Source organism: Apodemus sylvaticus, chromosome 17 (genome assembly GCF_947179515.1).
Source record: "Apodemus sylvaticus chromosome 17, mApoSyl1.1, whole genome shotgun sequence".
Taxonomy (NCBI): Eukaryota; Metazoa; Chordata; class Mammalia; order Rodentia; family Muridae; genus Apodemus; species Apodemus sylvaticus.
Window position 1 is genome coordinate 11134400 of NC_067488.1, and position 72089 is coordinate 11206488.

Genomic DNA, 72089 nt, shown 5'->3' on the forward strand with positions numbered 1-72089 from the left:
TGTTTTGTTCAGTTTCAGTGTGGTAGTTTTTGTATTATCTTATTTTCTTTTATTATTTTGATGTGGGAGCCTGTTTGTCTTCTACATGTAAGAGAGAAAGTGGATTCAGATGGGGGAGAGATAGGGAGGTCCTGGGAAAGGGAGGCTGTATCAGGTTCTTTTCCTTTTTTAAAAAATGTGTGAGTGTGGAAAACTGTCTTTTTTTGTATTTAATATTTTAATTAAATATTATATTTTTCATAACATTTTATCATTTTACATTTCTAGTAATAAGATTTAAGTTCCCAATGAATTTTTCTTTTTTTTTCACATTAGCCTCTAAAATTTAATTCTCTTTTTAAATTTTATTTATTTATTTATTTATTTATTTATTTATTTATTTAACACTCCAGATTTTATTCCCCTCCCTGGTCCACCTTCCCTCTGTTATACATCCCATACCTCCTCCCCAGCCCCATTAGGATGTCCCTTCACCTCCACCTCAGCAGACCTCTAAATTCCTTGGCTCCATTCTCTTGAGGCTTAGGTGCATCTTCTCTGACTGAACACAGAGCCAGCAGTCCTCTGCTGTATATGTGTGGGGGCCTCATATCTGCTGGTATATGCTGCCTGGTTGGTGGTCCAGTGTCTATAAGATCTCAGGATCCAGGTTGAGACTGCTGGTCCTCCTACAGGCTCGCCCTCTTCCTCAGCTTCTTCTAGCTTTTCCCTAATTCAACCATTGGGGTCAGCAGCTTCTATCCATTGGACGCATCTGACTCTTTCAACTGCACAGTTGGATCTTTCAGAGCACAGTCATGCTAGGTCCCTTTGTGAGCACTCCATAGCCTCAGTAATACTGTCAGGTGTTGGGGTCATCCCTTGACTGGATCCCACTTTGAGCATGCTGCTGGACTTTCTTTTCCTCAGGCTCCTCTCCATTCCACCCTTGCAGTTCTTTCAGACAGGAACACTTCTGGGTCAGAGTTTTGACTGTGAGATAGCAACCCCATCCCTCACTCAATGCCCTGTCTTCCTGCTGGAGGTGGGGTCTAAAAGTTTCCTCTTGCCATGTAGGACATTTCATCTAGGGTCCCTGCCTTTCAGTCCTGAGAGTCTCTCACCTCCCAGGTCTCTGGTACATCCTTCCTACCTCATGAGGTTGCCTGTTTGCGTTCTTTCGGCTAGCCTTCAGGGCTTCAGTCCTTTTTCCCCACCAGATCATGTTCCCCTCTCCCACCCCATCCCCTTTCTATCCCAGGCACCTCTCTCCCTCCCTGCTTCTGGTTGCTTTCTTCCCCCTCTCAAGTGGGACTGAGGTGCCCTCACTTGGGTCTTCAGCTTGTTGACCTTTTTGAGTTCTGTGGACTGGATCTTGGATATTCTATACGTTTTTTGTTTGTTTGTTTGTTTGTTTGTTTTGGCTAATGTCCACATATTAGTGAGCACATACCATGCATATCCTTTTGGGTCTGACTTACCTCACGCAGGATGATATTTTCTAGTTCCATCCATTTGACTGCATAACTCAGGATGTCCTCATTCTTAATAGCTGAGTAGTATTCCACTAAATGAACCACATTTTCTGTATACATTCATGTGTTGTGGGACATCTTGGTTGTTTCCAGCTTCTGTCTATCACAAGTAAGGCTGCTATAAACGTAGTGGAACATAGGAAACGAGCCCCTGTGGAAGGCTGGGGCATCTTTTGGGTATATTCCCCAAGATTGTTAATGCTGGGTCTTCAGGTGAACTATTTCCAATTTTTTGATGAACCTGCAGAACGATTTCCAGAGTGGTTGAACCAGTTTGCAATCCCACCAGCAATGGAGAAGTGTTCCTCTTTCTCCACATTCTCACCAGCATGTGTTGTCATCTGAGGTTTTGATCTTAGCTATTTTGATTGGTGTAAGGTGGAATCTCGGGGTCGTTTTGATTTGCATTTCTCTGATTACTAAGGACTTTGAACTTTTTTTTTGGAATGTTCAGCCAATTGAGATTCCTATGCTGTGATTTCTCAGCTTAGTTCTATACTCCATTTTTTGATTTTTTTTCCTGGTTAGCTTCTTGAGTTCTTTATAGACTTTGGATATTAGTTCTCTTTAGGACATGGGGATAGTGAAGATTTTTCCCCCCAATCTGTAGAATCACATGATCATCATCTTAGATGCATAAAAGGCATTTGACAAAATACAACAATGCTTTATGTTAAAAGTATTGAAGAAATCAGGAATTCAAGGTCCATATATAAACATAATAAAAAAGTTATTGCAAACCAATAGTCAATATCAAATTAAATGGAGAGATATTGGAGCAATCCCAGTAAAATCAGGGACAAGGATGCTTACTCTCCCCATATCTATTCAATATAGTATTCAATAGAACAATAAAAGAACAAAAGAGATCAAGGGGATGCAAATTGGCAAAAAAGAAATTAAGGTATCACTTTTGCAGATGATCTGATAGTGAACATAAGTGACCCTGAAAATTCTATCAGAAAACTTCTCCAGCTGATAAACAATTTCAGCAACACAGCCAGAAATAAAATAAACTAAAAAAAAAAAAAAAAAAAAAAAAAACAGTAGGTTTCCTTTATACAAATGATAAACAGGCTGAGAAAGAAATTAAAAAAACAATTCCCTTCACAATAGCCACAAATAATATAAAACATCTTGGAGTTACTCTAGCCAAACAATTAAAAGTCCTGTATGACAATAACTTCAAGTCTCTCAAGAAAGACATCAAAGATCTCAGAAAATGGAGAGATCTTCTATGTTCATTGATTGGCAGAATTAACATAGTAAAAATGGCAGTCCTACCAAAAGCAATCTATAGATTCAATGTAATCCCCATCAAAATCCCAACACAATTCTTCAAAGACAGGAAAGACTAATTCTCAAATTCAACTAGATTGGCGAAAAACACAGAATAGCTAAAACAATTCTTAACAATAAAAGAACAGCTGGGGGAATCACCATCCCTGACTTAAAGCTCTATGACAGAGCAATAGTGATAAAAACTGCATGATTGGTACAGAGATAGACAGGCTGATCAATGGAATAGAATTGAAGACCAGAAATCAAACCACACACTTATATACACTTGATCTTTGACAAAGAAACCAAAAATATACAATGGAAAAAAGAAAGCATCTTCAATAAATGGTGCTGGTCTAACTAGCTCTCTGTATGTAGAAAAATGAAAATAGACCCATATTTGTCACCTTGCAGAAAGCTCAAGTCCAAGTGGATCAAGGACCTCAACATAAAACCAGATACACTGAATCTAATGGAAGAGAAAGTGGGAAAAAGCCTTGAACTCATTGGCACAGAGGTAAATTTCCTAAACAGAACTCCAATGGCTTACCCTCTAAGCTCAAGAATTGATAAATAGGACCTGATGAAACTGGAAAACTTTTTTTTGCCTCTGGAAGGCAAAGGACATAGTCAAAATAAGATAAATCAGCAACCTACAGATTGGGGCAACTATTTTCAATAAGAGGAAATAAAAAGGTTATTCATCTGAATTCCAAATCTCTATTATTCACTACTAATGTAACAATTACTAACAATCAATATCAGTCCTCAAACAAAAGCAACCAATAAACAACAAATGCTTCTTAGGTGATAATCAGAATCTAGTACAGACAAAAAACTTCTGGGTGAAATCCTTGTGTGGTATCATCAGTGTCTCTGAAAGATCTGGAAGAACATATGCCAAAACACACAGCCTATGTTTTCTGTATATTCTTGAGTAAAAGCTCAGAATAATTATTATAATAATTATAATTAAATTCAAAAGACAATATTCCTGCTCTTGTTGACCTGTCACCTATTCAGTTGTTTTGTATTTTGCTTAAAATTTTTCTTATACAAGTTAAAGGTTAAAGACTAAAAGCCCTACCAGTTTAAATATATAATGCAGAGAAAACATTACATACTGTTTTATACCTTTATGCCTTTGCCAATTTTACTTTGAAGAAATGCCATAAATAACTATGAATAATTTTAACAAGTATCTTACATTGTTTTATAAATGTTTAAGATTAAATGCTTCAGACCAAACAAAAGGGATTTTCTCACTCCTAAAACACAGAACCAAACAATTATTAAAATAAAACACACATTAGTTTTACTTTTCTACAATTGAGTCATTTTTCAGAGAGTGTGTTTCAAATACCACCACCCTCAGTCTCCCAGTCCATCTTGCATTACCATCATGTGTTCTATTGGCATTCCTATATTGGTGTACTGTCCTTAGGATAATTTAGCTGAAAACAAAAACACTGTTCTTAAAGTTTGTTCAAATATTCATTAATGGAAGAGTGTTTGTGTCAGTTATTGATTTAACATCTTCCCTGAACTGCTCTAGACAGGGACAATCTATTTACTTTTTGGCTTTTATCTTGAGAAATCACACTGAATCTAAAATTTCATTGCTTTCTCTCATCAGTGAAAAAAGTAATAGAGACTTTAATTCTCCCACTCAGAGTTAACTGTTTTCTCCAGAGTTCCTTAACTCATTAGTGGCCTGATAAAGAGCCAATGAACAGAACGTAAATCCAAAGGAAATAGCCAATAAGTATCACAAGGTTATTTAAAGTTGATCTTAAGTAATATTAATGATTACAGGTAAATGTTAAATAAGTGAAAATAAACATTGAACATTATTGATATGTATTAGTGAAATCTGTGAGACCTACAAATTACTAATGAATCAGTACAAACCCCAGAGTAAGGAAGTTGTTATCGGACATGAACACTTTCTGATAATGCCACCCCCCAAAGCAGCAGGCATTTGGTTACACCAAACTCCAGAGTGATTTCTTACTCAACAAAACTATTCACCCCGTCTACGGTTTATCTCTATAGGATTTGTGAACTGACTCACTAGCAGAATGAACTTGCAGAATGGACTTGTTTTCCTTATGCACAAATGGTACTGATACTGAGGCTGCTGGGATGGCTCAGTGGGTCAAAGGCACTTAACTACCAAGTATGATAACTGAGTTTGATCCCTGGGACTGTATTCAGTAAGGAAGGAATCCACTCCTGTAAGTTGTCCTATAACTACACTCTTGTACACCTACACACATGTGTATACACACACACACACACACACAGTTAATAATTCCAATACTACCATGCATGGTTATTCATCTGTGATCCAGCGCTGTGGTGGTTGAGACAAAATGATGACCAAGAGTTTAAGGTTAGCCTACACAGTTCAAGGTCTTGCTACACAAAGTTCCAGGGTAGCATGTGTTTTAAAGGAAAAAGAAAAGTCCCAATTTTGACATCAGTAAGAGAATATATTGCTTTAACTAGCAGTGCATGAATGTATTTAACATCCCAGTTACTAGTGAGGCTGTGGCCAGAAGACTAAATGTTAATGACTAACCTGAGGCACATTGGCAACCTAGCATGATGCATCAGGCCCTGGCTTCAATCCAGAGCATAACACCTCCCCTACCCTCCCCCACCCTGTCTATCCATGCATGCATCCATCCATGCATGCATCCATCCATGCATGCATCCATCCATGCATGCATCCATCCATGCATGCATCCATCCATGCATGCATCCATCCATGCATGCATCCATCCATGCATGCATCCATCCATGCATGCATCCATCCATGCATGCATCCATCCACCCATCCACTCATCACTCATCCAACCATCCATCTATCCAACCATCCATCTGGACAGCTGCACAAGTGATACAAATGTGTTAACCTCTGAATACACAGAAAATGACTGGCTATGGTTTGTCCTTTATGCTTTCTGGTTTCTAAAAAGTAGTGATTTAAACCTAATCTATTTGGAATCTTTTCAGTTCTCCTTGGCCTCCCACAATAAGCACTCATGAAGAGTTGGTCAAGATTCAAAGTGCAAGCCTGTGGTGGGAGAGGAAAAAAAATCACAGAATGGCTTATGCAGAGAGAGCTGAGCTGACTGGGCAACCAAAGAAAGACACAGCTAAGGAGGGGCCTTTCTGTGGATCACTTGCCTTTAAAGAAAAACGAGAAACTCAATGTTTTAGTAGACAAAACCAGAGAATGACATTTTTTATATCAGACTGTTTAAATGTTCTCAATAATACCTGTTTATGGTAAACAAATAAGCACCCACCAAGAATTATAGTTCATTTACCAAAAGGGCAATGTAATACTTAAGAATGTCATTAAAATAATGCACCTCCTGCACAATATTTCACTCCTGCACAACTTCCACATTGTAAATCCTGATTAAATAAAGTGTGTGTGTGTGTGTGATCCTTACATTTTGCCCATTTGCCATACCTCTGGCCTTGATTCTAAGACTAATTTACATTATCTTAGACACACACACACACACACACACACACACACACACCCAAACCCCACCCCTGCACTCTCCCAACTGCAGCAGATAAAGTGGCAGGCAGTACAAGAGTCAGTTTTAGAACCAAAATAGGAGATGCATTAATATTCTTTTGTGCAGATTCTAAGTTAAACAGTTTATTACAGAAAATGAAAAATGGGCAGAACTGAACAGTGTTTGTGCTCCTTCTCCAGTAAGTTAAGACTTTTTTGCAGAGGTTCCTTGATCTCAGAATTTAAAATGCATCAGAGTTTATGCATGGAAAACACAAAAACAGTTTAACAGCAGTCAGCTGTTTTTAAGAAGCTGATTGAAGACTCACGGGAGGCTTCGAGCATCTCACTCTGGGAGTCTGGCCCTGACCCTGGCTAGTTTTATTATTTCTCTTGTTTACAGTTCAGTTTTACTATTGGCCTTTCCTGCTGCCTTGATGTAGCTTTGCATGAATGGCTCTTGTGCTGGGGCACAGGAGTATGCCGGTATACTTCCCAGTGGACAACCTCTTCAAAGCAAATGTGCCCTTTCCCTCTGTTTCCACATCTACCAGGTGGGGAGCACAACAGTGACCATGCCTGCAGATCAGTAGGAGGCTAAGAAATACCAGATACTTCACATACCATCAATTTGGAAGCTAAAAGGTTGTGTACGCTGTCCAGCTATTCCACTGATACTGGGAAGGTAAAAGGAAAGAGAACATTGAAGACCTTTTCACTCCTATTTACTATTACACCAAGAGAAAAGATCAAAATAAAGATTTGTTTTAAAACACTGCATGACGGGTGGTGGTGACACACGCCTTTGATCCCAGCACTTGGGAGGCAGAGGCCAGAGGTTCTCTGAGTTCGAGGCCAGCCTGGTCTACAGAGTGAGTTCCAAGATAGCCAGGGCTATACAGAGAAACCCTGTCTCGAAAAAAATAAAACAAAAAACAAAACAAAAAAAAGTTTATACCACCTAACAGCAATACTTCATAAGTCTAAATGATGCTTTGTTTGTTTACGGTGTAGAACGCAGGCTCTAATTATATATTATATCTATATCTATAAACAGATATATAGCTTGCAGTGCTGGGGTCTGAGTTTGGGACCTTGCACATGCTCAGTTAGGACTTTACCAGTTGTCTATTTTCCTATCCCTTTGGATTATTGAGGCTCAACCATTACTCATGTTGGTGCTTATTTCAGGCAAACAGAGTAATAGCCATTATCACAAGATTATAAAAAAAGACTTTTTTTTTTTTTTTTTTTTTTGGTAAGTAGACAGTTTTCAGCTTGAGACCTTCTAATAAACATTTTTAATTCCACAATTTACTAAAGCCTAATATAGACTTAGTATTATTCTGGGACAAACAAGTAGTAACAATAGTAGTGTAATTGCAAGTACTGATAACACAAGGCAGCCTTTACCAGTTTTATCAGGACATTTTTCTTTGATATCTATGTTCCAGAGAAAAGGTAAAAATGTAAATTAGAAGTGTGTGTATGGTTACTGAGGCTCGAGAGGGACAAAACTGATTCCCAGAGGAGTGGCACCTACCTTGGAAACAGAGAATGCTTCTGGCTTCTGTAGATAGTACCAAACAGCAGGTTATAAAAATCGTTAGGGGCACAATTACCAGTATGTACATAGAACACCTACACACACAGAATAGGATGATTTGAAAAGCTTTCTTAAACTACATCCATCAATGGTTAGAAAACAGCAGGCTTATGGCTGGCATAAAACCATGTTTTTATGAACCAAGATTTTAATCTAGAAAAATAAAATGGGGCGTAGTCAACTTATAATATTCATGGAAGTAACTGGTGACAGCTTGAGCTAGAAAGGCAGTATACTTAGCACAAAAAACTTAAGGTTTAAACAAGAGTGTGCACTCTTACTTTTCTGTAGTTTTAATTACTTTTTGCACATGTGCATATGTCTCTAGTGGGTAAATGCATACAAATGTAATTGAGAGTGAAAGTATAAACCCCAGGTAGACGAGGGAGCTTGAGAATGGTCACTCTAATTGCACAGAAGGTCATGAAAATATACAGTTTGAGACTGGACCAGCATTTCAATGACTATCTTTATCTAGCTGTATAAAATGAGACTTTAAAAACTCTAAGACCATGGGGTAGGAGTCACCAAAGTGAGAAATTCAATGGATATTTACCAGCAAATGAGATGAAAGATCTATAGAGGACCAGAAGGCACATTTTAAAAAGTAACCAAAATATGTGACCCTCCCCCAACCTCACCAGATAATTTGAGGAAACAAATCTGAAAAGTTTGGGAACTGAATATCCAAAAACCATCTATCCATCGAGCGATCAGTACAAAAGTTATCTTCCAACTGGTAATCACAGCTAATCCCAATCACTTTAACTAAAAATTTTCATATTCAGACATTACAGTGAACTCAAAAAATGTCAATTAAAGAAGCCCTAAAGGGTGTCAAAACAATGTAATTTGGGTGTTGTGTGTCAAAGATGGGAGGTCCATTCAACAAAACATTCCATGTATTTGGATACTGCAGAGAATTTTGAGTTACAAGTTAATACATGAATGTCAAACTTTTTAGGATAACCATTTTAAAAATAGAAACACAGCACTGGGCTGCTCAAATGGTGCTTGAAAAATAATGAAACTGCAGAAAAAAAAACCAAAAATGCAAGAATTAAAAGGAAAAAAGGACAAAGGAGGTGTTATCAAAGGATAATCACTTCTTTAGCAATAACTCCAGTACACACAGCTTCTACTGGTCTATTCAAACTGTTCAAAAAACTCCACATAACCAAGAAGCTGGAAGCTTGTTTGTCAACACTTGTGTGACAAAACTTTACCTGTGGAGATCCAACACACATTTGCCCCACATAGGGACTCCAAGAAAAAGCATAGATCCCACCGAAGTTCACTAGGTGAACCAATGAGTTCCTATGGTTATTTACGTGAATGTGGGTGAGTGGCTGCTTACAGGAGCAGAAACAACTCAAAGGCATCTGTATCACCAAAGCCCACCCTAGCGTGTTTGACAGCACACAAGCTGGGAACCAGAAACATCCTACACAGCCTGCAAGCAACTCAACAGGGTGGAACATCCTTTCAGGTGGTTTGATTGTTCCAAACCTGCAGCTGGTCTGGTCTCAGAGACTTCCCTGTAGTTCAATTCAGTTCTGTGTCCTTCGATTTGAACGCGGTAAATTGCTTACGCAGGCAGAGAGGGGCCTAGTGAATCTGCTCAGTTTCAGGGACTTTGCTGAAGCTGTTTTGAATTGTTTGCCTTCCTGATTAGAGCTTCCCATAGGATGGAATCTGAGGAAACAATAGCAAAGGCAGTGAGAAGCTACAAACTAAAGCTTAGTGCAAAAAGCTCCAAAAGAGCAAATGTAATTTCACTTAACATGAAGCACCAAAAACCAAGCTTTATTATTGATATACTCAAGATACAACCACAGGTAGACAAATCACTTACTTATATAAAGTGCCATCGCTAATTTTTCAGGGGTAAAAAGAAAAAGTAACTCTTTAGGTACTAAGACTAAGATCTTAAGCAAAACAGCTGAAAGTGGTTATTAGATGTTGATTTCTCTTAACAGGTGACCTGTAGATCTATACATAATCAATATATATCCATTATATATATTTGTATAGTTCATACTTTAAAAATAGCACATTCGTTTGTAAGTAGAAAACAATGTAAATACACAAAAATATCTAGGTTATGACTGGATTCTTGAAGCGTCTGCAAAAAAAGCTGCAACTGCATAGAATGCAGAATAAAGAGCAGGGTATAGACATGAAAATTAAAATTTATTTTGACTTGATATCTTACTGGAAGATTTTACCTTTTGCTTAGGTTTAAGGTTATATTCACAGCCAAGTTAAGTTTTATATGCCAAGAATATTATCTTAATAACGAACAGATGCTATCAATGTGCAAAAATTACCATTAATTACATGTTTTCCAAGTGAGACTAATAGTAGCATGTTTCAAGAAAAACAGAATGTATACTAGTAGCCAGAAATCCCACTGGGGGAAGTGAACATAGAATATTTTTTTGTGCTCACTTGAAACATCTGTCCCTGACCAGGGTCCTTAAAACCACAGAAGTTAACCTTCAGCCAACAGAAATGGAAAGAATGTGGGAGTGGTTCCCAGTCTTCCTAATGCTGTGACCCTTTAATACAACTCTTCATTTTATGGTGACCCTCTACTTTGTAACTGTAATTTTGCTACTGCTGTGAATTTTAATGTAAATAAACATCTATTATGCAACCCCTGTGAAAAAGTCCTTCGACCCCCAAAGGGGTGACAGCCCACTGAGAACCACTGATATATAGGACACAACCTGACAGAACTGATAGTTGTTCTCTACTCTACACTTTAATATACATCTGCTGAACTGACTGTGCTTTGTCATCAATATATAAATACTAGAGGCATTTCCACATTCTAAGCTTGCTAAGGTGTTCAAATGTTAACTTTCTTTCCCCGAGGGTACTGAGCCCAGAACAGAGACATATTTTACAGTAACGGTATCTTTTCCGTGAACTTTTTTTTTTGCTCATCCACCTAGGACACATCTGATAATCTAATATTTGCTATGAATGTATCTTGGTGAAGCTATTGATCAAAGCTTGACATCTAAGCAGTGTTTGCTATCCTACTTTATAACGAGCCATGGCTGTGTTACGGAGGACTTTGGATGAAGGCCCCCTTTCTGGAGCTTTCTCCATAAGCTGACAATCTTGTCCTACCAATACTCCTTTATTTCCTTAGGACACCAGTCAGTAGCTTCACACTGACCATGACACAACACACTCAGGATTTGGCTGACCCTAACTTCAGCACATCTGCACTCCTATTTAGGAATTCCAGCAGGAAGACAAGAGCCAGAAACGGCAATTCTGGCACAAGAAAGAAAAACTACCAAACTGTGGCAGCTCAACAGCAAAGTAAAGTACGCACACAAAGACAAACATGCTAATCCAATTCTATGTGAATGAGACCCAGTGGGGAAATTATACTTAGATAACATAGGCTTCTGTTAAACTTGTGTGTTTAACATTCTGGGAATTTATAAAATTAAACTTATACTCTACTTAGTCTTTGTAACTAGAAAGACTAATAAAAATTTTTAAAATGCTTTACTTGTAATAGTACCAAATTGGAAACAATCAAAATCAAGATGTAATGTGTTAAACAAAGGGAATCCTATTTAGTAATAAAAGGAATACACCACCCACCTATATGACATTTTGTTCATTATATGTTACATTTAATATAGATTTGTCTGAATATTTTTGTTCTATACAACTGCAGATATAAAACCTGTCAATATGATAGATTAACTCTCAGAGATGAGGACCAGATCAATGGTTCCATTATATGCACACCTGACAGAGTGTAAGTTAATGATAGTTCTGCACCTTAACCACGAGTTACACAAATCTACACATATTTAAAATGAATCATTTATATATGCTGTGCCAATGTTAAAACCCTGGTTTGTTCTGTCCTATAGTACCAAGGAAATTGGGTTTACATATGGACCTCTTTAGCAACTCTCTGGGAATATATAATTGTTTTAAAATAAAATTAATAAAACACACTTGCACACAAGGAAACTCAAGCAAGATAAAAAATGAATCATAGCCAATTTTATTCAAATTCTCCAAAATGTGTAGCAAACATGTTTATTGCTTCTAAAAATGTATGTCTTCCTTTATACATAATGGTTCCTGTGTCTTCCACTTATTCCTTTTTCTTCTTTCTTTATAATTCTTTAATAGAAGCCAGAATCTTGGGTTGCCCAGTTGGGAGCCTAAAACACATGCAAAGAAGTCAAGGTGAAATCTGAATCCACGAACAGAAAGGAAGTGGTGCAAGCATCATACCATGAACAGCTCTTAGAGAGTCACAAAACAGAATAACCAATAAACAACACGGGAAAGACAATTAACAAATTTATTCTGAAAATGGAAGGAAAAAAGCAAGCAAGAAAAAACTATCATATGGAATACTTTCAAGCCTTGATTGGAAAATATAATCATAATTGAATCTATTTTTTCAAAGCTTAAATCAATGGAGTCCTTCAACAAACACTCCAGTTACTAACTACTTTCTACCCTCAGTCATATGTAGTCAGTGTCTAAGGAGAATTAAACAAGACTTGGAGTTTTGAAATGACAAAGTCTCTCAAATTCTTTGAGCATCGAAAATGAGGGAGGGACATCTACTAAAAGGGAAGATATTTTTAGACATATTTTTAGACAGTTATGAACATCAAAAGAAAAAATTAAAATTGATGTATGATCTGCAGGAAAAGCAGCACTTTTTATAGAACTTTCTTTAGATTTAGACAGAGAATATACAAGTTATCATCTATCAGAAACAAAATGATGTGTTGAGCGAGAGCCCTCAGGAAGTCCGTGAGAATAAAAGAATTAAACCCAATTATAATTAGAAATGTAGTTCTTTTGTTTCCTTGACTACTGTGTATAATGTATCTTAAACAAACTTAGTTTCAGTTTAGTAACTTTTTGAACACTATGTTTGTAAGCTTAAGCAGAGATATTAAATTAATGCTAACCAATACTGATTATGCTCCCAAAGTTCATGTAATAGTAGTTACATTATTGCTAAATCTCAGACATAACAGAAAATGTTTGGTTCTTACCTCTGATCTACTGTTTTGATTAAGTTTCTTTTCGATATTCATGGCCAACATTTGGCTTCTAAAAGAAAGACTTTTAGTCTTTTCAATCACTTGCTGGTAGGGTGAGACTGCATTGTTGCCCATTACCACATGACCCTGAAATGAAACAGAAAGTATTCTAGTAAAGTCAGTGATTGGGGTGTCTCAGTAAATCATGAACACAACACAATACCACATAACTGTTGCACACCAATATACTGTATTGAGATAATAATATTTATCTACCAATATTCAAACAACTGTCATCCAAATATTGTTTGGTGGTACAGTATCTGGAATTGGGACCTGACACAGAACAAACAACATGTTAGTTACAGTCACTTCATTGTTTTACTTTTCCAGTTTGAGACAGTATTTTGTTAATTTGTCTAGTATAGCCTTGAACATACAATCCTCCTGCCTCAGAGACCAAAGTAGGGGAGATGAAAGCGCCTGCAGCCTAGGCTCAGCCTAACAAAGATTCACAGACAAGTACTGTGCATGCCCATAAAGCAGCACGAGAGGCGATCGGCCAGAATATTATAATAGAGTGAGTTCTAAGGTAGCCAGCCTCACAGTGAGATCCTGTATGAAAAAAACAAGGTCTATTTCTAATTGAAATTTCTCCTGAATTATAAAACTAGCCAGCAGCTATTATACAGCATGAACCATACCAATACAGTACTACTTACTAGTTTAGAATCAATCTTGGCATCCAACCTCGCATTTCTAATCAAATTCACAATCCATCTTTCAGCTTCTTCTGGAGTCATATTCAGTTTATCTGCTAACATACTAATGAGAGACATAAATGCTTAGTTTTTTTGTACATAGTGTGACTCATACTTTATACAGACTTTACATACTTCTGGATCATGTATTCTTACATGTCCCTTAAGAATATATATTGTTCCTGTTTATGCCTGTCTTATATTATTTTCACAATACCAGCTGCACTGTAAAGATCCTTGACAAAAAATTATTGTATTCTGCATTTATAAAACTTGTGGTTTTTGAAAACATGATCTTGAGTGCTCCAAAGAAAAAAGCTATCAAAGAGTTTTCTGACACTGACAGGTACATTTTATGATTGTGACGGTGCTCTGGAGGACTGCTTCCAGTTATGCATGTGACCAACAATGCCAGTGGAAGCGAGGAGAGACAATACTAGCTGACACCACGGAGACATGCTAAAATGCCTTTTGACAATGGAACTGCATTCTTTATTTTTCCAACTTACAATTAAGGGCTTGAACCGGAGCAGCTACTTGTCAATCAGCCAACTGGCAAAGAGTACATACACACGATTAAAACACACTATACTTGAATGCATTACTGTGTGTACACTATTATTAAATGCCCTTTATCTTCACCTGAATTATACTGTTCATTCTTTAGTATCATTGATTTGGTGTAGAGAATTTGAATATTTTCAACAAGACTGGCATTCAGCTAAGTTCTCCACCAACATACTATAAACTACTCAACAAAACCATTCCTTGGAATACTAGAGACAGAAATCCTGGATCTAACAGTATGTCCACCTTTAAATGTATTAAAGTCATTAGCAGCTATACAAGAAGTTATGCAGTGATAAGGCTTTCACCCAAATTAACCAATTCAATTAATCAAAAATACCTTTTAAGAAATAACATACTCTTTCCCATACCCCTATTTCATTGTTTAAAGAAAAATTTGTGCAAAATGTAAAAATTGTTAAGTCTATCAATAAAACAGTCTACAACAGGATTTAAAATGGGCCTTGCATAAGTTTGATAATTACTCCATGTTTGTGCTTTTTGTTGTTTGGTTTGATTATTCTTGGCCCAGGGAGTGACATTATTAGGAGGTATGGCCTAGTTGGAGGATGTGTCACTGTGGAGGTATATTTTAAGACCCTCATGCTAGCTGCGTGGAAGCCAGTCTTCTCCTAGCAGCCTTCAGATGAAGATGTAGAACTCTCAGCTCCTCCTGGATACTACCATGCTCCTACCTTGATGATAATGAACTGAAGCTCTGAACATGTAAGCCAGCCCCAATTAAATGTCCTTATAAGGTCATGGTATCTATTCACAGCAGTAAAACCCTAAGACAGTGCTATATTCCTAATTGGTTTGGTACTTTCTGAAACAATTAAATTGCCATTTTTTGGTCTTTAGTTCAGGGAGGGTCTGGATTTGCAATCTTGTAGCCTTTCCAGTCTTTGGGATTAGAGAGGCCTATGCCAGAGACTTCCCCCAATTCCCCACTCAATAGCAAATAATCTTTCCTGTAACTTCAGTTAATTCCTCTATTTTCTACTAGTACGTTTCCGTTTCCTGATATGTAAATTTCACCTCCTTTGTACTAAGTAAACAAATATCCAAAGAAGCTGTTACTTAAGGAACAAGTTTTTAAAAAACATTATCTCATTCAGCATAACTGAAGCAATTTGTTTAAAATTAGATTAGCTGGCAGTCACTCTTCTCTATATCATTCTACTTATTTACTCAATATTTTTGGAAGCAGAATTTTGCTATTTAGCTCTGGCTGGCCTCAAACTTGGAGTGAGCCTACTGTCTACCCCCATCCCAAGTGCTGAGATTACAAGTATGTGTCACTGTATCTGGCCATATTATGCTGTTTAAAAGCAGAGAATGCAATTTTTAGACAATTATGGAGTTGGCACTATTACATTTTAAAATTATAATGCTAACTATAAGCTATGTAAATAAAATAACAGTTTAAAAACCAAGATTATTTGAGTCTTCTGTGTTATCTCTATGTAAATGGAAGTACTTCAGTTGCTTTTTAAACCACAGCTTCTCAGCAAAAGTCCCTTACCATCACGAAGGTCTTGTCATCATAAAAGTCTTGTCATCACGAAAGAAAGTCACTTTTCACCAGCTGCCATACTAAATGTTCCTCAAATACTCTCCTCTCCAGGGTCTCTGCACAGGCTGTCCCTCCATATGCCCTCTTCCTCACATACTGACTCGTCTCTTACATGGTTCTCAAATAAAAAGGACCCTGATAAATCTTCCAATGATGATGTGTTTTTATAACTAACCCACGCTCTTAGTCACTTTGCTTTGCTGACTACATGCCTCCAAGGCAGACTGTATGCAGTAAACCCAATAATATGCACTTTTTTCAGATGGCTTATTTCCTGTGCATACAGAAAGTGCCATGTATATCACAAAGGAGGCAACCAATACTTAATTGTCTGATTCCTTCCTGTTCAAGCCAGGAACTGATTCAGGCTCCATTACTATTTTCTAGTTATTACCAAAATAATCTGTATCTTGAGCCCTTAATCTATTTTATATAACTGTTTCACCCTAAAACCCTATGATCAATTTATTTCCTAGCTCTTTTCCACTTCTTTAAAAATATCTATCTCATATTACAAAAAGCAAACAAACATTCAAACTTAATTATCCAGTTATGGCTTCCTCCATTTCAGCTACAATAGACGTTTGTAGCTTCCGTTATCCTCCCTCACGAGTACCATATAACAGTCACAGCAAATCAACTCTCTTCCTTCACTATCACTCTTTCAACGAAACATGAACTGGCATTGATGCTTATGGCGAGGATCAACTCTCAAGAGTGCAAGAATTTAGGGAGTAGGTATCACATAATTTCCATATATATCAACTACCACCCCCATCTCTCCCTCCCCTCCTCCTCCATCATTATCATCACTAGAAAATCTGAGAAAACCAACAGGATTAACAATGCTAGCCTAGAGTTGACATAAGGAAATTTCAAATTTTAAAAGAAAATTATACTCTATGCAGTTAACTCTAACTGCAAACAATATCCTGCTTCTCTTTAAATGCACGGTCTAATATAGCTCTGAAATTGCTTCAAAGATCTTTTAAGTTGACTAGTTTACCTGTTATACAGAAACAAATTAACAAGTACACTAAGCAAAGAATCCTCAACACCAAGCAAAGACACTCAATCCAGTTGCTTTAAATAAGATTGTACACTCTTCTAGCACAAACCAGATCTGTTTTTTTGTTGTTTCTTTGAATTGATCAATACTGGTGGCCCTACTTACAAGCCTTAGACATAAAGCCTGACCTAGGGACTTAAGTAGTGCTTTATTGATTCCACATTGATTATCTACCAAGGGCTGGCCTCTCTCTCTCTGCCTGCCTCTCTCTCTCCCTCCTTCTCTCTCCTTCCCCCTCTCTCCCTCCCCCCCTCTGTCTCTCCCTCTCTCTTTCCATAACCCCCCAGTCATTATTCTGTCCCTCTTACTGTAGAGATTTGGAGTCCAGGATTTCACATGTGATATTAATAACTATCTCATAACTTGGTTTTCCAAATTTCAGTTGACAAGTGCAATTTATTTCCAATGTTACTAAGGGTTACAATATGGGAACCTGTGGTCTGGGTTTCACTGAAGAGTGCAGCCATACATGAAAAAAGAAGGCCTGTGTATCTGTAGGAGTATGCTATGAGAAATGTAGAAGCTGTTATCTGTGAGAGCAGGCAGACACAGCAAGCTCAGAAACACTAAATGTTGAATGTAACAACTGAAATAGACAACCTTATATTAAAACTAACACAGAAATGAGATGATAATGGCCTCTGAACTACTCTCTATTAACTATATCTCTTTATTCCCAATAAGTGTGATTTTAAATATAAATTCTTTAAGGTCTAATTTTATTTAATAAATGAAAGAGACTTACTTGTAATGATAAAAATGCAAGAATAGTTGGAAATAGCCAGATTAATCCCCCAAAGAAATCATTAGTGCATAATCCAACATATCATATGCATTCAAAACATTGCTTCTATTGTTTTATCTCCTGTTAAAAACTAGTCCAAGAATTATTTTACAACAGCTTTTAAATGTTGGTCACATATATTTAATAGACCAGTAAGCTATACTAAATTAAATCCCACCATACTATCTTTTCTGACAGATGTTGTATAATTTATGTTAGTGTATTAAGAGTCAATGTTTTGTGTCACAAGTATAAAGTTGTTTAAGCAATGAGAATTATAAACATATTTAGCAAGTGAAGTATGTCTTTTCAAAGGAAAAGAGGCCAGAGATACATACATCTTCCAAAACCACAAAAGACAAAAAGGAAGAAATTAGAAAGAATATGAACATACACTAAAGTCAGAGTGTCAAAGCAGGCCAGCATGGACCAGGGAACAGAACAAGATGATGTGTCACACTAAACATTTACAGGAAGTCTAGTGTCAGGTAGAAATAATTTAGGATTGACCAAAACTTCAATCTAAACGATTTCTCTGGGCTTTCTAATATACAATATATATTCATGTATTTTTTCCTATCACTCCATATTGTTCTTCAAAATATCTATTGAGGGAGTTTAAACTCTTTAAGAAGATTAGAAGGTGTGGCCTTGCTGGAGAATGTGTGTCACTAGGGGTGGGCTTTGAGGTTTCAAAGGGACAGCACTCGGCCTGGTCTGGCTCTGGCTACCTCAAGCCTATGGTAGGATGGAAAGGAGGCTCTTAGCTACCGCTGATGCACTGTGCCTGTCTGCCTACTGTCGTGCTCCCCCTCAGGATGGTCATGAACTCATTCTCTTAAACTATATGCTAGCAAGCCCCCAATTAAATGGTTTCCATTATAAATTGTCTTGACCATGGTGTTTCTTCATAGCAAAAGTAAAACTAAGACAGTTTAAACCGGAACATATCTGCTTCTCCCACACTTCAGTTCCTGTGAGGATAGTCACTACATGATCCTCAGTGTCTGACTTCAAGATTTCATGTTTACTCTTCAGCTCAACCGATATTCTAAATAATCAATTTATATAAAGATTATGTCTAAAAATGTGAACTGTTCTCAACAAAGCAATTCCTAGTGAGGAACACTACAATGTATGAGGGGATTATTAGCCTAAGTATGGTAATCCATGATGACATCAAACTTTTAAGTTTTCCGCTAGTAACAAGAGAGTGCATGGGAGTCAGTATTTCTACAAGTCTCTAGTGTCAGAAAAAAAAAACATGCATATAAACAGCCTGAAACAGGCCTGATTTAATCTACTTGCATGCATACAAAACTTTACATATAAGTAAGACTGCTTGTGATAGTCACCACACTGTTCACATACAGGCCAACATACACACATGCACACTCAACATTTGAAAACTGTGGTTCTAGAACTTGAAATGCATGTCATGCTACAAGTGCCCCAAGTTAAACAATGAAGATAAAAAGCATGTCCATCACAACCACAGGAAGTTCTCTTCCTAGACTTACTCTACTGAGAAGACTTAAAATAAAATTTTTCTATAGATGTGCAGTATTGGATTAGAAGTTTTTTCTAAGAGTCCTTGAAGCTCTGAAAGCACAGCCCCACGAGAGCCTGAATGTGCCTGGTCTCATTTACTATTTTGAAAAGGGAAATTATCTATGTATTCCTTAAAAGAAAACAAATGTATTTTTAATTTTCTAAGGCAGGCAAAGAAAACTCTGATCAACCTCAAGTAAGTACAATTTAAGAACTAGGAGAACCCAGGGCTTTGGAACCCCTCTAAAATTTCCTTTAAGATGCTTCAGAGACAGCCTAGCAAAAACTGAAGAGATCCAAAAAACAGTAAACACACACAGCAAACGGGAGAGCTGTGTTTGTGCACAGGCCAGTGGTTAGGTCCTTGCCTAGCATTAATTATGGGAAGGCCCTGGTCTAGATTCCGTAGAGTACCAACGAGCAAGCCAACCAAACACAGATCAGAACCATCAACATTCACAGAGGTACTTCTAGTCTATTACCGTCACCAACTACACCTTTTATGAGAGCAGACATGATATTTAGTCTATTTTACTGACAAACATAGTAAACTAAAACTTAAGAAACTAATAGTGAACTCAAGCACCTGTTTAGAAAGGTAAAGAGCTAGAATTAGTACAAACTCCTAACCCATGATACCTCAGAAGTAAAATGAAAAGAAGCCTTGTGACTTAACAAGTTCAGAATACATTTATTTACTTACAAAGATTAGTATTTACAAAGATTAAATTTGCTTTCAAACACAAGGGCAACTATAAAAGTTCTGGTCAATCCCAAACACACAGGCCTATGAGGAAATGGCGAAAACCACAAAAAGAAAACCAAATACTCAACATTCTTTTCTCACAGAAAAGACTTAACACAAAACAATCAAGACCAGGTACTACAATCCAACTGGTGATGTGCCTTCCTTTTTAAATCACACAACCAATTATGTAAGAAGTGAATCAATTTTAAAAAGAAGGCCTGCATACTACAACAAAGTCCTAATTCCCATAAGAAAAGGCAAGGGATCACAATACACTTCTAACACTGAACAACCACTTCAAGGACAACTCACTAAAATTAGGCAAGTATGGACGGGTCTCCTACCAAAACCAAACAGCATTAAGAAACAGAATTTGGTCTACATACAATTCTTCTGAGGCAAAGATTAAAAGTACCAAGTTTTTATGTTTTATATTTGACTTCATCTGAGGCCAAAAGACACTAATAATTTTTGAAACCCTAATATATGAAATTAGTTTCTAATAGCTCATGTACATTTCACAATTTCCCTAATTATTTTTTCACACAACAGAGAAACTTTCAACTAAAATTCACCACAAGCTTTCCATGTTTCAACATTTTAGGATGTCACAGAAGCTTACTATATAAGAATTTAAATATGTAATTTAATAAACAAACATAATTAACAGAAATTATTACCAAATGTAGTGGTCTTTCAACAACATTTCCAATTTGCTAAGGGCTAGGCCATTTGACCCACTGTTGAAAGCCATCTTACCTATCTGTTCATAATGAAACAACACTGTTAACTCTAAAAAAGGTAACTGAAAGTAAGCTGAAAAGACTTCAACTTGTCACTTCCAGAAAACTATATTCTGCCACTCAAATAAAGACTAAACATTTCTCAAAATTCAAACATGTTAAAATTTTCATAAATTATTAGTAAATTATTTTTCCAATAATTTTCTTTAAAAGAAAAGAGAAATAAAAATGGAATTAGCTGAAATCTCATTACATATAACATTATAATTGGCAATCTGCAGAGATTAAAGTAGGAAATATACATGCAATCTGTGTGCTCTTACTTAATGCTGATACACTGGTGGATACGACAGAAAGTCTCAAATATGAAGAGACGGGCATTCTCAATGAAGTCCTCCAGGCACGCTACCAGGAAGAAGTCATTCACAAGCACCTAGACACATGAAATATATTTAAAAATTAATCAGCTGACAACTGTTTTTAAAAACCTGACTCAATTTACCCACTTCATTGCTTTATTCACTATCTAAAAGAATCCTACAGCATAGGACATGTTAGAATGCTGCTCATGTCCAAATTCTTAACAATTTAAATAAATAAAGAATGACTGGGAAAAAAAAAAAAAACCTCTTTAAGAAGTACCAATGTCTCCTTGTTTGATTAATGATTTGAGGCAACAGAGCAACTTCCTTGAACCATTTTTTTTTAACAACATGTTCTAACTTCTTAAAACTAAAGAAAGAACTAAGAGAATGACTTTCTACAAGACAGAGTTGGAAACATTGCAACAAAATAGCTCCTATCTCAAAGACAGTAATAATTAAAAAATTTTTTTCAACAGGAATGTATAATGTTCACATGGTTATAGTGACACAATCAAGCAAAATTTTAGTTTTCTATTTTGAGTAATATTCAAAACCTATCACAATGAATATTTACATATTTTCCCTTAGAGAAACAAGATCTTAGAAAAATTGAGAATTCTGTTCCCCTAATTTGATTTTAGAAGATAGAACTATCTGAGGATGGGGTCGCACACAGCATTCAGGAAACTAAGGTACAATGATCATGAGCCTGAGGTCACCTTAAGATATAGCAAACTGTGTACTCACCTCACTGAACCCCAAATATGTTGGGAATATGAGCAAATAAACAAATAGATGTGGCAAGGCTGGAGACTGCTCAGTGGCTAGAGTACACATCATCCAAGCCTAACACCAGAATTAAGCCTCTGGAAGCCATGTAACAGGAAAACAACAGAAAAGACTCCATAAAGTTGTCCTCTGGCTTCCACATGTGTGCCCACATGCACTTTAAAAATAAAAAGGGGGAAAACTCCTTTAAAAAATAAAACCAAAAAACCAGCATCAGCGCGCCGGTGCTGCCTTGAACACCAGCACCTGGGAGGTAGAGCAGGGGGACGTATCTCCATAAAGCCACTGACTGGGTTTGTTTATATACCGAGTACCAGAATTGCTCTGAGAGAACTTTATTTTCAACTAAACAATAGGAAAAATTAGGTGTAAAATTCATAACTGTAATAAACTGCCTAGTTTATAAGAAATGTTAAATTTAATCTTTTGAAAAATTGTACAAGTAACCCCATGTGTAACTAAGAGACCACAGCTGAGATACGCATACACATATGAACCAGACCAGAGAAACAGAACTCAGGAGACTCAGGTGAATACACACAGCTGTGGCTGAATTTCCCTAACCTAAAGGACACAATGCCAATTAGATGATTTCATTCTATCAATAATATACCATTTAGTTTGCTTTTTCTTATTCAATTACTTCAATACTTTACCACATCTTGAAATTTAACAATATAAATTGCCTAGTAAAAATTCATACTTACTGATTCACATTCTCTCAGCTTTTTCTGAGCCCCATCAAAATCAAAGTTAACATACAGGCATTCAACGAATTCTGTAATTGGGTCTTTATATGTGTAAGACTCCTACAAAATTAAGCCAAATGTCCAGTTAGAACTTGATGAGTAGCTTAATTAACATAGTACCAATTCACAGCTAATTATCCAATGTCATCTTCTCAAAGCATCCATTCTAACCCTTACTTCAGATAACACATTAAGTTTGTCACATATCCAAATTAAAGTCTCTAAACTCTCATCTTCGAATTATTCCACCAATTTTCAATTCTAATATCTAGTCTCTTCTAGATCAATAAATAATGATGTGCTTTTCCAGCTATGAATATATACCCTACAATAACAATCATTTCTTTGTATAAATGCATTCTTAGATTATATCAGATTTCTTTGCCTTTTTTAGTGTTTTGGATTTTCCCCCAAGAAGCTCCACAAAAACCAAACAGCAGGGGCTCTTGGGCACACTAACCGTTACTACAACATTAAATTTAGTAGGTCGCCATCTGGACCAGGCAACAACTCCATAAACCATCAACAAGCAACTCCACATGCACTACTAGCTCAGGGCTTGCCTCTCTTCTGATTTCATGGAGACTTCCCTCTCACCTTACATATTTTCACCTAAGACCCCAGGGTCTAGAGATTACACCTACTGTCTTACTGTTGTAAGTTTAGTTTTACCTGTTGAATAACTTTCACTAGATCTTTCAACACCTGCCGGCGTTTCCGCACATCTTTGTTGGTTATGACAGCAGTGGTCAAATAGCGGAGAATATGTGGACACATTGTCTGAATTGCATTAAGGTACCTAGGGTAAAAATATAAGTTACTTAATATTCACTAAAGTCCCACAATTTTTCATATATATAGTTCAGTGTGAACTAAAGAAAACATCTAACATCATTTTTAGCCTAAGACTATAAGCATTTAAGAATTATATTTAAGTATTACAAGAGAATGACAACCTGTAAAATCAGCAAAATCTGATGACGAGAAACTCAACAGGAATACCATCACTATCGCCAATTAAAAGTGAGCTGGAAAACTCATTCAGGAGTCTAGGAAGTCACTTATCAGCACTCCATAGATGTTGGAAGGTCCTTGGATACACCACTAGTTTATTACACACACACACACACACACACACACACACACACACACACACACACACACACACTTCAGCACACTCATCATTATATTGCAGATTCCTACTGAGTTCTTTAGAAGACTTTAGAATTTAATATCTAATACTATTTAGTTCCACCTTCTTGCTTAAATGCCCAGACTAAGATATAAAGAATAAAGCTTCAAGGTAGAGAATTGAAATGTAGCAGCTAACAGCTGTATCTTCTGAGAAAAACTGAACCCTGTTTCAGAAAGCAAATTGCAATACTCACATGATAATCTGCTTTTTGATCAGGTTTGAAACAGTTCATCTTAGTAGGTATTTATAGAACTTGCCAAACATCCAAAATCTGCAAATGTATCATATGTAATGCTAGGCTTGTATTTCTTTTCCTTATTTTTATCTTTGTATCACCGTGTTTTCATATTCCTAGTGAGTCATACCTTTAGATACCATGCTTCTGAGAATACATGCCTGAAGCTGACAAAACTAGTTAACAACTAGTATTATGCAGGTATTTACATAAAGAAAAGTCAAATTTCTAAAGTATTTTACTGACAACATTTAAAATATAGTGTTTGAGTTTATGTTTTATAAATACAAGTTATAAGACAAATAGGTAATTTTTTTCATTATCTACATAAACTAACTGGGTTCAAATTTAGAAGTACTTATATAAAAATTGTTTGCAAATGAACTAGAAATGACAGCACACACCGCTTATAATTTTGCACTTGGGAGTGGGATGCAGAAAATCAAGTATTCAAGTCACCCTTAGCTACTAAACAGATTCCACGAGACCATCTTGAGAAAAAAAATTAGAGAATACAAAATTTAAAATTTTATCATATATTTTAAAATATTTATTTGTTAATACTGACCTATAGTAAGACTTTCAAATATTTAATAGTCATTTTTGGTTTTTCTCAATGCCAGGGCTCAAGTTCATGGTCTCACAAAAGCAATGCTAGGCTGTAGCTCTACCACTAAGCTGCATTCCCCAGTTCTTATGATCCTTTTCTTAAATACAGTTCTCTTGCACAGATTCTCTTAACTAAGTGCTGCCATCAATTGACAAACATATGGGAGCACTTTATTGCTCACACAATTCAGTTACATGGACCTGATATCGCTTCTTACACGTGACTACATTACAGCCTCCCTTCAACGTAACCTGGCTGAATGTATTTAGATGCATGGGACTGTCCTTTGTGCCTGCAGTGAGGGCTGCAACATCCTACAACTGCAAAGTGACTTAAAAGTATCTGTCACAAACAAATTCCTGCAGCTAGGAAGGTCTGCTTCTTGTTTTAACTTTTGACAGACGGAAAATGTACAAAGCTGCAAGTTCTGATTCATGCCATGCTGCCATCTAAATGGCTTTACCGAAACATAAATTTTACATGAAAGCACTGGTTCACTTTGAAACTTCAGAGTGAATATTAGACTGTAGAAGTGAAACTTAATATCATGCAGCATGTGACAACAGTAGCCTAAGGACGGCCATACTCAGAAAACATCTGCCTTCCCTGAGTAAGTCACCAGAGCCCTCACCTGAGCAACCATTCTAGTGCCAGACAAGTTAATTTGTTCTGGCTGAAATTAAATTTCCTGCTGAAATTTAAAAAAAACCAAACAAAAAACAAAAAACAACCGAATCCCTTCAGGTAAATGACGTTTCTTTGTTAATAAAACAACTAAACAGAAACTTTGTTGAAACATTATTTCTATTAGTCTTTGTGAGCAAATTCTGCTGTGATGTAATATTTTAAATTTCTTAATTTTCTTCCAGTTACTCTCCAATCAGTTGTGAATATTCAGTGGTTATAGTCTGGTAATGAAGATAAACCCATTAGCATAACCATATTGCCAATTCCATGTTACACATTTTTTATCAATTCATTTCCATTGTGCCTTTTGAGGCACAATCTATTTGTTGTAACACGAGTATGTATGCATGTGATACACATACACACACTTAGATACAAACACATATCCTGATATCTGAAAGATTCGAATTTGAAGATTTACTGAGTGTGGTGGTATATCCATGATTTGAATAAAGATGATCAAATTTTAGGTAAGACTGAGGTACATAAAAAAAAAAAACCTCAGTAACATAGGGAGAAATTTTAAAAAGTAAATAAAAATGAAATTATTTCTGGCCAACAGAATGGCGGCGTTCACAAAATTCACTGAGCAGTGTGGCCATTTCTTATTGACACAAGGCAAACCAAAAGCTGAATCTAACAAGTCAGTACAAAAAGTTTTTTCCCGTAATATAATCACCCACCTCTCCTTTTTTTCCTTCCCAATAATTTACCATAGGTCTCTATTCCTTACACTTGAATTTACAGTCACCCTTCTGTATTAACATGTGATTGGTTCCAAATGTCATTGTATGTCAAAATCTATGGATATCAAAGTCCTTTATAAAAATATAACATATTGTTTGCATATACTCCTGTATAACTTAATCTCTCCTTGTAATATACAGATTTGTTTGTAGTTAATGCTGTATTATTTATAGAATGATTACAAGAACAAATATCTTTACATACTCAATAATGAAGGAATTTTTCTCTCACATGGTTACAAATGTATAACGCACGGAAATGGAGACTGGCTTTGTACTAGATAACCGAGGACCTGAGACAACGCAAACTGATTTAATCCTCTAGGGTAAGTCCTGATGATATCTATATTGTTAGTTCAGAAATCATTCTTTGAGAACAATTCTGAAGGACCTACAGTAACTAACAGCTACAGGTGAAGCTTTCCAATTACCAAACACACACACACACACACACACACACACTCACATAAAAATCATATATCAAAAGTAAAATTAAACAGTGATGTAACTTACTGTGGTTGGTAAAGGAAGAGATCAATAATATTATCACGGCCTTTTGGATGGTTGAAAAAAACAAATAGAGACCAATGAATGAGCCATGTTCGCTGCTGAAGAGACTGGAGTGGAGAACTCACAGACTGGAGGATCAAGAACATACACAGAGGAAATATTAGTACATGAAAAACAGACATGCAAATAAACACACCGATTTCAGAAGTGTAACTAACTACAATGAGGCTCTATTCTATTAACCATACTTTATGATCAAGGCTTGACCCCCATATCTAAAGATGCTTTAAAACCAAGGGCAGAAGCAAGCATTCCTTAATCAGTGGGTAGGAGGGTGATACTAACTGTGGGTGTTCTGCAACAACTTTCTACAGTAGGAGGCAGTGACAGGGCAGGATCATTTCCAGTGGCATGGTAGCTACAGCAGTCAAAACAAGTACTTTCAAGATTAAGGGAACTTATCCACCAAGTGAGTCAAGGCAAAACCACAAACAAACAAGCAAACAAACAAAAATCAAAACAAACTATGAAGGTTTTTTTATTTCCTTCTTCCCCTCTGAGAATGTGCAGTAATGTTCCATATCAGAGAATCAATCTAAAACATGTAACTTACATTATTGTCTATGGTCTCTTTTAATCGAGTAAGGTCTTCCATGGCTGCATCCCAATTCTGCATTAAGATTTCAGAGGCCAGTTTCCCCCACAGTGAACTTAAAGCATTTCTATCTGTTGCTGGAACCTGTATGATTAATTAGTTATATCTCAATATTATACAGCAAGAACAAAGGTACATTTTATACGCAATATATCCAACTAGCCTAGGTAAATTATATCTCTACCACAAACTGATTATTTTTCAAGGCTTTATTGAAACACAATAGTAAACTATTTAAAATAACTTATTTAAAAAATACTTAGGCTTTTAACATCAGGTCTTTATGGTAAAATAAAAGGTGATTTTAAAGCTAGCAAACAGAAGCATCACTTTAGCTTATTTCATTTCAGATAGTACATACGCAATCAAATTCTATATACCTACAACTACCTTAAAAATCATGTTAGTTTCAAAGAAAGGTAATGTTAATGAATTTAAGGAGCAAGAAACCAAAGCTCCTAAACCTCATTCGCAATATAAAGAGATAAAACAAAATACTACAAATACTTCAAAGAGGCACAGTAAGACACTGCTCTCAGCACTAGGAAAGCCAAGGCAGGGGGATCTCAAGCTTGAGACAGCCTGGACCACTTCACAGACCTTGACTCGAGAAAAGAAATAATATAAAAATACTACAGGAAAGAGTATGTAAAATACAGGCCTACTGGTTTATAAAAGAAGTTACTGACAAATTCCATTCAAAGTTGTAAATAACTATTAAACTAATGATAAATTGCTAAACAATATTCCCTTACAGTACAGCAATGAGAACACATAAAATGAATCTGAACTAATCATGGGTTAAAGCAGCCAAGAGAGGGCATCTGAGAAAACATACATTCCTGTACTCCAAAATGAAATTCTGAATTCACTTTTCACCAAAGCATTTACATAACAGAATGTACCTGTCACGTGTATTATAAATTAAAATGTAACTATATAGTGTGATTAGAAAGCCAGCCAAGTGCTCAACTCTGACACTGCTACTATTGGTGGCAAAACCACCCGTGTTAGCTTCTACATGAGGATGAAAGAGAACTACTCTCAGTTGGTATGCAGCTTCAACATGACAGGAAGTATATTACCCAATACATGTGAAGGTGTATTGAGGTGAATAATTTATTGCACTGACATAACTATTACCATAATTTTTGCAGTAATTTTCACAAATGTTCTGGAAAACACTTAGAAGTTGTACTGAAGTTTTGTTAAAGATCTGTCCTCACTATAGAGCCCTTGGTTTATCTCTAAAATGTGACCATTAAGGAACTATTGACGTGAAAGCTCTCAGAGCAATAGAAATGATATCTATAAATTAAGTTTTGAAACATGAACAAGAAACCACCTGTTCCAATTTTTATAATGAAATATACCCATAATACGATCCATATATAAATATGCACAAATGTCTGTACAGTGCTGGGAGTGGGGATTGCATGCTAGTCTACCACTAGGTACAGCTAAAGACTGTCTCAAGAATAATGCAGAGGGGTACATCCACCACTACTCTGCACACACATGCACCTATCCTGAGTGCAAATACCCACCCCACCCGACACACACAATTCCATCAAGTCTAATATGCTATCAAATTTAATACACTTACTTTGTCTACCTAAAACTAAAAACAACTGACTCAATATATATTTCAATTAGAGACAGTGAAGTATAAACCAGGCTGATATCCTTTAAGCTGTCAGCCAATAGGTGTATCAGAGCCAAACTGTGGCCATGATGCTCAAGTCACTATCACCCAAGGTATCTGTGCATCATGGAAAGTGCTGTTAAATGGTCTGATATGCCACAGACAGTCAATACATCTTCAATTCTAACTAGAAGGGGAAAAAAAAACTCTAAAAAATGTAATAAGAAATGGTCTTTTAAAATCACTTTCACATCAATAGCTCCTTAATGGTCACATTTTAGAGATAAACCAAGGGCTCTATAGTGAAGACAGATCTTTAATAAAACTTCAGTACAACTTTTAAAACAAAAAACATTCAAACATTTCTACAACTCTACTGATTTCATTTTAAGTAACACTTTTGGAGTAAAGTGCAAAGAAGTCTCACATCCGAACGGACATTCCTCAACATATTCGAAAAGCCACCAGGACTTTAAAAAATAAATCTAGGGTCACACAGCTTTAATTTATAAACACTGACCTACAATAGGTCATTTGGAGAGTCAAATTCTAATCTCAGCCCATAGTTACAATGGCTCTTTCATAGCTTATGTTTCCTTAACCATAGATTTAAAAGAGAAGCCAACCACCAGAAAAAAAAATCTAAAAAATGGAAAACACACACACAAAAGTAAACTAAAATGTCATTTTCATCAAAATCAAAACCAAGATTTTCATTTTTGCTACTAAACTTTTAAACACCTAAAATTTTTAATGGCTGTATCTAAATCAAGAAAATATAATTAACATCTAGTCAAAACAGCTCAAATCTTTTATAGTATAAAATGGGACAATTTTTTAGTGAATACTACATACATTTTAAGAAATTTTATTACTTGAATTCCAATATAGGATATCTTAGGAATAATGAAACAGCATAGAGTTGAATGTTTTTAAAGACAAAGCAATACATGTTATAACTTTTCAAAGTAAATATTAAAAGTCCCAGTTATAAAGTATGTACCTATTTATTGCAGAAACTTTTAGACTAATTATAAAGCTACATACATAACCACGACACTCATAAAACTAAAATATGTAATATGTGGTGGGATAAAAGCTTTTTGTACAAGCTTAGGAAGGTTTGTAATCCCCAAAAGGTTCACATGCACCACCCTGGCTCAACTCCATGTCATTAGAGTTGGCTCTTCATAGCAACCTGCTTTCAAGTGTGGATATACTAGAAGAGTTTCAATATCTGGATTTCCAGCAGTTACCTTAAGTTTCCATGTCTTAGGAAAATGGCACGTTCACTCACTGACCAGCAACAATAAATTTACTGTGCTGGAACTCTAACATGACACTAAATCTTCATTCTCAAAATTCACTCCCAGCAGTAACAAATGATATGAATAACCGGCTCTTTTCATGGACTTGTAATCATACCAGGCTTCTGGCTTTACAATCCTAGCTTAAGCTGTTTATATTCTCAAAGTAATCAACTTTTGCTCTCCTAAATCTCTGGTAACATTCAAGGTAAAAGCGATGGAATTTTCTGATAAGTCACTCCAGTTTAACATCAATGATTACCTTCAGTGCACTGACAAGCAAATCACAGCTTATCCGTAAATGAAGAACTCATTGCAAATGAGGGAAAGAGAAAGATAATGTTTTAAATCTAGCTTAGAAATAAACAGAAAACATTTCTTTCCTTGAAGGAAGGATGCTGGGTTGTATTAAAAACTAAAGTTCCCTGTCCAATTTCAGTGTAGGAGATATCTGAAAGAGTAACACTGATCTGCCCACTGAACTATCCCAAACAGGAAAGTACAATTTCATTGAAGGCACCAAAGACAACATGGTCCAAGTGTTTTAGGAAAAAAAGCAACAGAAAATAAAAAAAATCTAAGATTGGAAGATAAAATTCCCTGCCTTAATCAGGGACTTTTAACTTCTAGGATAAACTAGACAGACCACTGGCTTTGGTAACTTGCTGATCAAACTACAATGAGTAATAAATTATAACTTCTCAGATAAAAGGCTGGATAAGAGCATTTTGATGATTTTAGAAATTACCTATTACTACAATTATCTAAAAAGAAGACAGAATGAGAAAACTTGTTAAGTCAAAGGCCTGAGTTTTAATCAGGCCTCATACAGCTTTCCCCTCTGCAAAAGCACCAAATCTAGGCAGTGACCCAACAGACTGCAAGGCCAGTTAGTAACACCGCTGGGGCGTCTCCACGCCTCACTTCTCTTCACTTTCTATTAATGGGAATAGGGGTAAATAGAAATTAGGTCAGTATTAAAACATAGCATCTTAAAACATACAGGATTACAGTTGTTCAGAACAAGGAACAGATTAGGTAACATGCACTAACCTATAATGTCATTCATTCTGTTTACAGTATCAAAAAATCCATTAAAGGCAATGCTGCTAATACTAAAACTCATACAATTACAAGCTAATAGTTTCCTATTTTTGGATTTCAAGGTCAAATTAAAGTCCCTCTAAATTTGTTTTAAGTTGTATGTAAAACCATTTTGTGCATGGATGCAGGTTGCCACAGCCTCAGCGTGGAACTCAGAGGATGACTTTGCAGAGCTGGCTCTCTCCGCACCCCGATGCCATTGGTTCTGGGGACCTGGTTGCCAGGCTTGACCTGCTCTGTGATTCTGTGACTCTGTCCCATCTCACAGCCTAGCAACACATTCGAGGACCTTAATAAGGGCTTCCATTTGGCTGTTGTTGTGAAGTCACCGCCCATTTTTTTTTTTTTTTTAACCTAAATTGCCTTTTTCCTTTGCCAATGGCTATTGTAAAACTTAATAGACTCAATTCAAAGTTCTAGAAGTGGAAGGTAAGAGGAAAAGGAAAACAAATAAACAAACAACAAATAGGTACTTACCAAAACTCTAAAGAAGTAAAGATATTCTGCTGCTCCAGAGTAATTTCCGCACTCATACTGGAATTTTGCGTATCTGTAGAGTGTATCTAAGTACTCTTGCCTAAACTGGGGGGGGGGGAGGGGGTAAGAAAGAAAAACTGTCTATAGTTTAGTTATATAATTCCGTCCATTTAACTCTTTTAGAGGAACAAATAGGTCAATTCTTTTCAAGTCTCCTTACAATTACCACCAATAATACCATAACCAGAAAAACACTTGAATGTATTTATGTACGCCTGTATGTGTACATACACAACATGGAACTGTCAACGTAATGCTTAGTTTTGATCTCAAAAGAGTTTTGAACTATGCAGATAGCAATTTTACTGCAAAACAAGCATGGACTTTAACTGAACTCTGCTGTAGGTCTACTAAGCTGACTAATCTAGTCAACTACTGCGCACACATACACCTCCAAGGTTTTTGTGGTCTTACACAAAAAAACACATATAATAAACCTCTCTTCTCTGAAAATTAGCCTCAAAATTACATCAACTTTAAGAATTAATATGTAAATAAAATCAAACTGTAGAAATCTAAAAGAACCGAAGACTTCAAACAACAAACACTAAATATTCTGTAGTAAACCAGAGTATTATGTGCTCGTCAGCAAGACATCTACATAATTATTAAATGGGAGCTAAGCCTTAAAAGTTAAGTTTGATTATATACAATGTGAAATTCTCTACGGTAACAAAAGAAAAATCAAAGATGCCTACAAAAAACAAATAGCATTTACTTATAAATTTGTAAATTAACGAAGGCCATGAAGTGTCAAAAGCTATTATTGCATTCCCTAAGGTAGCCAAAATGTTCTCTACTGTAGAAAGAAAAATTTTAACTTAACTCTAGTTCTGTCTTCACTTATTTATAAGTAAACACCACAAGGAAAAGAAATCATGAATTAGACACATGCATATAATCCTAGAGCCAGAAAACAAGCAGCAGGAACACCACAAATTTGGAGACAGTTTGGCCTACAAAGCAATATCCTGTCCTCAAAAATCTAAGAGTCCTGGGGGCTCAGGAAGAGGGAGAAAGAAAAGAGGAGAAACTCCCACCTTCTTTAGGTTTTAGTTTTCTGTTGGCACTAACATGAGCTACCATTTATATGATTCACAAAATGACAAGCACTGTGGGGATTTATTATCAAAAGAGGATTAGAAGCTATCATTGCTGAGGTTTTTTTAAACAACATTTAAAAGCTACCAGTTGCACTTAGTTAGGTTAATCTAAGAATTATATTCTTATGCCAAACTATTTGTGCACAGCATTAGTCTCTAATGAATTTTTCAGAACATAATCATTTTTTAATATTAAAACAAAACAAAACAAACTTACCCCATGCTTGTCTGCCAGGTAGTCAAATAACATCCGGCCATCCCTTAATATCGGAAAGTGAGTGTTACTATGCTTTATTCACTGCAGAACACAAAACGTGCAGCTCTATCTTCTAACTTATCATCCTAAGTCACTTTAAATCTCTTAATAATTAGGCAGAAATAGAACGTTTAGAACAAATGGCACGTGTCAAATTTTGATATGATTTAAAATACAAACCTGAAATATTCTTTCACATTTCCTAAGCTCTATTTAAGACCAAAGCTAGAAGATGCCTTCATCACAATGTTTACAAACTCCACACAATTATGAACCCTATCAAGCTACCAAATAGCCCAACTTAACTTTAAGTTGACTTTGCATTAACTCAAGATCCTAATGAACTAGTAAAGGCCAGGTATAACAAGAGTGCTGAGGGAAAAGTCAGGATGCTTCTCTTCACATTCTCAAAAGGGAAAGGGCTTTCTTAGGCTTCTTCATATGGGAATAGGCAGCGGCCTGCTGCGACATGCTTTGGGAACATAACTTCACTGAACGTAACTGGGAGGGGTCCAGAACACTAAATTACTGAATTCAATACTGAATACGAAATGTGCATAGAGTTCAAACTTTCCCTGTCCTCCGGCTGTTTCTATGAATATATATGAAATACAAATGCTATATGTTCAAATATAGTTCATATATTCTATGTTCAAAATGTCAGGAGATTGGTAGATTATGACTTTAACACTTGATTGCTTCATCTGTTTTCAACTTAGTTCCTGCCTTAGTTTTTTCTAGAGATGTGATTCAACACTCTCAAACAAAGCAGCCTGTGGAGGAAAGGGATCACGTGACTTACACTTCCCAATCACAGTCCATCATGGAGGGGAGTCGGGGCAGGAATTCAAGGCAAGAACCTGGAGGCCCAAGCTGATGCAAAGGCCACTGAAGACTGCCACTTACTGGCTTGCTCCCCAATGCCTTACTCAGTTTGCTTTCTTATGCAACTCAGGACAACCTGCCCAGGGCTGACATTGGACCCCTCTCTCCCACTTGGGCTGGGCCCTCCCAGAGAAATCACTAATCAAGAAAATGTCTCACAAACTTGCTTACAGGCCAATCTGATGGAAGCAATTCCTAAAGTTCCCCTTCTCCAGACTGCTCTGGCTTGTGTCAAGTTGACAAACAATCAGCACAGCATCTGATTAGGAAAGGCCCTGCTCTACTCTATGGTAAACACACCATACTGCCTTCTATTCTTAGCCTAATTTCATCATCTCCAATCTTTTACGATTTATTTCTATTATTTTTAACTATGTGTATGTGTATGTGTGCCTGTGTGGGTACCATGCACACAGCTGCAGGTGCATACATGGGGCCCCTAGAGAGACTTACAGGCAGTTGTGAGTCACATGAATTGGGTTGGAAACCAAACTCTAGCCCTTTGGAACAGTAAATGGTCTTTACTGCTAAGGCATCTATCTCTCCAGTCCCCACTTCCAATAGTTTAGTGCCTACTAAGTCCTAACATTTGGATTATTTCAACTTTCACTTTTTGGACACTGATATGAGGTCTGAAGGGCTATAACTACTCTTTGTACATAAGAAAAGCAAAATAGCATAGTGGAGATATATGCACATTCACACAGAAAGGCAGAGCTTTCTCCTTTGAATATAACATTTTATCTGTGTATCTGTATTTCTGCACATGCATATAGTATAAGGCACATATCTTAGTTATAGTTTTATTGCCGTGTAGAGACACCATGACCATACAGTGCTTATAAATATTTAATTGGGAACTTGCTTACAGTTTCAGAGATTAAGTTCATTAACATCATGGTAGAAAACATGGCAGACCCAGTGCTAGAGGAGCTGAGAGTTCTACATTATGATCCATAGGCAAAAGTGAATGCCCTGGGAGGCCTAGCTTGAGCATACAAGACCTCACAGCCAGTCCCCAATGACACATTTCCTTCAACAAGGCAATACCTCCTAATAGTGCCACAGTCGATGAGCCAAGCATTCAAACAAACACAAGATTTCTGGGGGGCATTCCTATTCAACACACTGCAGCATGTCAGTACAGAGCATAGTATAACATGGCGGAGTAAATGGGTCAGGTCTGCAGCTTTTCTAGTGATGTCAGGTAATGCTTTCCCAAATCACAATGTCTTACAATTCTGGTTTGAACATATATTCTAGAAACTAACTAACACTTCTGAAGTGAATGCATCTGTCTGGCACCTAAGACATTTTAGAGCAGTAACATTCTGTTTTAGTACTTTTAAATATTTCTAGTAACTCCTAAGGTTCCAATGCATTAAGTAAGGTTAAGTCAACATATCTTATTTTGAAACCAAACAAGAAAGTCTGTTTCTAGCAAAAGAAATTAGAAATAAAATAATCTTAGCTGGGATGAGTACAGACATTGAAAGGATACAAGAAAATCTTAAGTGATAAGCCTTTTCAGGTTTCCCTCAGAAAACAACCCAAGCATTCTAGGCATCCACTGGAAACAAAGTTTCTACATAGTAATTTGAGTTGCTGACTCTTATACAGAGGAGTAAAGGGAAAGGCAACGTGTGCACATGTTCAGTTCTTCTACACTGAACCTCTCCAATGCCACCATTCAAAATCTCCAGATATTGCCCAATGTCTCAATAGAGGGGGCAGAGACTATGGTGCTGCCATGGCAGGCAGGCATGAATAATTTGTTTTAAATTAGTAATGAGACTATGGAGGTGGCTCAGCTGCTAAGAGCACCTATCTGGAGGTTCACATCTACCTGTAACTCCAGTACCAAGGGATCCCACCCCATCTTCTGAGCTTCAAGAACAATAGTGAATAGACTTGCAAGCATGCACACAAACAAAACACTCATACACATACAAAAGTAAATAGTAACACTCACTGTTAGGGAATCCCACCCCTCAAAAGACAAAGAAAGGTGAGAATAAACGGATGAAGCCATCCCTTAATGTCATGAATTTTACTATAGGATATGAGTTTAACTGTTACATTAGTCCAACAAAGAGAACTAGACTTCAAATTAGCAGGTTACCTGGTTGACTGCATCTGCCTTGTAGTTTCTGGGTCTTCAAACATCTTCACAATTGGTTCTGTTTCTGCCTGTAGCTGTTTTAGCTGTGCAACCACTGTGGTTCTTTTTTCTCTCAATGCTAATGAAAACCATGAATACTAGAAAGTTAAACCACATCATTCCATGAGACTGTCTAGAGAAGTTTCCATTAATTCAAAGTATACACACTTATTTATTCCTCATACTTTCAATTCACATGCCAGGAACCACCAACTCAACAATATCCTCAAATTCACAATTTCCTTTTGCTAGTGCCACAAAGGCACATAAAAGAAAAGGGATTCATCCACCTACCGTGGAGAGTAAAACAACACATGCTATGAAGAGCAGGGGTGGGGGGTGCTGAAAGTAGGCAGGAAATGGCGCTTGTGATCTGGCTTTCTAGAATTTCATTCCAAGTATCCTAGTTGTTCCTATTCAATTATTAACTGACCTAGAATTGACCCAGAATTTTTGAGCAGTCACTACACTAAGGGATTTAAATATTATTACTAAGTAGACTGTAATATCTATCTATCTATCTATCTATCTATCTATCTATCTATCTATCTATCTATCTATCTATCTATCTATTAGACAGGGTGTCTCTGTATAGCCCGGGCTGTCCCAGAACGCACTCTGTAGGCCAGACTGATCTTGAACTCAGAAACCCACCTGCATCTGCCTCACAAGTACGCCACCACTGACTATAATTTTAATCTAATCAAGGATCCTTTTTTAGTATAAACAAACTGTAATTTCACAAACCAAATTCCATAGATCCTGTTTACTATACCACCACCAAAATAAAGATAAAACCCACACATACTCTATTTGCAAAATATCTGAGATTAATAGTGACTAATAGTCACTGTCCTTAAAAAAAAGTCACTGTCCTTGTGGTGGTATGCACTTATACTTTTAGCTGCTTAGGAAACTGAGATAAAAGTACACAGCAGTGGGACCAGAGACGGCTCAGCACAGGAGCGGACTTTAATTTCCAGCACCCCTGTAACAACTCACAGGCATCTGCACGCTCAGCTGCAGGGAACATGAAGCCCTCTTCTGACCTTCTAGGGCACCAGGGCCAGGCACACATTGGGTGTACAGACATATAGGCAGGCTCGCATTCATAAACATAATAAAAAATATAAAAATACAGGAAAAAATCCTCTACCTGCATCACAACCTAACATTAAATAGTTGTGGCCTACAAATTCAAAAAGGCTACTTGACTTTAACAATGTCTGCATTATAGAGCCCTCTTATCCTAGGGCAGTGCTCCTCCTCCACACATGGATTCTGGTTTTATTCCAAATTTTATGTTAAATAGTTATGTTCTGTGTGAATGATGGGGATTATCTGTGTGAGCAGAAAGGGTTGGTTCTCTCTTCTACTGTGGGTTCCAGGGAGCAAATGTCATTCAGCATTTGCAGCAAATGCTTTCTCTGAGCCACCTGTGGCACAACATAGGCTGCCCTTTCTTTCCCTACACATTTCTCTATAAACCTCTGTGCTTAAGACATGTTAAAAAATAATAATAAAACAAAACAAAACAAAAAAACAATACTTCCAAGCTCATGTCCAAAAGGGGTGGGGGGTGGTTGGTGGGTGGGAGAACCTGTTATCAGAATCTGAAAAACAGCAATTTTAAACAAAGAACACTCTGCTGTAGTCAGAATTTATTCCATGCACAGGGGGTGGGCTGGGGGTGGGGTGGGAGCTACAGTATTCTTTGAAGCATGGCACTTCACAACTGTGGCGGGATTTAGAACTTGCTATGTAGACCAGGCTATCTTCAAACTCACAGAAAATCACCTGCCTATACCTCCAGGGTGTTGGAATTAGAGGTGTGTACCACCATGCACAGCCCATAATTCCTCAGGAACCATTTTTCTGTTCTTTTCATTGTCAAGAATTATCTACTATACTAAACCAATTTTGGAAATCACTCTCCTACTAGTTTCCCAACTTTACTACAGGACTTCAACAGTTCCTAAGCAAACACTTGTGGATTGTGTATAAGATCTGTGTTTCTAAGGAATTCTCCCAAGCGAGCTGATGATGCTAGTCTTAAGTCTCACTGAGACCAAAAACACTGCAGCAGCATCACAAAGTCATAAGCCGACAGCCTATAGAATACAACTTTGATAGAATTTAATACAATGTTTACAACTTTAATACAACTTTTATACAGAGCACAACTTTGATGGCATACACTATGATTTGAAAATATTTGATCAACATGTTTATAGTAGATTCACATCTTTCAGTAGGAGAAAACACCCCTTAGCATCCTTGTAACCTTCCCATGCCTTTTCAGCTAATGACTTTAAGAACACAAGCATTAAACCTTTTGGCTACAGTTCCTTGATGTATCATAAAACATACATTTTCAGCTACTGTCAAACTTTAGTTCTAACATACCATGAGGTGATGGGGCCACCCACCCACCTCAAAAATATTAATCTAGAATCCCTCCTGTCAAAAGGAAGCGCAGAGACAAAGAGTGGAACGGAGATGGAAAGAAAGGTCATCCAGAGACCGCCCCACTTAGGGATCCATCCCATCTACAGACACCAAACCCAGGCACTACTGCTGATGCCGAGAAGTGCTTGCTGACAGGAGCCTGGTATAGCTGTCCCCTGAAAGGCTCTGCCAGAGCCTGACCAATACAGATGAGGACGCATGCAGCCGAACATCTGACTGAGCGCAGGGACCCCAATGGAGAAGTTAAGGCCAGAACTGAAGGAGCTGAAAGGCTTTGTAACCCCATAGGAAGAACAGCAATATCAACCTACTAGACACCCCCAAAGCTCCCAGAGACTAAACCACCAACCAAAGAGTACATATGGAGCGACCCATGGCTCCCGCTGCGCACATAGCTTTATCTAGTGTCAATGGGAGGGGAGCCCCTTAGGCCTGATAACCTAGGGCAGGGGAATTTGAGGGCGCTGAGGCAGGAGTGGGTGGGCAGGTAGGGGAGCACCCTCATAGAGGCAGGGGGAGAGGGTTGTTGAAGAGAAACTAACAGGGATAACATTTGAAATGTTAATAAATAAAATAACCAATAAAGTAAAACACAAAAACCAACCAAACAAACAAACTTACCGTGGGGGATGTCATCAGAATAAAGGTTTTTGTAGACATCCATAGCAAAGTCCACCATATTGGTGTCACTAAGAAGATCCAACTTTCCTTGTAATAATTCTTTTTCATTATAAATCTGCAAAGGAAAAAAAAATACCTACTTCTTAACGAATATTTAAGCTCTTCAGTTTATTAAAAAAATATACTTCATGAAACTATTTTGAAAATGTGTGTGTCTGTGTATGGGTGGGTGAGTTGGTTCAGCAGGTATAGAACTTGCTGAGCCAGTAAGTGAGAAAAACAGTTTTCAATCCCTGAATATCACATATAAAAATGAAAAGAAATGACTTCACAAAGTTCTCCTTTGTTCTCTGACCTCCACACAAGTGTGCTCTGGTAGTCAGTGCACCTAGAGGCCCCGCGCCCCATTGTTACTTAAAAAAAAAAGCATCACAGGGCTAGATATTTACAGGTCAGTAGTAGAACACTGACTTTGTGTATATAAAGCCATAGATTAACCACCCAGTATCACCTGTGTGAGCCTGTCCATAGACAGACACACACACACACACACTTTGTAAAATGAAAACCAACCAATATAGGAAGCACCCAATTTACACAACATATACTGTCTACACAAAGATTTGAAAATGAAGGTCATTCCCATTTCCTTCTGATCTCAATTATTGTTTTATCAAGCAATTTTTTATTCATTTTAGGAAAGGTATGAAATAAAGTATCCACAGCTTCTCCACTGCAAAACAAATGCCCCTGCCTCTTCTCCACAGCCTGGTAATTAGGAATAGGCTCTTAAATACTTTACCTCCTTACTATCCTTTGCATCCCTATGATGATGACCCACTACTCCTTGATGTGGCCACTCCTTTACCTTTATATTTTTCTCATTTAAGAGTTGCAACCATTTAAATGCTTCTCCATCTATACCTCTAAAATTACACTAGAACCAATTTTGTAAGCCAACAACATCATGACAAGTTTTGCTTTGCAAAGAGTTCTGAAAACACATATTAACTCACAAGAAATAAATTATACTACTGAGAATATGTAAGGAATCTGAGAAATACTTAGCCAAATAAGACTCATGTTCTGAGTTTAATCTTGAAAAGGAACGAAAAGCTACTAAGAATCCATAACTATATAACACAGAATCAAAAGTGAATGTTCCAAATTAGATACAAAACTCTAGCAAAACAGTAGCAAAGGACAATTAATCCAACTGAAATGGATAAAATATCTTAATAGTCATCACTAACAAAACAAGATAACCAAATGAACAAAAGACATAAGAACTCAAACTCATTAATCAAAAGGAAGCATATATAAAAACTATGATAAAAAAACAAAACAAAAACCCAAGAGCATCAGTGTTAGTGTGAATGCAGACTAAATGGTGGCACAGGCCTGTCGTACCAGCGCTCTGGGAGGCAGAGGCAGGCGGATTTCTGAGTTCATGGCCAGCCGGGTCTACAGGGTGAGTTCCAGGACAGCCAGGGCTACACAGAGAAACCCGTCTTGATAAAACCAAATCCAAAAAACCAAAAAGAAAAAAAAAAGAAACCAGTTCTCTCCTGGAACTTATGTCCTCCAATATGTTAGAAACATATCAGTATTGGTGAACATCATGATCCCTGCCTCTCTGTCCTAATTACCTAGTTTTCAGGACTCAATCCCCTTCTCAAAGTCCTTTTGGCCCACTAATGGTAACAGAAATTCTTTAACAGTACTTGGTCACTACTAGTCTGATATGTATCACTTTTACCTTACAGACACATCATGTTAAAATAGTTACAGTTTTCAATGGTGAAATGCTGGAGGTTTGGCTTGGACTTTTCAGTTTTATGTCTCAGTATTTAGGAACTGCCTTCCCCTTGAAGTATTAAAGCCACTGTAATAACATCCTCTTAGACGTTTCCACAGAGCCCCACTTACAGCCTTGCCTACAAATAAACAATCCAATCTACACTAAGATATTCCTCCCTGTTTGCCTTAAAAACATAAATGCATTTTAAAAAAAAACCACAAAAATATGAGCTTCAGGCAGATTCAAAGTATCTCTGCTACTCTAGCAAGGTGAGGGATTTCAATACATATATATTGTATTGCCCTAATAACCAGGAAATGAAACAAAAGACAGACAGAATTTTTTACCTCTAGTGTACAAACTAGACAATTCAATACAAAACGAATATATCCATCAAGTTCAAGTCTCACCTGTCAAGACATTCTCCAGCATTTACTGAAAATTGATTATGCTGTTCCCTATTGATGATAGGCTTGTTTAGAAAGCCTCCTATAAATATAAAGATTATACCTGTCATATAAACCATAGCTATCTGGAAAGTTAAATATGTCATCAAAACAGTTTTACCAGACTTTTTTTAAAAAACTGCCAGTAAACACAAAAATATCTGCCGCCTGAATCTACACTTTCCTATTTTACAATCTGTGTCCAGAAAACATAATTCATTAACTCTTCTAGACAATATTCTAGCCTTACACTTTACTTAGTGTAATTAGTAAAAATGCATCAATGTCTTCATAAAGCCAATATATACAATTAGTATATCAATTTCTTCATAAAGTCAATATACAGTTAATATTAGTTAGGCCTAATATCTCTAATCCAATACTTTTCAGTACCCCCAAACAAACTTCTAAATTTAGGACTGAAACGTATTAAGTCCCAAAACTACATACTTAGTTAGGATACCTCATAGAAATTGACGATTGAGTCATACTAAGTTAAGTCTGAACAACACTAGAAAACAAAGTTTCCTTTGCCGCTCGTGGATCTGTGGGTTATTCTTGGTCTCCACCCTCATCTGACAACGTACGCTACATTTCTATGAAATAAATATCTATCAAAGGCCAGGAAATTCAAAGCAAATTCATGGAAATGGGAGTGCCTGATACTTTTTAAATGTAAGAAAATCTTGTCATGGGATTCTGAGCACAACCCAAATCCAAGGCCATACCCAAATCTCAGTTTCTAAAAAGAAAAATGAAACTTCCAACAGCATATGTGGCGAGCCCAAAGCTCAGCGCCCCTCTCGCACAGCCACCGAAGCCGAGCGAGTCTACCGGGCGAGTAGACATGGCGGCCCGCAGGATCCTGCGCCTCAGGCCAGGAAGCAAAGACCTCGACATCGCCAGAACCCCGCGCTGTCACCTCACCCCTCCGGAGGCGGAGCCGAACCCCACCGCCCCGAGCACCCCAACAGCGCTGGAGAACGCGGGCAGCCGCGGCAGGGCCCAGCCGGTGTCAGGGCGGCCCAAGCCGGCTTCCGGCTCGCACGTGTGCAGGCCCTGCGGCCGCCTCCCCGCTTCTCCTGGCGCCTCTCTCGTCTCTACGCCGTCCTCCTTCTCAAAGCTTTCTCACCTCTTTCACAGAGAGAAACTCAAGGAGCGGAAAGACCAGGTGCCGATCCAGAAAGTGCGCGATGCGAGTAGTCAAGTCGTACTCCGCCATCTTGCCGGGGGAAAGGAGCGCTTGTTCGCTAAAACTTTATTGACAGCGCCGAGAGGCGGCCAGGCCCCGCACTGCGCATGTGCAGTCGTGGTCCCGCCCAAGAGGGCTGATGACGTTGGCGGCGGGTTCGCCCTTGTGGGTTCTCCCTCCCTCACCACGCCTTCTGGGTGGGGCTCAAGCTTTGCACATAATTCCTCTTGTTTGCAAATTCTGTTGCTTCCTGTACCAATAAAGAAAGAGCCGGGCAGTGGTGGCGGACGCCTTTAATTACAGCACTTGGGAGGCAGAGACTGACGGATTTCTAAGTTCAAGGCCAGCTGAGTTCCAGGGCTATACAGAGTATAGGCAGGGCTTTACAGAGAAACCCTGCCTCAAATAAACAAACAAAAACAAACAAACAAAAAACAGAAAGGCTAGTTTTAGGGAGGAAGGAAACTAAGAGTTTTACACACGAGTATGATGAAGTTTAGCCTGCTTTACATCTAAGTGAAAAGAGTGATTATTATTAGGCCATGGTGCATATTTGAAACTACAACTAGGTCTCAAAGATCAGGACTAGAGTTATACACTAACGCTGGGTAACTTACTAATGGAATTGAAAACCATGAAACTGCAGAAAATTAAGCTGAAAGAGTGAAAGAGATGAGGGAGGTTAAATCAGGTACTTCGACTTAGGCAAACGGGGGTGGGGGGGGGGGCGGTAAGCAAGACCGAGCCTAGACACTAGAGCACTAGAATATATGTAATGACTACTTATGGAGGTCGCCTTGCCTACATGTGGAATTAACTAAATCACAAGCAGTTAGGTACGTCTGTGAGAGTTTTTCTTAAGTTATTTAAGATAAGACCTATCTTAAACCCATATCCCTGAGATCAGAAGACCCACCTTTAATCTGGGCCTTTAGGCAGCCTAAGTAATGAAAAAGAAGAAGATTAAGCCTTTTGCTAACTTGCCCTTGATCTCCCCGGCAAGTTCATTCTTTCACTGGCTTTAGAACCTAGTTTTTCTGGATTCCAGCATATACTGAAGACCACCTGGGACATCCAGCCTTAATTGAACAGCTACTATATTCATTGGGAGACAGCCATTTTTGGAATAGACTATGACCTGTAATTCATTCAAATAAATCCTATTACACACACACACACACATAAACACACACACACACACACACACACACACTATCTTTGTTAGGATTTTACTGCTGTGAAGACACCATGACCAAGGAAACTCTTACTGAGGGCATTTCATTGGAGCTGGCTTACAGGTTCAGAGGTTCAGTCCATCATCAAGGCAGGAACATGGCAGCATCCAGGCAGACATGGTACAGGAGGAGCTGAGAGTTCTACATCTTCATCTGAAGACTGCTAGCAGAATACTGGCTTCTAGACAGCTAAGTGAGGGTTTTAAATCCCTCACCAACAGTGACACACCTACTCCATCAGGTCCACAGCTTCTTATAGTGCCACTCCCTGGGCTGAGGATATACAAACCATAGCACTCATTCACCCAGTCCATCTCTCTAGAAAATCCTAATTGATATAGCATAGATGGAGGAGAGAAGACGCAGAGGATCCAAGAAGCAGTAAATTAAGTGAAATGGCACTGATAGCTCATGGCAATAAATAAAACCAACATTCACACTTAAATTGTTCACAACAATTTATTTATTTAAATTATCCACAACAATTTTCTACTGTTAATATTTGACCCTGGTCATTTTTTCCTGACACATTCTATTCTACTGATGACCTTAACATGGGCCCTTTCTTTTTTTTTTCTTTTTTTTAATTGATATATTTTTTTATTTACATTTCAAATGATTTCCCCTTTTCTGGCTCCCCACTCCCCACAAGTCCCATAAGCCCTCTTCCCTCCCCCTGTTCCTCCATCCACCCCTTCCCACTTCCCTGTTCTGGAATTCCCCTATACTCTTGTACTGAGTCTTTCCAGAACCAGGGGCCACTCCATTCTTTTTGGACATCATTTAATTTGTGGATTATGTCCTGGGTATTCAAAGTTTCTAGGCTAATATCCACTTATCAGTGAGTGTATACCATACTGGGTTACCTCACTTAGTATGATGTTCTCCAGCTCCATCCATTTCTCTAAGAATTTCATGAATTCATTGTTTCTAATGGTTGAATAGTACTCCATTGTGTAAATATACCACATTTTTTGTATCCATTCCTCCATTGAAGGACACCTAGGTTCTTTCCAGCTTCTGGCTACTACAAATAGGGCTGCTATGAACATAGTGGAGCATGTGTCCTTAATGCACGCTGAAGAATCCTCTGGATATATGCCCAGGAGTGGTATAACAGGATCCTCAGGAAGTGTCATGCCACATGGGCCCTTTCAATCAGTTGTGGATGAAAAAAATCTACTTATAGAGAACATAAAAGATGAGAGGGAAAAGATTGCAGCAACATATATAAACATGCTTTGAAGATCTTACTAGAAAGATCTTCTAGTGGATATAGGATGAAGGCAGTGTGTAAAGAATGTGGTTTGGTAGGACTAAGTATAATGCTGATCTGAACAACTAATGGAAGAATAGAGTATGATGAGAAGTCGATTGGAATATGAGAAGCACAGAGAGTACCAATCAGGATGATGCCCAGTAGATTACCAATGGAATACTGCAGATGGAGAATGCTTGGCTGATTGGGTGTGCTGAATCTTAAAATAGACAGAGAAGAGAGCACTGAAGGTGTTCCAGGAACCACTTGCTTACCAGAGAGACTCAGAGACAGGAACATGAATGAGTAACCTGAGGAAACAAACTTGGAAACTCAACTGAAGACCAGTGTCTAAGGGAGAGGATGTGGTCCCAGGAAAAATAAAAAAGGACAAGGGAAAAATATGGTTGTGGACAATTAGAAATTTATCTTAACACCTGAGAAACCTTAAAGCACTTTTGAGTACATTTCAGGAACGTTAATTCTGACAGTTGTATAGCTAGAGGGTTGGATGAATGATATGTGGAGAGTCTATAAAGGCCTTTAAAGCTGGACTGGAAACCTTGACTTCACCAGATAGGCAATGAGAACCACTTATTAAGTTTTTAAATTGAAAAAGACATGAAAACAGACATTTTTTTTGTCCCTTAAAATTAAACTGGATTTGATTTGGAAGACTGATTAAAGTCGTGACAGATTGGAAACTCTGTTAAGTTGCCTGGCTTTCCCCCTGAAATTTTCCTTGCTGGTTAGTCAAATGCCTCTCTCTCTCTCTCTCTCTCTCTCTCTCCTCTCTCTCCTCTCTCTCTCTCTTTCCCTCTCTCTCTCTCTATATATATATACACATATACAATATGTATATGCATATATATCTAAATCAACATCCCATACATTAATATTAATTTCTAAATATTGAAAAATTAATTTTACACCCAGTGTTTTCGGAAAAGAGATAATACAGAGAATGCCCAGAAGAGCCTCACCTGGCTCACTCTGGTAGTGTCAGGTGTAACATTTGCTTCTTACAAACTCACCAGATGTTTAATGAATATTTAATGAATGTTTAATGAATCATTGATGAATATTGAATGATCACCATATTGAGCTCTTGAGAGACAAAGGAAAAAAATTAATTTAGCCCACAAGGAATAGTTTCAAAGGAGCTGCAGAGCATAAGCCAATCATAACCTATGAGAGGATCCTTTTACTCACAGTGTTCCTGGGCCTAGGCAGAGGGAAATAACTCACTGCAGGAGAAAGTAAGAGCTTCCTGGGAAAGTTTGACTACCTCTGTCTGTACATATGGATGTTCAGAAGGCACCCAGATTTAAGAAGAAGCATAGTATGGCCGTAGACTTTGAGAAATTCTTAATGGCAGGAGGAACATGCATCATATATCTACTGGTAAGACATGAACCTACATCAGGGAATTACGTCTAAGTTGTCCTAAGGTCATGAACTGTGTTGTTGAATTGAGTTCTATGCTGCAGAATAATTAGTTATTTACTGTACTTCTGAGGCTAGAACTCAGGGCTAGTACATAGTAGGCATTCCCTTTGCCACTGAACTACATCCCCAGACTGTACATTTTTTGATGTGGGGTTTTGCTGTGAAGTGTGGGCTGGACTCCAATTTTAGAACTTATGTGCTGAGGTGGTAAATGGATTACATCCTTTGGACTGTGCACTTTCAGTATGATGAGTCAAGAAAGTGATTCCTAACATTGATTCTCATGACATCTTTTTTCCCATGTCCCCTTTTGTCTCCTGTGAGAGTCTGACCACACTATAGACCACTGTAATGTTCATCCAAATGTGATTTTTTCCTGGACCTATCTACCACAATGTCTGAATGGCTGCCAAATTCATGTTTGGAAACTAGTTCCCTGATATGAATATTTTCAGAGATTGGCCCTAATGTGACATTTGTTCAGAGATGAGACCTAATATGATTAGTAGGCTATAGGGGGTTGTACTGGCTGGTTTTATGTGTCAACTTGACACGAGCTGGAGTTATGTCTCCATGAGATCCAACTGTAAGGCATTTTTCTGAATTAGTGATCAAAGTGAAGTGGACCCAACCCATTGTGGGTAGTACCATCCCTAGGCTGGTAGTCCTGGGTTCTATAAGAAAGTAAGCTAAGCAAGCCAGGGGAAGCAAACCAGTAAGCAACATTCCTCCAAGGCCTCTACATCAGGTCCTGCCTCCAAATTCCTACCCTGTGTGAGTTCCTGTCCTGCCTTCCTTTGGTAATGAACAGCATTGTGGTAGTGTAAACTAAATAAGCCTTTTCCTCCCCATCGTGCTTCTTAGCCAAGATGTTTTGCGCAGGAACCCTACTGGTACTGGCAGTGGGGTATTTCTGTGACAGCCTGACCATGTTTTTGTGAGGATTGTGGAAGGACTTTGGAAGTATGGGCTAGCAAAGCCATTGGGTGTTAGGAGCTTGGAAGATAATGTTGAGAACAGTGCAAATGATGGAGGCCTGGCTTGTGAAAGTTCAGAGGGAAGATTAAAGACTTTTATCAGGGCTGTTGCTGTTTTGAATGTGATTTGGGTTAGCTGGAGCTGAAGAATCAGCTGTGATTGACAATGTAACAGAACTACTAAAGCAAAACCTTTGCATTACTGGGATGATAGATGCTGGCTAGCTGGAGCTAAGAAATTAGCAGTGATTAAGAGACTAGCATCACTAAGGTGAAACTTTCTGTGAAGTGCTTCCTGAGAAACACAGAGAAGCTATGTTCTAGAGGCAGCCATGGTTGTACCTCATGTTGGCAGTCAGACTTAGTAATGTTTAAGGATCATCCAGGTGGTACTGGTTTTGAATCATGAAGGGGTAGCAGCTGATGCTTGGCACTGTGAGATGCAAGGAGAGGCCACTGGTGAAGGTGCAGCCTCAATGGCAGTTGAAGGTCCAGAGCTGAAGGTGTCACGCTGGGAAGTTGCCCTTTAGCACCATGAAAAGACCCTATGAGAGGCTATTTGTGAAAGTGCAGTCCAGTTGCAGCAGAAGATAGCAATGTTTTGGCGATGCCAGTACCATGAGATGACCACCAAGAACAGCAACAGCAGTGGAGTATAGGCAGCTGGAGCCTAGAAGACAAGGTGTGTGCTACAAAGGGCATAGCTGGAACAGTGACCCAAGCCCTTGGAGTAGCCCAGAAGACTGTGAGTAGATCCCAGACATTGGACACTTAGAGTTTTTGCTTTGGATTATGACTGTGCCCTGATATTTTTCCCTCTTGAGGTAAGAAAGTATTTTAGTGGAGCTTGCAGCTAAGACACTTTGGGATACAAGTCACAGATCATATGATGCTCAAGAAGAAGAAAGACCAAAGTGTAGATGCTTCAGTGCTTCTGAGAAGGGGGAACAAAATACTCACAGGAGGAAATACAGAGACAAAGTGTGGAACAGAGACTGAAGGAACGGCCATCCAGAGGCTGCCACACCTGGGGATCTATCCCATATACAGTGGCCAAATCTGGACACTATTGTGGATGCTATTGTGGATGCCTGGAAGTGCTTGCTGACAGGAGCTTGGTATTGTTGTCTCCTGAGAGGCTTTGCCAGAGCCTGACAAATACAGAGGATGATGCTAGCAGCCAAGCATGGACTGAGTGCTGAATCCCTTGATGGAGGAGTTGGGGAAGGGACTGAAGGAGCTGAGGAGGTTTGCAGCCCAATGGAGGGAGCAACAGTGTCAACCAGCCAGACCCCCCTGAGCTCCCGGGGACTGGACCACCAACCAAAGACTACACATGGAGGGGCCCATTGTACTGTCAACAGAAGAAATAGCTGTTGATTAAACTATGCAATCTGTTATGATCTGACAAGGTATTTTAACCAAGATACCAACTCACTTCCTGTTTTATATACACTTTTAGCATTCTTTTTTTTTAAAAACTATTTATTTATTTATTCACTTTACATCCAGATTCCTACCCACCCTTCCCTGTTCTGTTCTCCACAGTCCCTCCCTGCATCCCCTCTTCCATTCTCCTCTGAGAAGATGGAGGTCACCCCTGGGTATTCCCCAACCCTATCATATCAAGTCTCTGCAGGTATAGATGAATCCTCTCTGACTGAGGCCAGACAAGGCATCCATGTTAGGGGAAAAGAATCCGAATGCAGGCAGGCAACAGCTTTAGGGACAGCCCCACCTCAATTATTGGCAAGCCATATGAAAATCTAGCTGCACATCTGCTACATATTTGCAGGAGTCCTAGGTCCAGCCTGTCTTTACACTTTGGTTGGTGGTTTAGTCTCTTGAAAGCCGTCAGGGTCTAGGTTAGTTGATACTGTTGGTCTTCCTCTGGAGCTCCCATCCCTTCTGGGGCTCTCAACCCTCTCACAATTCTTCCATAAGACTCCCTGAGTTACATCCAATGTTTGACTGTGGGTCTCTGCATTTGTTTCAGTTAGCTGCTGGGTGGAGCCTCTCAGAAGATAGTTAAGCTAGGCTCCTATATGCCAGCACATCAGAGTATCATTAATAGTGTCAGGGATTGGTACTTGCCCATGAGATGGGTCTCAAGTTGGGCCAGTTATTGTTTAAATTCTCAGTCTCTTCTTCATGCCCTGTCCCTGCATTTCTTGTGGACAGGATAAGTTTTGACTCAAAAGTTTTGTGGTTGGGTTGGTGTCTCTATTGCTCCATTGGGGTTTCTGCCTGGCTACAGGAAGTGGCCTCCTCAGGTTCCATATCCCCAATGTAGTGAGTCACAGCTAAGGCCACACCCATTGATTCTTGGGTACCTCCCCCATCCCAGATCTCTCTGGCACAGCCTAGAAATGCTCCCATCCAATACTTTACTGTCCTCCAATAAGAACATGGTAAACTGTTACCTGAAAAGGTAAAATGAGCCTTGTGCTCCTAACATTGCTTTGGTCATGCTGTTCATCACAGCAACAGTAAACAAACTAAGACATATATTGGTACTAGAGAGTGGGCTATTGCTATGACCTGTTTTTTTTTTTTATTAGATATCTGCTTTATTTACTTTTCAAATATTACCCCCTTCCACATTACCCCTCCGAAAACCCCCTATCCCATCCCCTCTCCTGTTGCTTACCAACCCCTCCCCCAATTTTTCTGACTTGGCATTCCCCTACACTGGGGCATTGAGCCTTCACAGGACCAATGGCCTCTCCTATCACTGATGTCTTAAAAGGCCATCCTCAGCTACATATGTAGCTGGAGCCATAGGTCCCTCCATGTGTACTCTTTGGTTGGTGGTTTAGTCACTGGGAGCTCTGGGGAGACTGGTTGCTACATATCATTGTTCCTTCTGTGGGGCTGCAAACGTCTTCAGCTTCTTGGGTCCTTTTTCTAGCTGCTCCTTTGGGGACCCTATGCTCAGTCTATTGGTTGGCTGTGAGCCATGGGTGTTTTGATCTCCCTTCTAAGAAGGATGAACGTATCCACACTTTGGTCTTCCTTCATCTTGAGCTTTAATTGGCCTGTGAATTGTATCTTGGGTATTCCGATATTTTGAGCTAATATCCACTTATCAGCAAGTGCATACCATATGTGTCCTTTTGAGATTGGGTTACCTCACTCAGAATATTTTCTAGTTCCATCCATTTGTCTAAGAATTTCATGAATTCATGTTTTGAATAGCTGAGTAGTTTGTACTGCGTACATACTACTGTACTGTAGTATTACATTGTATAAATGTACCACATTTTCTGTATCCATTCCTCTGCTGAGGGACATCTGGGTCCTTTCCAGCTCCTGGATATTATAAATGAACATAGTGGAGCATGTGTCCTTATTAGATGTTGGAGTACCTTCTGGGTATACGCCCAGGAGTGGTATAACAGGGTCCCCAGGTAGTACTATGTCCAATTTTCTGAGGAACCACCAAGCTGATTTCCAGAGTGTTTTTACCAGCTTGCAATCCCACCAGCAATGGAGGAGTGTTTCTCTTTCTCCACATCCTCTCCAGCATCTGCTATGCTCTGTGTTTTTTATCTCAGCCATTCTGACTGGTGTGAGTTAAAATCTCAGGGTTGTTTTGATTTGCATTTCCCTGATGATTAAGGATGTTGAACATTTCTTTGGGTGTTTCTCAGCCATCCAGTATTCCTCAGTTGAGAATTCTTTGTTTAGTTCTGCACCCCATTTTTATAGGGTTATTTGGCTCTCTGGAGTCTAACTTCTTGAGTGCTTTGTATATTTTGGATATTAGCCCTCTGTTGGATGTAGGATTGGTAAAGATCTTTTCCCAATCTGTTGGTTGCCATTTTGTTCTCTTGACAGTGTCTTTTGACTTACAGAAGCTTTGCAATTTTATAAGGACCCATTTGTCATTTCTTGATTTAGAGCATAAGCTATTGGTGTTTTGTTCAGGAAATTTTCTCCTTTGCCCATGTGCCTGACCATGTTGTTATTGGAAGATTTTGGAAACTTGGGATGAAAAAGCTCTGTGTATCCAGAGCTTATTGAGTTACTATAGGAACTTGGAAGACAATGTTGAGATTAATTCAGAATGATGGGTGTTTGAGAGTCGTTCAAAGACTCTATCAGAGTATTTGTGTAATACTTTAAATTAAGAATCTGTGATTTCTAGTTATTTGGAGGTGAAGAATCAGCTATGAATAATGAGAGACCAAAACTCCTGAAGTGAATACTTTATTTTAGTGGGAAAATTGATAGTTAGCTCAATATGAAAACTCAGCTATGATTAAGAGACCAGCTCATTGAGGTTAAATCTTCTGGGAGCATTTCCTCAGTGTTGGAAGAACAAGCTGCACCTTCTGCTGCCAGATGAACATCATGTAAGAATTGTGCACGTGGTTCTAGTGTGGATAACACGGAAGCTTCAGGGCTGACTGGGTTATGGAGCAGCTCAAGCTTGGTACTGTGGGAAGCCAGGGAAGGCCACTGGTTGTTTCAGTCCATCTGCCTTCTTTGGTTATATTCCTATTTCATTTTGTCAATGCATTCTTAGTTCTTAATCAGTGCCAGACTACTACATTCCTAAGATAGAACCACGGAAATGCAGTTTCTCTGAAAAAGAATTCACAGCAGGGCAGAAGGAAAGAGATATAAAGCAAGAATTACATTGTAGTAATATGAGTAATTATGTCTCTATAATATATATGGGCATTTCTACACAGTGCTCTAATTAGATTCAAAGTATACACACAGCTAAGATCTAAGTTTTATTTGTTTGGTTCTTAAGGCAAAGTAATTTCTTGTTTTATCTTTGGAGGGTGACTTTTTCTTGACCTCATCTTCTCGCTATGGAGGGTCCTTTCTGGAACTCTTTATATACTGATTACACCTAATGCCTATGTGAGAATTTCCAGAAGCCTCACCCAGTTCTGCTGTCATTTCCACTAAAGAATCGCACAGAGAAGAGGCGCCTTTGGAGGACTTTAACCCGTTCTCTTCACTTATCACCTCATATAAAGCTAAGATTGACAGCTAATTCCCTTCCAGTTCTGTGGCTCTCCATTATGTGACTAGAAGGATGTAAAGAAGTGGAAAGAACTGTCACTGTTCTTCCTCATCTGTCCCCAACACTAGACCTGGAATGTAACTGCTCCATTATTTGCAAGGAAAGTAGTAATCCACAGTACTTTGGATTATCTCAGAGGAATCAGAGTTGTGAGGAATCTATAAGAATTGGCAGTCAAAATAAACCTTTACCCAATTTAGAATACCTCTGCATCTGTTAAGTATTTCTATTTCTCTGTGTCTTTTATAAAATGCACCGTGTCTGTGTTACCTGTCTTGAAAGCTTCTAATAGTACAAATTAATACTGCCTGCCTGACCACTGTGATATATACTTATATATAGTCAGAATATGGTGCTACTGGAGTTAGTATAGTTTTTTTCTACTGCGTCAGGAATGAAATGTATTTTTTTCATCTACATCCCCTGTACATTTGAAGCTGGGTTAAGTTTTTTGAACTAGTCACATATATAGCATATATAGTGCCTTCCAGAAAAGTGCATTAAAGAGTCATCCTAAATATTTGTCAAATGCAAGTGTTTTGTATGTTTTGTGTCTCTATTGCTACCTTCTGCTTGGTTGCCTGCTTCTTGGATGGCCAGGTCTGTTGTGTTCACCACCCACTTCACACCTAATATAGGTCATCTAATATACAGACATAGTCCAGGGAAGCAATCCTGACCCCAGGACAGAGTCTGTAAGACCCCTGTGACTGTGAACTTTCTCCTTTTGGACTACCTTCCTTTTAAGCCTTCCACGGTATTTATTGTACCAGTGGGTGCCATGCAGGTATATATGATGCTTTCAAGCTGTGGTGCTTTTTATCTATCTGGAATTCCTTTCCTCTTTACCCTCCTCTGTCTGACTCTTGAAATTCCCAGATTTACTCACCCATCTCTGAGAATCACATAACATTTTGTACTTAATTTTATTTTGCCATTATTGGTGAGGGCGTGTGTGTGTGTGTGTGTGTGTGTGTGTGTGTGTGTATGTTATACATATGTGCACTCATAAGTACAAATGTAGAGGCCAGAGGTCTGTAGTGAATCACTTCTTCCTCCTCCTCCTGCTCTTTCTCTTCTTCTTTCTCCTCTTTCTCCTCCCCTTCCTCCTCCTCCTCTTCAAGGTAGCGACTCTCACCGACCCCAGAACTCACTGTCTGTGGAGACTGGCTGGCCAGCAGGGCCTCCAGGATGTAATTGCCTGCACCTCCAGTGCTTAGATTATGGATGAGCACCGCCACAAATGGCTTTTTGGCTGGGTGCTCAAGTCTTGGACTTTGGTTCTCACTTTTGCACAGCAAACCTTATTCTCTGAGTTATCTTCTTAGTCCCTGTTGTGCTTTTGAAGCCTAATATACAATTTGAATCTTACCTAAAGTTATTGTAAACTGTATTTAGTTATATTCTTGTATCCACTCTTGAGACCTTGAAAATGAAATCTTGAGAGTCCTCAGTTTAAGACTGTCCATAGCTTTTTAGCACAAATAAATCCTCAGGTGGACCTGGAATGGCCCGTTTTTCCTCTTTTTCTATTGTTCATGCCAATCTCCTCAGATTCAACCAGTTCTTTCCCATTGTCCAGTTCCCTTGCCCCATCGTCCTCAGTCCCCCTGTGCACATGCGCCTATGTGTAGGTCAGATGCCAATGTCTTACTTGATTCGTCTTCCACTTATTTGTTTGTTCACACCTCATATTCCTTTTCTTGAAAATAGATTGTTTTCATATATTTCATTTTCTCTTTTGAGGCTGAACCTCATTAATATGAGGAGTTTGCTGGTTAAGGCACATATTGCTTGGCCAGTAAGACCCAGGGTCTTCCGGACCCAGCATTTGAATTACAGATGCGTGACACTAGGCCCAACTTTTGTTTTGATTTTTGTTTTGTAAGCGTAGGTGATAAGGATACAAACTTGCTTGTGTAGAAAACACTTTTCAGGCTGAGACACCTCCCCAGCTCCCCTACTCTAACTGTAATGTAGTGAGTATTTCTTTTCTTATTTTTATTAATTCTTTTTGCTTTTCTTTCTCTCCAAAATTCTTTCAAAGGTTTTCTATCTCTGGAGATGTCTCACTATGTGATTTCTTTATTGTTTCTACTTCCACTTTTAGATCCTAGATGGTTTTGTTCTTTTCCTTCACTTGCTTGTTTGTGTTTTCCTATAATTCTTTAAGGGATTTTTGTGTTTCTTCTTTAAAGGCTTTTGCCTGTTGACCCATGATCTCCTGTACTTCTTCAAGGGATTTTTGTATTTCCTCTTTAAGGGCTTTTACCTGTTGACCAATGTTCTCCTGTATTTCTTTAAGGGAGTTATTTAAGTCTTTCTTGAAGCCCTCTATCAGCATCATGAGATACCATTTTAAATCCAACTCTTGCTTTTCTGGTGTGTTGGAGTATCCAGGACTTGTGTGGTGGAAGAACTGGGTTTTGATGTGGCCATGTGGCCTTGGTTTCTATTGGTAGGGTTCTTGTGCTTGCCTTTCACTATCTGATGCTAGTTGGTATTGTTGTCTCTGGCTGGAGTTTGTTCCTCCTGTGGGCCTGTAAGCCTGTGTTTTTACTCCTCTGAGCTCAAAAGTGAAAGCACTGCTGGGAGATCTCTCTCTCTCTCTCTCTCTCTCTCTCTCTCTCTCTCTCTCTCTCTCTCTCCCCCCCCCCCATGGGCTATACACAGAAGACTGTGGAGTTTCCCTGCTCCCTGGTGCAAATAGTGGTGGGTGAGAAGACTTCTGTCCCAGCTGCTCCACTGATCTTAGGCCTTGTGTGCTCTTAGCTGAGTTCCCTCCAGAGAGAAGGTGGAGATCTCACCTCTGTGCTCAAAAGTGAAAGCCTGCTGGAAGATCACTCCCTCCTGGGGTGGGCTATGCACCAAAGGCTGTGGAGTCTCAGGGCTCCCTGGTGCCTCTGATTTTGTTTAGTTGGATACTGCCTCCCCACCCTTTAGTTAGTTTGGCTAGTGGTATATCCATCTTGTTGATTCTCTCAAAGAACCAGCTTTTGATTTTGCTGATTCTTTGTATTGTTTTCTTTGTTTCTATTTGGTTGATTTTGGCCCTGAGTTTGACTATTTCCTCTTGGATGAGTTGGCTTCTTTTTTGTTCTAGAGCTCTTAGGTATGCTGTTAAACTGTTAGTGTAATATCTCTCCAGTTTCTTTACCAGGGAAGTTAGTGGTATGAACTTTCCTCTTATTACTTCTTCCACTGTGTCCCCTAAGATTGGGTATGATGTATCAACATTTTCATTAAATTCCAGGAAGTTTTTAATTTCCTTCTTTATTTCTTCACTGACTAAGTTATCATTGAGTAAAGAATTGTTCAGTTTCCATGTGTATGTGGGCTTTCTGTAGGTTTTGCTTTTATTGAAGACCAGCCTTAGGCCATGGTGATCTGTAAGGTGATCCATAGTAAGCATGGAATTATTTCACTCTTATTGTATAGGTTGAGGGTTATTTTGTGACCAAATATAGGATCAGTTTTGGAGAAGGTACCATGAGGTGCTGAGAAGAAGGTGTTCTGTAGATATCTGTTAAATCCATTTGGTTCATAACCCCTCTTAGTTTCACTGTGTTTTTGTTTAGTTTCTGTTTCAATGACCTGTCTGTCCATTGATGAGAGTGGGGTTTTAAAGTCTCCCACTATTATTGTATGGGGTTCAATTTGGGTTTTGAGCTTTAGTAAAGTTTCTTTTATGAATGTGAGTACTCTTTAATTTGGAACATAGATGTTCATAATTGAGACTTTCTCTTGGTGGGTTTTACACTTAATGAATATGAAGTACCCTTCTTCATCACACTTGATAACTTTTGATTGAAAGTCTATTTTATTGGATATTAGGATGGCAACTCCTGCTTGTTTCCTGGGACCATTTGCTTGGAAGACCTTTTTTCATCCTTTTACTCTAAGACAGTACCTCTTTGTTATTGAGGTGTGTTTCTTGTATGTAGTAAAATTCTGGATCTTGTTTGTGTATCCAGTCTGTTAGCTTATGTCTTTTTATAGGTGAGTTGAATCCATTAATGTTGAGATGTATTAAAGAGAGATGACTGTTGGTTTCCATTCTATTTGTTTTTGTAGGTGGTTTTATGTGCTTGTGGTTCTCTTCCTTGGGCTTTGTTGTGAGATGCTTAATAAATTGTCCTTTCTTTGCTGCAGGTACCTTTCTTGTGTTGGAGTTATTCTTCTAGGGTCTTCTGTAGGGCTTGATTGCTAGATAGATCCTGTTTGAATTTGGATTTGTTATGGAATATTTTGGTTTCTCCATATATCTTGATCGAGAGTTTTTCTCATTATAGTAGCTTGGACTGGCATTTGTGTTCTCATAGAGTCTGCATAACCTCTGACTAGGCACTTCTGGCTTTCATAGTCTCTGTTAGGAAATCTGGTGTAATTCTGATAGGTCTACTTTTGTATGATACTTGGCCCTTTTCTCTTGCAGCTTTTAATATTATTTCATTGTTCTGTGCATTTAGTGTTTTAATTATTATATGACAAGAGAATTATCTTTTCTGGTCCCATTCATTTGTTGTTCTATAGGATTCTTGGACCTTTATGGTCATCTCTTTCTTTAGGTTGGGGAAGTTTTCTTCTATGATTTTGTTGAAAACATTTTCAGGTCCCTTGAGCTGGGAATCTTCATTCTCTTCTATTCTGATTATTCTTAGATTTAGTCTTTTCATTGTGTCCTTAATTTGTTGGATGCTTTGTGTTAGTTTTTTTTTTTTTGACAGTTGTGTCAATCTCTTCTGTGGTAACTTCTACACCTGAGATTCTCTCTTCTATCTCTTGCAATCTGTTGGAGATACTTAACATCTGTAATTCCTCACCTCTTTCCTAGGTTTTCCATTTCCAGTTTTGTCTCCATTTGTGTTTTCTTTGTTGTTTCACTTTTAGGTCTTGGACCACTTTATTCAATTCCTTCACCTGTTTACCTGTGTTTTTCTGCATTTCTTACAGTCAGTCATTGATATCATCCTTAAAGGATTTTATTATCTTTATGAGATAGGAATTTAGGACAGATTCCTGATTTTCAGGTCTTTTGTTGTATTCAGGGCTTTCTATTGTGGGAGAACTGGGTACTGATGATGCCCACATATATTGGCTTCTGTTGCTTATGGTCTTGTGCTTGCCTTTCACCATCTGGATATCCCTGGTGTTTGTTGGTCTGGGTAACTGTTTGGAGTCTGCCTCTTTTTTCTCTGTGTTGCTTCATGTCTGATGGTAGGGCTGTGGCCTTGGCTGTAGCAGACCACTTGTGGGGCCTTCCAACTGGGGGCTCTTCACAGGGACAGAGAAGCTGCTGCTCTGTTGTCCTGGCTGCAGTAGATCTCCTGGGAAGCCTTCAGACTGTTGTGTCTTTAGCAGAGCAGTTAAGCTATTGTCCAACTGCTCTTAGTGCAGCTGATCCTCAACTGCTCTGAGTGCAGTTGATCATCAACTGCTCTGAGTGCAGTGGATCCTCTAGGATGGGTCAGGAGATGGTATCTTCCCTGAAACAGACCAACTAAGAATCTTCCCCAGAAGAAAGGACCAGGCAGAAGGGTCTCTTTTACTTTTCCTTGAAGCTATTCTCACTGTAGCCCAGGGTGACCTAAAGCTCATATCAATCTTTCTGTCTTATCCTTGTGGGTGAACCAGTATATCTGCTTTCTTTTCTTTATAGTTATGTGCATATAGCTAAACACTATGGTGTTGTGGATACCCCTGGGCTTGTATTTGGATGCTACTTCCACTCCTCAGAGGGGCTGCAGATAAGGAGTTGCCTTGTGAACCTTCTCCCCATCTTAACTTTTTTCTTTCTTTTTTTAAAATTTTTTATTCGATATAGTCTTTATTTACATTTCAAATAATTTCCCCTTTTCTGGCTCCCCACTCCTCCCCCCCCCAAAGTCCCAATGACTAGGTAGGAGGAAGTGGGAGGGGCTGAGATTCGAGGGGAGGAGCGACAGGGAATAAAAAGGAAGGAGAGGAGCAACAGGGTATCAATGGAGAGGCTCCTGCAGGGAGAGAAACTCATGCATGGCCTGGAGAAACCGCAAGTTATATGGGATAATATAGATGGAATAGAGTAGTGTAGTGGGAGATCTGCCCAATCTAGGCTTGTAGCTTGTTTTATTAACTGATTGAGATGAGCTTTCTTTTACCGGGGAATTGGGTTGGAAACAAAGTAGCAACACCACGGTTTTATTTTTGTTTGTTTTTAAGGTAATGTAACTGAAATCACACTGCATCCTTAGATGACTTATATTTTATGTTCATATTATGTTTAAAAGATTTGTCTATGTTATCGAGTGTGTAGTATGTTTATGTTTGCATAAAATAGTATACTTCTATGGAGTTGATAAAATTTGGAGTTTCCAGGTTAGGGCTAGAATAAACTATAAATGATGTTTTAAACAAACTCTCCTATGCTTATATACCCTTTATACATACAGCCATTTTTCACAGTATATGTCCATGAATACCAATTTGTGTCTTATCATTGAGTTGGTTAATTTGATTGTCTGTTTAATTGGATTGAGAAATAACTATGAGTGAAGCCTATGGGTGGATTTATGAAGGTATTTTCAAAAAGCGCTAGTGTAGAAGTTGAGTGGAAAGACCAACCCTGAATGTGGGCAACACTGTCCATTGAGCTAGGGTTCTGGATGAAAGAAGACATTAAATGAAACAGAACTCTATGCAACATGGCTTCAAGTAGATATACCAATTGCTATCACCACTGCCTGCAGATACCACACAATAGCTTCTTTTCTCTTTCAGTGTAGAATCACACCCTGGACTGTCCAGAGACTTCCACATCTTCACCCTCAGACTGGAGCATCATCACTAGCCTCACATATTCTGAGGCTTCTAGCTACTTTTCCTGGGCATCTCCTAGCTTCTCTTGCTCCAAGCCTTGAAGATAGCTGTTGTTGGACTAGTCAATTTCCTACTGTATGAACCAAACTGATAAGCCATATAAACCAACTATAAATCTCTCTTTTTTTTTTTTAAAGATTAGTTCTGCTTTTCTAGAGAACCCTGACTAATTAAAAACTAGACATTCAAGATTATATTGTATTAGTCAACTTTCTATCACTATGATAAAATACTTGAAATTAACAAGAAGACAGCTTTAGTTATGGGATAAGGCTATCATGGTAAAGTACACATGACAGAATAAATTGGCTTGCATAAAGGCAGACAGGGACTTGGGGTAGGGAGAAAAACAGAGAGGCACAGAGATAAAGTCAGAGTCAGAGACAGACAGAAATAGAGAAACAGAGACAGAGGAACAGAAAGAGATGAAGAAATAGAGAGAGAGAGACAGAGACAGACAAAGACAGACAGAGACAGAGATGGAGAAATAGAGAGACAGAGACAGATAAAGACAGACAGAGATAGAACCAGAAAGAGAAACATGGTAGGGTTCAAAATCTCCTTCAAGAATATGCTTAATTTTCTTCACAAGGTCTCACCTCCTTAAGGCACTGCCATCTCTTAATAGTGTTACAGGCTGGTCACTAAATCCTCAGTCTATGGTCACTGAGCAACATTTAAGACCCAAACTAAGAGAGTGTGACAGTTATTTATTGCTATGACCTGCCACTTTTAATTCATGAAAATATAATATCTGAATGAAAGAGACAATATTGAATGAAAGATCTGTATAACAAGAAGCTCAGGTCTCTGAAGAAAGAATTTCAAGAAGATATCAGAAGATGGAAAGATCTCCCATGCTCATGGATCAGTATGACTGATATAGTGAAAATGGTCAGGTTGCTAAATGTGATCTACAGATTCAATGCAATTACCATCAAAATTCCGACACAATTCTTTACAGACCTTGAAAGAACAATTCTTAGCTTTATACAGGAAGACAAAACAAAGCAAAGCAAAACAAAACAAAGTAAAACATCCCAAGAAAGCTAAAACAATCCTGCCCAATAAAAGAATTTCTGGAGGTACTTCAAGTTGCACTATAAAGCAACAGTAATAAAAACTGAATAGAAACAGTTTGGTCAATGGAATCACTCAAGAAATAAACCCACACTCCTAAGGACACTTGATTTTTGACAAAGGCATCAAAACCATGCAATGGAAAGGGAAAACATCTTCAACAAAAGGTGCTGGTCTAGCTGGATGTCTGCATGTAGAAAAATGCCAATAGATCTGTATTTATCACCCTGCACAAAACTCAAGCCCATTAAAGATAACAACATAAAACTGGATATACTAAATCGAATAGAAGAGGAAGTGGAGAGTAGCCTTGAACACATTCCTACAGAGATAACAGAACACCCAGAGCTCAAGCACTAAAATCAACAACTGATAAATGGGACCAAATGAAACGTAACAGCTTCTCTAGGGCAAAGGACAACATTGATAGAGCAAAGTGACAGCCTACACATTGGAAAAAGGTCTTTACCTACCTTACATCTGAGAAAGGGCTAATATTTGAATTATATAAAGAACTCAATAAGTTAGACACCAAGACACAAATAACCCAATTAAAAATGGGCTATGGATCCCCACAGAGGAATTTTTAAATGACAAAGAAACACTTAAAGAAATGTCCAAAGTCCTTAGTCATCAGGGAAATACAAATAAATACGACTCTTAAGTGCCACCTTACACCTATCAGAATAGCTAAGATAAAAAATTCAAGTGACAGCACATGCTGGTAAGGATGTGGAGAAAGAGGAACACTATTCTACTGCTGGTGGGACTGCAAACTTGTATAACCACTCTGGAAATCTATCTGGTAGTTTTGCAGAAAATTGGAAATGGTTCTACCTAAAGACCCAGCTATACCACTCCTGGCATATGCCCAAAATGTTCCCTACCACACCACAAGGGCACTTGTCCAACTATGTTCATGGCAGCCTTATTTATAATAGCCAGAAACTGGAAACAACTCAGACGTCCCTCAGCTGAACGATGGATAAAGAAAATGTGGTTCCTTTGCACAGTGGAATACTACCCAGCTATTAAAAACAAAGGCAATATGAATGTCAAATGGATGAATTATCTTAAGTGAGGTAACCCAGACCCAAAATGACATGCATAGTATGTATTCACTAATGTTCCCTTTTGGAATAAAAAATAATGTGTAGTAAAACTTGTTTCACTTTGTCAGAAAACAAAGTAAGAATAAAACCCAAAAATCATTAGTTTAAGTAATGAAGCTGTATCACTATACAGTCCATCACTATACAGTCCATAACTATACAGTCCCCCAGTGGCATCAGTTCAAGTCAGAACCAGACATAATGGTTTGACTTTTGAATATTTGAATGGAATTAAAATTTTAACTGTTTGCAAATTAGAGTTAGTTTTTACTGATTGAATGTAAATGAATTATTTGTTCTAGCTAGCCTGTATAAAGGACACAAAAACCTGGTATTTTATTTATAAGCTGTAAGCATAGACTGGGCAGCTCTATGCTAGTCTTTTTTTTTTTTTTTAAAGATTTATTTATTATTATATGTAAGTACACTGTAGCTGTCTTCAGACACCCCAGAAGAGGGCATTAGGTCTCCTTACGGATGGTTGTGAGCCACCATGTGGTTGCTGGGTTTTGAACTCAGGACCTTCGGAAAAGCAGTCAGTGCTCTTAACCGCTGAGCCATCTCTCCAGCCCCTATGCTAGTCTTATCTATATTCAAATCAGATGCCTCTTGTTACTTGCATTTTGAATCTTGTCCTGGCTGCTTTTGCTCCATCAGTACTCAATCAATGTTGCATTTCTCCTGGACATGTGCTCAAGATTCATCTGGTCTTATGGTGGCCTCCTATTCTTTCTTCATTTTCCATCTCCCTCTTCCATGTCTTCCCCTTGGTCTCTCCTGAGATCCTTCACCAATCTGAAGTTCAGCTTTAGTCTCTCTACTGCCCAATCACAGGCTCTAGACTTTTATTAACCAATCAGCTTTAAATTGGGTGGTAAGGTTTACACAACAAAGGTTGGTGTAAGTGAGAATGCACTCATCTGGATGGCAACCAGATTTTGGGGTTCAAAATTTAGCATTTGTATATATAGCACCAGACTAGCCCCCAACAATCGAATTATTATATAAAAGAATAAGTATTTCAAAATAAATGCCAGTACTTTAAAGTGCATTTGACTTATAAGTAACTCATTATGATTTTTTTAATTTGCATTTTCTATGGATGGTTGGAAATGCCATTTGGAAGACTGGCTCCAAGAAAGAAAAAAACAACCATAAAACATAACATTATGCAAAACATTATGTCTCAGTCAGGGTTTCTATTCCTGCACAAACATCATGACCAAGAAGCTAGTTGGGGAGGAAAGGGTTTATTCCGCTTACACTTCTGCATTGCTGTTCATCACAAAAGGAAGTCAGGACTGGAATTCAAGCAGGTCAGGAAGCAGGAGCTGATGCAGAAGCCATGGAGGGATGTTTCTTACTAGCTTGCTTCCCCAGCTTGCTCAGCCTGCTCTCTTATAGAACCCAAGAGCACCAGCCCAAAGGCGGTACCACCCACAAGGGGCCCTCCCCACTTGATCACTAATTGAGAAAATGTCCCACAACTGGATCTCATGGAGGCACTTTCCCAACTGAAGCTCCTTTCTCTGTGATAACTCCAGCCTGTGTCAAGTTGACACACAAAACTAGCCAGTACACATTAAATTTCATATACATCAGTGCTCAGTGGGAAAGTACATAAGTTTTCTAATATTATTTTTAAAGTGGAGATTAACGACATCTGGAGCCAGGAGTCAAGTTAGATATTTTTAGGGCAGAGAGTCTCTATGTAAAGATGCTTCTTAAGCCATGTCTCAAGTTCCTATTACAGACCTGGAATCCTGGAATGTAGTCTAGGTGTCTACATGTTTAAAAACAACTCACTTAGTACAAGGAGATAAGAATGGATCAATTCCCATTCTTCTGCAAGCTGACCTCCAGATGAGCCAGCACCATTTGTTGAAAAAGCTATCTTTTTTCCACTGGATGTTTTAAGCTCCTTTGTCAAAGATCAAGTGACCATAGGTGTGTGTATTCATTTCTGGGTCTTCAATCCTATCCCATTGTTCTACCTGCCTATCACTGTAGCTTCCAAATGTCCCTACCAGCTATGAATTTTGATTCAACTAAATAACCCCCCCCAAAAATAAATAAAGCAAAAGGCATAAGGAGTAAAATAAATAAATAAAAACAACTCACAGGAGTTCTTTACATGGTTTTGAAATTTTCTGTATTTCAACTGTTTGATGGTTACAAATTTGTTTTAAAAAATCATAAGAGATGTGATACTTAGAGCTGGACATGGTGGTAAATGTCTATTGGCCTAGATTTCAAGAGGCTGAGGCAATACAATAGCAAGTTCAAGATCAGTCTATTCTATGTAGGAAGATCTGATCTCAGCGAACAATCAAAGAAAGACATACACTTGTTTACTTTATGACAGTTATACCTCATTGAAAAGTAAAAAGAAGGGGCTGTATAGATATCATTAGTTCAGCAGTTAAGAATACTTGATTCTCTTGCAGAGGATCTAGGTTCAATTCCCATGCCCATGATATAAATACTACAGCTCTGAGGACAAAGGTTTCCGCCAAAGTGTTATAGTTTTAAGGGGAAAGGTTTCTCCATTTCAAGTGTTACAGATCTGCTCTGAATGAGAAGGTTTGTCCCAAAGTGTTATAGCTCTGAAAGGAAAAGTATCCTGGCAGTCTGGAACCAAGGAATACCACTAAGTCATACTGCACAATAAACCTCATATAAGAGATTTATTGGGAGACACATAAGAGGGTGGTAAGAGAAACAAGAGAAGCAGCAGAGAACTGAGGAGAAGGTAGGGTTTTCATAGTATTTCTTGGACGACAGAACTATCCAGGGTGGGGATTAGTGGGATTTCATGTTCAGAGGTTGAGTCTTTTACTCTGTAGAGTTGGGGACTGGGGCTGGCCCTTGGGGCAGTCAGAGTGTTCTGTGCGTAGAGCCTGTTAGGGCCTTACACATGGCAGGCAGCTCTCCATCCCCTGTAATTGCACTTCCAGGGGGTCTCTCCTGGCCTCCATGAGTACATGGAGTACATGCATACATGTAGCATACAGTCAACACAGACATGTACACATACATAGACTTTTTTTAAAAACAAAGAAAAACACTAAGAATTAGATATTTTAGAAAAATAAGTACATTGATTTAGTACATTTTAGTTTATACTGACCGGCATCATCATATATATATATATATATGTATATATGTGTATATATATATATATATATATATATATATATATATATATATGTGTGTGTGTGTGTGTGTGTGTGTGTGTATGTATATATATATATGTATGTATACATATATATATAATATGTGTGTGTGTGTGTGTAATAATTTATATTCTGTTAGCAAATATGGACTTGGCATTTTAGAAAGCATATTTGGCATACTTTTGGTTAAATTAGTCTGATTGTTCAGTGGAAAAACTTAGAATATGGAAAACGTTATTTGGAGGCTATTTATCTCTTATATAAATAAAGTTTTGGTTTGTTTTTCTTCTGATTTTCTTGTTTAGTTTTATTTATTTGGGTAAATGAGGCTGTCAAATGCTATAGTCTCCTTTTTGTGAATAGGAAGACATAAAAATTCCTGAAAAATGGGTGGGAAGGAGAAAGAAAACATTAGAAACAGAAAGTAGAAGAGACCACTGTATAAAGGACAAAACATTTCTGCTCATCTCAGAAGAAGGCATTTCATAAGTAATCCTTATATCTCTAGGTATTTATTTTTGGCTCTCAATTAGAGTAGCTTTGTTGGAACTGGGTATGTGGTAAAGTATATGTTAGACCCTTGGCTTGTTCCTGAGCATCTCTGAAAGGAAGGATGGGAGGGAGGAAGGAAGGAATGAAGAAAGAAAGAAAGGAAAAAGAAAGAAAGATGTTTCTAAAGAGTATTACTGCAATTGTTTGATTTATGTTTAGACACTTTATCATTGTCTGTGCTCACGTGCCTACAAGCTTTGTTGTTACAGTTAAAATGTGTGACTTTATGTATTAGAAAGAGAAAAACAGAGACTCGCTGCAAGGGGCAATATACCTTCAACAATTTCAAGCCTTTCCTTTTGATCTCTGATTTATCACACACCTTCACAATTTTATTAGTGTCAGAAGGAGGGCTGTTTTCTCTCGGAATGTTACATTCTTGGGGGATGAAGTGTTCATTCTTTAACACTGCATTGGAGTGCCCCTTGAGTGTTTAGCACCTGGGAGCAGCCATCATCACAGTAATGAGAGATAGAACAGGCCAGAACTGATTCTTTCCAAGGGGAAATAACAGGACCAACAACAAATCTACTATAGCTCTTCGCAGTGTTGCAGAAGTAATGAGGCAATCTGCAGCTATGTGAAACGCTTCTGCAGTATTGCATCTAATGTTATTGTCTCCTAACTTATTTCATAACCACATTTATTTGCATTATATATATACAACATTTAAATATTTAAATATATATATATATTGTTTCCAATAATGAGTTAAATTGCTATAATAATTTGAGGGACTTACAAACTGTAATTTTCATAAAACAGTTAAAAATTTTTATTATAACTATTTTTCTTTTAATCTTTTATATATTATATACCCACTGCAGTTTCTCTTCCATCTACCACTTCCCCCATCTTCCCTCTCCCTCAGATCCACTCCTTTTTCATTTTCTTACAAAAAGAAAAGCAGACCTCCCAGAGATCTCCACTGAGTGGCTAACAAGTTACAATAAAATGAAGCATAAACCCTCTATCAAGGCTGGGTGAGGCAACCCAGTAGGAGGAAATGGGTCTGAAATGCAGGCAAAAACATCAGAAACCAGCCTGCCCCTTATTGTCAGTCCCACAAGAACGTGAAGCTATACAACCATATGCAAAGGACCTTGCTCAGACCCATACAGGCCCGCGTTTGTAGCTTTAGTCTTTGTGAACTCCTGTGAGTCCAGTTTAATAAATAATTTTCTTATATACACACAGTAGTATTTTCATTTTTCAGCACTGTGATGGTTTGAATATGCTTGGCCTAGGGAGTGGCACTATTTGGAGGTGTGGCCTTGTTGGAATAGGTGCATCAAAGTCACTGAGGGGTTTTAAGACGGAAGTCAGTCATCTACTAACAGCCTTTACATGAAGATGTAGAACTGTCAACTCTGCCTGGACTATGCCTGCCTAGATGCTGTTTTGCTCCTGCCTTGATGAAAATGAACTGAACCTCTGAACCTGGAAACCTGCTCCAATTAAATGTTGTCCTTTATAAGACTTGCCTTGGTCATGGTGTCTGTTCACAGCTAAAACCCCAAGACAAACACTAAGATTAATAACATTAGAACTTATGAAATATAATGAATGATTAGCAATTACTCAAAATGACCACTACAGCATTCCAAGACTGTGTATCTGACTTGCTTCATAAACATTTAAAACTTTGTAATACTTTTTATCATCAAAACCATAAATATGCATAATAATAATAATAATAATAATAATGATAAACTGGGAAGAAAACAATTAAAATCTTGGGTAAATAGCCACTTTCTCATAATCTATACTACCATACAGAGGTTTATCAGTAGTAAGACTGGTGGACCATTTCATTTATTTAGCATATCAACTAAACCTTATTGTATGATTAGTTCAACAATCAATACAATAGCATTAGAAACTACTTTATAGAAGAAAAGCCTAACGAATAGTTTATAATATGTTCTAAGTCAGAAAATTAGAAAGCAGCTAGGAAGTCTGGCTTGGAAAATATTTAATTGCTTGCTAAAATCACAGATAATAAAACATTTTCAAAGAGCTTTATTGTGTTTCCTGTCTCTCTTTCTCTCTCTCTCTCTCTCTCTCTCTGTGCATGTGAGTGTGTGTGTGTGTATGTGTTTATGTGAGTGTAGAAAGTTTAGCAAGTTTAAAAAACATTAAATGAAGTTCAATAAGGTATCCTATATTCAAATGATCATGTAGCAGATATCCAGAGCTTTGCACACCTCACAGAGCTGAAACTCTACACCTACAGGATAACATGTCCATTTACCTTCCTCCATGGTCTCTGGAAGCTATCATTCTACTCTTTGATTTTGTGAATTTGATTACTTTAGGTATTTCATGTAAGTAGAATTATTTATCATTTGTCTTTGGTTTTTGTGGCTGCCTTGTTTCAGTTAAAATATTGTTCTCAAGGTTCACCATAATATAACATGTGCCAGAATTTCAGAATTTCTCTTTAAGGATGAATCATATATATATAATTCACGTGTCAGTGACCAATAGATTCTTTCTACTTCATTTTCTTATCTGCTTGAAACTGAACCCAAGGCTTTATAAATGTTATTCTTCTACTTTCACTATGGTTAATAATGCTACAGTGGACAATTGTGTGCAAATATCTCTTGAGGATCCAACTTAGAAGTTTTGGAGGCATAGAACTCAAAGTGGAAGGGGTAGACCATGTAGTTCTTTTGTTTGTTTAGAATTTGTCCTATTTATTCGTTTGTTTGTTTGCATGTTTATTTATTTATTTACATCCCAAATCTGTGGGCTTGTGTACCTGAGGCTTTCTACAGAGATCTCTGCCCAGGCTGGTTGTGAGAGAGTTCTGGCAAAGGGGAGTGAGTGCAATCAGGAAGGGGAAGTCGCTCCCACCACTGCTGCAGCAGTTGGCTACACCTCTGTCTCCACTACCCTGTCACCTGCCCTGAGTCAGGCTGGGATGGGCCAATGAGCAGTTGACTAGCTAGGGAGGAGTGCAGCAGAGCTTCAGGTGCTTCCGAAGAGTGGATCTCTTCCCATGTGTTACAGCTCTTATGACAGAAGCTGTACTTGGAATAGTTCTTGCACACCTTTAATCTCGACAGGATTCTTATATACGGTTTTGGGGTGGTTCAGTGTCTGAAAGCAGGTACTTCTCAGTGGCTTGGTCTGAGAGCTTGGGGAAACCTTATTTGCATGTGGGAGGGCTTGATGCTGTCCCTACATGACTCATGGCCACACACCTCTCTGCTGTGGGAGGCTATTGCTGTGACTGTAGCCAGGGGCTCAAGGGGCATGTTTAAAAGCCTGCTGTCCCTTTGCAAGTGATAAGCACCAGCAGGGTCTCCCAGGTTCAAAGCCAGAGCTCGAACTGGGACCAGGCTGTCTGTGCACAGACAGTCCCCTGATCACAGAGTCCTTACCCTCATTCCCTTCTCCCTTCTCTGAGAGGGTGAGTTACACCCTGAGTAGTCCCCGAATCTGGTGCATCAGTTATCTGCAGGATTATGTGCATCCTCTCCTATCCATACCAGACAAGGCAGACTGAGTTGCAAGTCTGCTACATACATGCCAGGGTCTTTGGTCCAGCCGGTGTATGTTCTCTGGTTGATGGCTCAGTCTATGAGAACTCCTAGGGGCCCAGGTTAGTTGACCCTGTTGGTGCTACTGTGGAGTTACTATCCTCTTCAGGGCCTTCCCCCAACTCTTTCATAAGAATCCCCGACCTCCACCCAATATTTGGCTCTGGGTATCTGCATCTGTTTCAGTCAGCTGCTGGGTGGAACCTCTCAGAAGACAGTTATGCTAGGCTCTGGATTGCTATCATAACACAGATTCATTAATAGTGTCAGGGATTAGTGCTTGCCTATGAGATGGGGCTCAAATTGGGTCAGAGTTGGCCATTCCCTCAGACTCTGTTCCTTCTTTGTCACTGCATTTTTTTTTTTTTTTAGACAGGATAAATTTTGGGTCAAAAGGTTTGTGGGTGGGCTGGTATCCTTATCCTTCCACAGGGGGTCCTTTCTGGCTATAGGTGATGACTTCTTCAGGTTCCATCTCCCCACTGTTAGGCATCGCATTTAAGGTCTCCCTCATTGAGTCCTGGGAGCCTCCACCATCTCAGGTCTTTGGGACATCCTAGAGAATCCCTCCTATACCACACCTCAGACAGCTGCAGATTTCCATTCATTCTCCTGGCTCTCTGGCACTCTCTCCACACCTGATCCTGCCCCCTATTTCCTCTCCTCTTCCTCTCTCCCACCCAGTTCCTTTTCTCCCTCTGTCTCCTATGACTATTTTATTCTTCTTTCTAAGTGAGATTCAAGCATACTGCTTGGGCCTTCCTTCTTTAATTTCTTTGGGTCTGTGGTGTATATCATGTGTATCCTGTACTTTATGGGTAATATCCACTTATCAGTGAGTATATACCATGCATGTCCTTTTGGGTATGGGATACCTCACTCAGGAAGATATTTCCTAGTTCTATCCATTCGCCTGTAAAATTCATGATGTCCTTGTTTGCAATAGCTGAATAGTATTGCATTGTGTAAATGAACCACATTTCCTGTATCCATTCTTTAGATTGGGGATATCTGGGTCTAGTTTCTGGCTATTATGAATAAAGCTACTATGAACATAGTGGAGCATGTGTCCTTGTAGTATGATATGTTTTGGGTATATGCCCAGGAGTGTTATAGCTGGGTCTTCAGGTAGAACAATTTCCAATTCTCTGAGAAACCACCAGACTGATTTTGAGATTGTACAAATTTACAAGCCCCACCCCCAGCAATGGAGGAGTATTCTTTCTCCACATTCTTGCCAGTATGTGCTGTCACTTGAGCTTTTGATCTTAGCCATTATGGTTGGTATAAGGTGTAATCTCAGAGTCATTTTGATTTGCATTTTCTGATGACAAAAGATATTGAAGAATGTTAAGTACTTCTTAGCCTTTTAAGGTTCCTCAGTTGAGAATTCTTTGTTTAGCTATGTAACCCATTTTTTAATTGGGTTATTTGTTTTGTTGGAGTCTAACTTATTGAGTTCTTTGTATATTTTGGATATTAGCCCTCTGTTGGATATAGGGTTAGTGAAGGTCTTTTCTCAATCTGTAAGGTGCTGTTTTGTCTTATTGACAGTGTCCTTTGCCTTACAGAAAATTTCCAGTTTTCTGAGGTCCCATTTATGAACTATTGATCTTAGAGACTGAGCTCAGGGTGTTCTGCTTAGGAAGTTGTCTCCTGTGCCAATGAATTCAAGACTATTTCCCACTTTCTCTTGTATTAGCATTAGTGTATCAAGTTTTATGCTGAGGTCCTTGGTCCACTTGGACTTGGGTTTTGTGCAGGGTGATAAATATGGATCTATTTGCATTCTTCTACACAAAGACATGCAGTGACACCAGCACTATTTGTTGAAGATGTTTTATTTTTTTTTATTATATTGTTTTGACTTCTTCGTCAAAAACCAAGTGTCTATAGGTGCATGGGTTTATTTCTGTTTTTTTTTTTTTATTCAGTTCCATTGATCAATGTGTCTGTTTATGTATCAATACCACATAGTTTTAACTTCTACTGTTCTATAGTATAGATTGAGGTCAGGTATGGTGACTCCTACAAAAGTTCTTTTATTGTTCAAGATTGTTTTAGCTATTCCTGGTGTTTTGGTTTTCCATATGAAGTTGAGAATTGCTTTTACAAGGTCTGTAAAAAATTGTGTTAGAATTTTGATGTGAATTGCATTAAATTTGTAAATTTCTTTTGGTAAGATGGCTATTTTCACTATGTATATCCTACCCATCTTTCCATCTTTTGGTATCTTCTACAGTTTCTTTCTTCAGGGACTTAAAATTCTTGCCATTAAGATCTTTCACTTGCTTGGTTTTTGTTACACTAAGATATTTTATACTTTTTGTCTACTCTGAAGGGTGTTGTTTCCTCAATTTCTTTCTCTGCCACTTTATCATTTGTATAAAGGAGAGCTACTGACTTATTTTAGTTAATTTTATATGCAGCTACTTTGCTGAAGTTATTTATCACCTGTAGGAATTCTCTGGTAGGATATTTGGGAGACACTTATGTATATTATCATATCATCCATACATACTTATTCTTTTCCAATTTGTATCTTCTTTTGTTTTCTTTTTCTTTTCTTTTTCTTTATTCTTTCTTTCTTTTTTTTATTCAATATAATTTATTTACATTTCAAATGATTTCCCCTTTTCTAGCCCCCCCACTCCCCGAAAGTCCCGTAAGCCCCCTTCTCTTCCCCTGTCCTCCCATCCACCCCTTCCCACTTCCCCGTTCTGGTTTTGCTGAATACTGTTTCACTGAGTCTTTCCAGAACCAGGGGCCACTCCTCCTTTCTTCTTGTACCTCCTTTGATGTGTGGATTATGTTTTGGGTATTCCAGTTTTCTAGGTTAATATCCACTTACATTAGTGAGTGCATACCATGATTCACCTTTTGAGTCTGGGTTACCTCACTTAGTATGATATTCTCTAGCTCCATCCATTTGCCTAA

The 72089-nt window shown here is 38.3% G+C and overlaps 1 protein-coding gene across 2 annotated transcripts; it reads right to left on the reverse strand.

The window, feature by feature from the left end:
• Nucleotides 1-11964: 11964 nt before the first annotated feature.
• On the reverse strand, nt 11965-42920 carry Eif3e (eukaryotic translation initiation factor 3 subunit E). 2 transcript variants are annotated; one of them, XM_052160609.1, is made up of 13 exons: nt 42801-42920; nt 39422-39536; nt 36293-36410; nt 33247-33289; nt 31867-31971; nt 27292-27417; nt 26682-26806; nt 23368-23494; nt 22654-22755; nt 21116-21225; nt 13716-13818; nt 13006-13140; nt 11965-12150 (listed from the first exon to the last, which is right to left on the reverse strand). In XM_052160609.1, exons 1-13 carry the CDS (start codon nt 42888-42890, stop codon nt 12112-12114), a joined length of 1338 nt encoding a protein of 445 aa, XP_052016569.1. In that variant the 5' UTR covers nt 42891-42920; the 3' UTR covers nt 11965-12111. The 2 variants fall into 2 exon arrangements, with proteins under 2 accessions (XP_052016569.1, XP_052016570.1); XM_052160610.1 differs by lacking the exon at nt 42801-42920 and having other exon boundaries at nt 36293-36429; nt 39422-39512.
• Between the last annotated feature and the right edge of the window lie 29169 nt (nt 42921-72089).

Excerpts from the sequence above, each read along its gene's own strand:
- Eif3e (XM_052160609.1), bottom strand. The coding sequence starts at position 42,890 with ATGGCGGAGTACGACTTGACTACTCGCATCGCGCACTTTCTGGATCGG. Across the intron at positions 27,418-31,866 it reads TTTACTTCTTTAGAGTTTTG|GTTCCAGCAACAGATAGAAA; the intron begins GTAAGTACCTAT and ends TTAATCATACAG. Across the intron at positions 21,226-22,653 it reads AGCTGAGAGAATGTGAATCA|GTGCTTGTGAATGACTTCTT; the intron begins GTAAGTATGAAT and ends TCATGTGTCTAG.